Genomic DNA, 72,089 nt, shown 5'->3' on the forward strand with positions numbered 1-72,089 from the left:
CAATTCTACAAGCCCGATATGCTCTAAAACGTTGTCGATTGTTATGCTCCTTCGTCTTCTTTGACCAGCCAACCATGGTTTTAAAAGGCGTAAACGGTAATAGAGGCGATTTCTGTTTTTGAGGCAAGGCATAAGCCTCAAGGCGTATTGAGGCGTAAGCCTCAAAAGATAGGCATAAATTAATTTTTTTGTATAAATCTGGAATCATCCCAAAATAAATTTAGATTGATAATGCTTAGTTTTAACCTTCATATACTAGTTTAACAATGAAAACCCAAAAAACCCCTAATCTACATTTTAGACCTGTTTTAGACTAATCTATATCAGATAACGAAAACCCTGAAATACTAGTTTTAGACTTACGATTCAGGTTATGTGTTAAAAAAAACTCTAATTTACGTTTATTAATCTTTTACTTAAAAAAAAAAACAAAAATGGCTCAGAAAAAGCCCAAACTTTTAAATTGGGCCTAAAAAAAAAAAAAAAAACTGCCCTATTTCATGCGTTTTTGGGCGAAAATTTTCAGAGCGTACGCACAAGGCGCACGCCTAAAAACCAAAAGGCGCAAGTTGACTTTTTTTTTCCAGGCTTAATCCTTGAGGCTTTTTCTGACCGCCTCGCCTCAAGGCGTGCCTTTAGGCGCGCCTTGAAAACGCCTTTTAAAACTATGCAGCCAACGGAGTTGGCCATCCTTTGCACAACTTCAAGATTTGATCAAGCTTTTGGTCGAATTCCTGCGCTCTTCATTTATGAAATCCCGAAGGTTTCTAGCCTTTGATGACCATCTTAATCATCGCCGATCAGAATTGTACCATTCTAATACTAATTTTTTACAAACTGGTATATTTTTATATACTGAGTTTATAATTAAAAAAAAAAAAAGATTACAAAGATTGATATCGGATATGGGAGAGGTCAATGATCTCTCTAAGGAATTTCTTCCTCCCTCTATGCTCCGTTTAGAACCCGGAAAATTGGAGGGAAAAGAAAATGGAATCCCTAATATTTTTCTTGTGTCGTTTGGATGGAGGGAAAATAGAAGGGAAAAAAAATTGGAGGGAAAGTAAGATGGAAAATGTATAACTAATGAGTATTATATTTTTATGGAAAGTTGGGTAGAAAGTGGAATCCGTCCAGATTTATACATGTGGGGCCCGCGTTTGTGTTTATTTTCTCACTTTGCCCCTTCTTTCCCTCTTATTTTCCATGATTTCAAAACCACAACATAGAATTTCCTGGGTTCCAAATAGAGCCTTAATCTTATGCAATTTTCATCATTGCATCTCTCTATCGCAATTCTGTAGTAATCCTTTATTTGTAGGCTAATTTTTAAGTATTCTATATCCACCAACAATGTATGTATTACTATATTCTTAATATCTAAATTCCTAACAATGTCGCTTAGTAGCCCGTCTTAGTATTAATCCATGCTTGTATTATATTTAGTTTCCGTACAAAAATTTCAAGCCTTGGTTTGATCTCAGTGAAGTGGGTGAAGATTTTGACCTACTCTAATTCAAGAATACCCTTTTGGCTTGAGTTCATATCATCGAGCCTTGGTTCACGTAAGAAGAACTATAGTCTGACATTAGCACAGATAACAAGCTCGAGATCCAAATAGAGCTTGTTATATTTGGGACCCGCGTTTGTGTTTATTTTCTCACTTTGCCCCTTCTTTCCCTCTTATTTTCCATGATTTCAAGAACACAACATAGAATTTCCTGGGTTCCAAATAGAGCCTTAATCTTATGCAATTTTCATCATTGCATCTCTCTATCGCAATTCTGTAGTAATCCTTTATTTGTAGGCTAATTTTTAAGTATTCTATATCCACCAACAATGTATGTATTACTATATTCTTAATATCTAAATTCCTAACAATGTCGCTTAGTAGCCCGTCTTAGTATTAATCCATGCTTGTATTATATTTCGTTTCCGTACAAAAATTTCAAGCCTTGGTTTGATCTCAGTGAAGTGGGTGAAGATTTTGACCTACTCTAATTCAAGAATACCCTTTTGGCTTGAGTTCATATCATCGAGCCTTGGTTCACGTAAGAAGAACTATAGTTTGACATTAGCACAGATAACAAGCTCGAGATCTGGCTACTAAGCCGACCTAATACATATTTTAATCTTTGTTGTTATGGTATCGAGAGCTTCCGATTCCATAAAAAAAATGCAACTGTCCGCAAAAAAAAAAGTTATATCATATATTGCGTCTCATCATTTCCGTTGCCGAAATCTGTTATAGGAGTCGGTGAAAGGGTCTTGGCATATTCCTGTAGCATCGGGTGATGGCGTCGAGGAGTCTGAAAGAACATGGATTTGCGTTACTAAGAAACACGAAGCTTCAGTTGCCATTGATACTTACGAAAATGGAGACGGTCTATGTTGCAGCGGTGAACAAATGGAACCGTGTGTCAACGCCGCGTCCAAGATTTCGAATAACAAAGCCACGTCTTCGATGGGAAAGACGAAAGAGAGGTCATCAGATGCTTCTCTCCCTCCTAACTAAAAATGCTTAGTGCTCCAGCCCCCAAGCCGTGGTTTTTTATTTATTTTTTTATTTATTCGGTTCAATTGTAGACCATATCTAGGAATTTACATGTTTGGCTTTTTGCCCTTTTTTGGTAGTCCCTCATTTTTGCTTGAACTTGAGTGTTATCCTTAAATTTTAGGAGAATTCAGCGGAAGAAAGTTCTGAACTTCATTCATTAAAATGTATCACAGAATAATAATTGGCAATCTCAAGTTTTGATTCTTTTTCCTTCTAATGACAATACTAAATAAATTTCTGCCTATTTCCGTCGGCTCTCCTTTTAATCCCTTCCAACTTTCAAGTACATAGACAAAGCAACACTGGCTTGTTATTGTTTTATAACTTGTTTTAGTTTCCAGATTAAAAACTTGGTAAGTTAAATTTGAATCCATTGGTCAATCATTATCACTCGTGATTTAGCTCTGACCGTACATGTCCTATTCCATAAAATATCTGTTTTATATATACATTTTATTCTGAGTTAGAGAGAGAGAGAGAGAGAGAGAGAGAGAGAGAGAGAGAGAGAGAGAGAGAGAGAGAGAATAAATGTATTCACCCAGCTTTTGTCTATTTAGCATCATCCAAAAGAAATATGCCGTGTACTTTAAGTTAATTAAAATTCAATTTTATTGTCTATTTCACTGATTACGTTCATATATCGTTGTTATAAAATTGCTGTATTGCTTCATCGGTCACCACTCACCTGTGATGGCATCAAAAGTCAAGAAACATCGCAAGCCGGCATTGTACTTTTAGATCATACAGTTTTTGGTTTGATTATAATGGTAGATCAGTCAAGTTGTTACACCTATAAAAAAAAAACGCAAAATACAATGTTTTATTCTCTGTTGCAGAGAGTATATATGTGTAATAACGTGTCAATCATATAATTATGACTTGGTTACCGAGGCATGTGACCACTTTTTCTTACCTCAACTAGCTTTTGAGCGGTGCCCCAATATTACTAGAAATAATTTTTTTAATAAAAAGCAATATTAGTGTGTTGCATAAGGACTTCTAGATAGGTGAAATTTTATTTTTAATTTTTGAAAAATATCAATAATTTTTTTTAATTGTTATTTTTAAGGACACTCTAGCAAATTAGTCATATTGAAATATTATAATTTCAATATGGTCAATGAATTGAAACTTTTAGTTAATTACCCATGGTAATTTATTAATCGCTATTCTTTTGCGTTATTATCCTTCTACATTATTTATCTTCAAAAATTATTTATCTACGTTAATTTTCTTTATATCGTAGAAATATACACACTGGACCGGATATCGGATTTGATTTTGGGAAAATCTGGATATCGGATATTTAACCGATTTTTTTTAATTAAAAATAAATATATATTAAAACAAATTTATGTCACTATTATTAACACATGATGGTCAAGTTGTCATAGAAGAACAAACTTCTCATATATCAACTCATACTGCTACTATAACTTGATTATGTGATCTATAAAGGTAACACACAAATTCAATTGTTGTATGGTTTATTATGATCATTAGGGTAGTAATTTTAATTTTATATTATGATATTTACATGTGCAGGTAGTTGGAGACGAGTGTCCTTTTGAATTTTATTTTTTTACTCAGTTTTAGATTATGTATTGTCATTTTGGAGCTTTATAAGAGTCGTTTGTACTCGTTTTTTGAATTTTTACAAACCGGATTTGGATTTTAGAAACTGGATATCCATTTTATAAAACTGGATATTAAACTGGATCTGAAATTTTACAAACTGGATAACCGAATTTTAAAAATTGGATACTGGACTGGATACTGGATTTAAGAAACCGGATAACCGAATATTCGGATAACCGAATTTCGGTTTTAGACTAAATTGGACCGGATACTGGACCGAGTTTTTAAAAACCGAAAATTCGGATTCGGATACTAAAATTGTCAAAAACCGAACCGAACCGATCCAGTTTCACCCCTAATATAGTGTCATAGAACTTGAAAAATATAGAGAACAAGTGAATGGGTCCCACAATCGATGAGTCTACAAAAATTTACATGGATCCCATGAAAAAAATGAGCCATGCGCTAGCTCATTCAAGAGAGATTATATGAGGGACATGCTGATGAGGGTGGGCTCCATGCGCAAAAATGAAAAAAATGGTTTTAGTATACGAGGAGAGAGAGAGAGAGAATTTTTAAAGAAGACAATTGTTGTACTCATTAGCGGATCTAGGCGCTGAGTGTGTCATATATTTATGAGAAATTGATTAATTTGTTACCAACTTTATAATATTTTCCCACTTTTCACCAAAATGCCACCATCTATGTCAACAATGTTGACATCTATGTTTGCCCTTCACTATTAGATGTCAACATTGTTGACATAGATGTTAACATTTTTGACATAGAGGTGGCATTTTGGAAAAAATTAGCGTTTTGGTGGAAAGTGAGAAAATGTTATGAAATTAGTGTAAAATTAGACAATTTCTCTATATTTATTGGGTGGATCACGTGTCACATTGAGTGACGTACGAAATGTTTTGGCTCTAGGCTATTTAAAATTAAAGGTAAGTAATAGATAAGCAAAGTTTATAATTATATGCAATGATTGAAATACTGTTATCGTTAGGAGTATTCATCCAAACCGTCAAATCGAACAATACGATTATCCAAATCAAATCGTATTCGTTTTTAAACCGCTTCATTAAAATCCGATAAAGTTTGGGTTTTAACCAACCAAACCGCAATTGTTTCGGGTTAGTTTGGTTTTTTTTTTTTTTATAATCGTGAGATTGGGTTGAACTAAATCAACCCGATAGTGTTAATTTTTTAATTTTTTTTAAGATTGCAAATATTTTATATGTATTATTGTTAAAAAAATATCATTTTTCTAATAATATTATAATTAAATAAGAAAAATATTCAGTATTATACTTTATTATTTGTGACTACATGAAAATTGGATAGTGAAAAATATGCGCAAATTTGATTTTAATATGTAAATTTTCTAAAGATAACTAAAATTTTGATTTTATTTGACAAAACGTTTTAGATATAATATACGTATATGATTTTCATTCGAGTTATAAAGTCATTTGTCGAGAATTATAATCCGAAAAAATCAACCTAAATCAACCCGATTATTTTCGGGTTGGTTTGGTTTGGTTTTACATTTCAATCAGGTTAGTTTGGATTTTAAAACTAAAAAATTAGTTTTAGTGGTTCGGGTTGATAGCACAGGAAAAAAACCGACTAACCCAACCCGATTACACCCCTAGTTATCATTATCGTTTCAGACTCAAATTTTACTGGTATTCGAAGGCAAGTCAGAGGAATATTGTGCAATTCAAATAAGGAAAGAAAACTATACTGTAGAGGATATCGTTACCTTTGAGGAATACCGTCAAATACCGTACTTACCGATAGAAATGTCGCGAATAAATATTTTTAAAAAAATTCATATATATAACATAAGATAAAAATAGAAAAAGTCTACAATAATAGTTCAACAAAAATCCAACACAAACTTAATGACATAGTTCAATACAAAGTACAAAATCAAAATAATGATAATATTTAACTAATTATACATAAAATTTCATATTCTACAACTATTTTAACAAAAAACCCCAAAAACACATTCAAATCTAAACCATATTTTTCGGATAAATCGAAAAATTGAAAAAATTTTGGATACAAACTCCAATTAAACACAATAATGAAGTTAGAAACTAATAATTTGAACTAAATCATAAAAAAACTAACGAAAAATTTCGGAAGAATACTAAATATCATAAGATTTTAAGAATTTTCGGTATTTGATCACTTACCGGTAAGTTTTCGTCGTAATACGTGAGAATTTACCACAGACAACCGTTAAGTGAAAGGATTCCCCGGAAAATGCCAGAATCCGAAACGGTTTCTTCGGAATTTTAAAAAAAATCGGTTTTGTATATACTGGTACCGGGCTTCTAAAAAAACGGATTCCGGTCCGGTTTTTTCGAATATAATAACCTAAACTATTTGTATAATTATGTCACGTGAATTTCTATTCAATTATCATAGTATTAGGTGTTTTACTTTTATTTTCATAATAATGAATTGAACATTATCAACTCTATAAAGTCTAATGGTTATATGTTTAACATACATACATACATTAATTAGCGTACCCGGTAACAGTTTTTGAGGAAAGAAGTAGTTTCGTTAGCTCTTAAAGAGCAGCTGCTCTTAAGCATTTTCTCTCGGAAGTGATTGATGAGAACCAAAGTGCCTTCGTTGCCGGTCGCCAAATTAATGATAATATCCTTATTGGATTCGAATGCAACCACTGGTTGAGAGGGCGTAAAAAAGGCTATGTGGGATATTGTGCAAAGCCTACGATCAAATCGAGTGGGAGTACTTACGCCGAATTATGGAGCATATGGGGTTCGGGGACCGTTGGATTTCACGTGTCATGAACTGCATCTCCTCCGTCAGCTTCTCGGTACTTGTTAACGGTAACATCTCGACAAGTTTCACGCCATCATGTGGGCTTCGACAAGGTGACCCTATCTCTCCTTATCTCTTTATTCTATGTGCTCAGAGGTTCTCTTCTATGATCCACCGCGAAGTTAGTGCGAACAATCTCCACGGAGTCAGCATAGCTAGGGCCAGTCCGGCCATTAATTTCCCACTTATTTTTCGTCGACGACAGCCTGGTTTTTTTCCAAGGCACATAATGTGTCTATCTCAGCTTCAAGGGCTGTATTGAGAGATACTCGGCAGCATCGGGCCATCTCGTGAATTTTGACAAGTCCGTTATATCTTTCTCGCCGAATTCTGACCCAGCCGTTCAAGCTACAATTCAGAGGCTGCTCGGGGTAACGATCTCATCAGGGATTGATCTATATTTGGGCCTCCCAACCTTCACTATGCGAGCAAAGTGCATTCAGTTTGGCTTTCTCCGATTGGGAGTTGTGAAGTGCCTACGTAGTTGGGGTTCAAAATGCTTTTCGACGGGGGGGGGGGGGGGGGGGGGGGGGGGGGGGATGAGACTCTCATTAAGGCCGTCATTCAGTAGATTCCTACTTACACTATGGGAACTTTTATGGTGCCGGTGGGAATTTGCGAGGCTATCGAGAGTCTATGCGCGGAATTTTGGTGGGGATCTTTGGCGGAGGACAAGAAGCTGCATTGGTCAAAATGCGACGCTATATGCCGTACCAAGGATGATGGAGGGCTTGGTTTTCGAAGGCTCCGCGAGTTCAACCGGGCCCTCCTTGCGAAACAAGTATGGCGGCTCGCTTGTGCTCCTTATTCTCTTGTAGCCCGGGTGATTGCCGGTAAGTATCACCCCCACTCCTCTATCCTTCATGCCCCTCCCAAAGAGGGATCCTCGTATGTTTGGCAGGGCCTCTTGTGGGGTCATTGATAAAGGTTGGAGATGGCGCGTTGGCACGGGCAATGCGATCTGCATCTACGGGGACCAATGAATGCCTTCTCCCTCGAGCTTTACAGTTCAGTCCCCGAGAATGCTCCCCATGGGATCCACAGTCTGAGATCTTCTTCTAGACTCCGGGGAATGGAACATAGCTAAAGTTCGGGCTTCTTTCCTCCCTTTTGAAGCGGAGTCCATTTTCTCTATGCCTCGTCCCTTTCGACACCAAGAAGACTCTCTGATTTGGCACCTTGACGAGAAAGGGATTTTCTCCGTCAAAAGTGGCTATCAAGTTGCCATGGAGCTTGCCTCAACCACTTATACCTCTTGTTCAACAGAGACGAGGAGTCGCTGGCCGTCACTATGGAAAATTAAAGTCCCCCCGAAGATCAAAATCTTCCTTTGGCGCGCGTGCAAAAACATCATTCCCACGAGGGGAAATTTAGAGAAACGCCATATTCCCGTGGAACCAAGATGCTCGTTCTGTGGTTTTCAGCGCGATTCTATTTCTCATGCCCTCATCTTTTGCCCTCTCATTGAGAAAGCTTGGCGAAACTCTCCTTTCGAGGCTATTTTAGACCAAACTCAGAGCTGCGACTTATGGGACACTATCAACAGGTTTATGGCCCCCTTGTCGCTCTACAACCTTGGGCTACTCAGCATTATGTTCTGGGAGATTTGGTCTTGTCGAAACAGGTTGATCCACGAGAGTAGAAAGCCCGATTTTGCTGCTACCTTTGACAGAGCAATCTCGCTCTTCGATGACTATATGCTTTTCAATCGCTTTTCTCAGCCTCTCCCGAGCCCACTACATGGTCAACACCGACGACGAAACCTTGGAAAATCAATGTCGACGCGGCCTTCAAAAACTGATTCCATCTCCAGTGGCATTGGTGGCTACATCTGCGACCCGGAATGAGAATTCTGTTTTGCCTTCTGCAAGCCAATCCCTCGGACGTCCTCAGTGTTAGCGGCGGAGCTCCTTGCAATCCGAGAAGGCATCGTTATGGCGGTCAGGTACGGATTCACGCATTGTGAGCTGGAATCAGACTCTTTAAATGCTATTCAGCTTCTGCGATGTCAGTCCACAAACGCGAAGGAGGAAGGGCTGATTGTTGAAGATATTCTCCTCTTGAATTCCTATTGTACCTTATCTTTTCATTTTGTACTTAGGACTGGTAATTGTGTAGCTGATCGTCTAGCTGTGACGGTTTACATTTAGGCATCTCGTTGACCTGGATTGATATCCCTCCCCCATGCATCACGAGTCTTCTTTCTGCTGATTTGGGGCGAGTGCCTTGGACACAATCTTGTAGAGGACGTTACAGAGAGCAATGGGCCGGAAGTCTTTCAGATTTTTGGCTGCGTCCACCTTCGGGATAAGGGTAATGACGGTTTTCTTCCAATCCGCCACACTTGCGCCCTCGTTGAGAATAAGCTGGCAAGCCTCGATGACACGGTTGCCAAGACAATCCCAATATTTTTGGAAAAAAAGGCAGGCATTCCATCTGGTCTGGGCGATTTAGTGGGATGCATATCAAACAAAGCTTCTTCAATCTCTTTCTTTGAGAAATCAGCCTCAAGGGAGTGGGAAGAGGCAGCGGAGATTATCGGGACACATGACGGGATACCTTTCTCAATGTCTTCACGAGGCGGGACAGTGCTCTTAAAGAGATCGGAGAACAAAGCGGTAAAAGCACTTGAAATGTCTCGAGTAATGGTGGATTCAGCCCTAGACGAGTCGAGGATTGAGTGGATTGTATTGTTTCGGCGCCTATTGTTGGCTTGCGAGTGGAAATACTTCGTGTTCTTATCACCGTGGGAGAGCCAGCTAGCACGAGACCGGTGTTTCCAATGGATCTCATCCGCAGATCGGAGCTTTTCCAGTTTAGCATTCAGGCTCCTAAGAAGCGGGACGTTGTTCATGTGAGATTCATCCCTCCTAGCAATCTCGATCTTGTTTTGGAGGGCTTTGATATGTTTCGGGATTCCCCCGTATTTCTCTCGACCCCACCGGTTGAGAGACAAGCTAACCTGATGGATACCCTCCGCGATATTGGATATAGAGGAGCCAACACGCTGACCCTAATGAGACTCGATGATATTACCACATTCCTCATCATAGGTCCATTTCTCTTCGAAGAAAAACCGGCGTCTCGTCGCCCTTGTACGAACCACGGGGAGGACCCGCGTCAAGACAGGCTTGTGATCGGAACAGTAGTAGGGGAGGTTAAATACTTTTGTGTTGGGGAAAGTACTCAGCCAAGAGTCATTGCCACAGAATCGGTCAAGCCTCTGTTGAATAAACCCCGGAGCAGCTTGTTTGTTCGTCCACGTGAAGCATTGGCCAACAAACCCAAGGTCGGTTAGGTTGGCATCTTCGAGGGCTTGATTAAATTCTGCCATCGCTGATAGACTTTTAGGGCATCCCCTTTCCTTTTCTTCACTCAAAAGGGTCTCGTTCCAATTGCCTCCGACAATCCAAGGTCTTGAGTCACTGCCCAACTTCGAGAGCCTACGCAACAACGCTCAAGAGAATTTGCGTTTCTCTGGTCGAGGATTCCCATAGAAACCTGTGAAACGCCAAGAGATACCATCTCGACAGATAAGTGCATCAATATGACAAGAAGAGTAAGACTGAATTGAGACATCAATGATTTTATTCCAAAACAATAAAAGGCCTCCTTTCCTACCATTACAGTTAACAACAAATTGGCCTTCAAACCCAAGAATGAATTTCCAATTTGAACACTGGTGGGAAAAGAGACGAGACTCTGATACAAAAAGTAAATCGGGTTTAGCATCGTTGGTTAGGCGGCGTAGATCGTCGAACGCACCCGGGCTGCCCAGGCCCTGGGCGTTCCAAGCTAGGATAAAAAATTGCATATTAGTGAACATTTTATTGATATTATAAATTAGCTACTCCCATTATTAACTTTCATCCCCACCTGCCCAAATAAGATGGGCGCATTTCTCATCTAGATCCAAACGTCGAGCAGAATCCCCTAAATCATCAAGATTTTGGTCTTACTCCTGAAATCGTTGATGGGCGGCTGCACCCTCGGTCACCGCGACTCTTGTGATATCCTTTTGTGGGAGTCTTTTGACTATTGAGTTTGGCTTGATGCCTAGGCCTGTGTCTCGATGCGAATTCGGGTCACTCAGCTAACCTATCTGAATTTCGTATAATCCACATTATCGTCGCCGAGCTCCAACCCTCAATGGCAGCCTTGCCATTATTGTGTCCCTTTGTCGTCTCAGTGATAATAATAACTTGGAGAAATAATTTTTCAATTGATTTTTCAATGATAATAATAACTTGGAGGTGATGCGGAATTACCGCCTTTGATCAGTTTAAGCAGATAACTTTTGGAAGCGACATGTCGCTTTTTAATTTTGCAAAAAATTGAGTGAGTCAAAAATTCAATTTTAATTTTGAAATTTATCACTTCTAAACGGCGTCGTTTTGTTAAAAATTAAAAATTGAGCAAAAATAACAAACCGCCTAATATTTGAAACATGGAAAGCGACTAGTTGCTTCTAAAGTGCAAGAAAATATTATAAGCGGAAATTTCGTTTATGAAACTAATAATTTGACTTTTAAAAAAAGAAATTTTGGATTTCCGTTGACAAGCATGGAAGTGACAATTCGATTCTAAAAAAAACTTGTCGCTTATAAAAAAAACTTCGCTTCTAAAATTGGTATTTGTTATAACGCCCCCTTTAGCACCACCGACCTCTCTTCTACCACCCACCCAAACCACCCGACCTCACATGAGCCTGTCATGTCCCACCTGAGCCCCACCACAACCTACCATCTGGGCCATCATGCTAACAACCCCGCCACCTCACCCTCTCGGATAATCTGCCACGAGCCCACGAGGCTTTGCCTACAACCTTCTTGCCCACTTTTGTCGTTTTTAATGTTGCTTCTAAATAACTTTTATAAGTAACTTTAAGACATTGAGAAGTGATTTTGTCACTTATAAAGTCCAATTTTCTTCAAGATCCACTCTTGAAAACGGATGATTTTAATTTTTAAATCTCTAATGTCTAACTTGAATCACGAATGAGATGCGCTTTCGTTATAATATCTCTTGCACCTCGAAAATGTCTTAAGGTCACAGACAAAAATAATGCACGATTCGACAAGCTTGAATTGGGATTTGTAGAAAGAAGCAGTGAACGTTTTTCTGGATAAATGTGTTTTAGAGAATGAGAGAGATAGGTTCGAAAAATAAGTGACGAATTCCGAAATTCCAGCGTAGTTTATATAGGAAATCGTACCTGTTCGCGAAAGGTAACGATGAACAGTCGTACATGTTCATTTGAACGACAATTATAGTTGCAAACGACACAACCGTTGGCCAAACAATCATCCGTTTCCAAAACGACGCAATTTTTCGTTCAAACAGACTAAAAAAATAACTACCATGCCAGAGGACGCAACAGTTGGTAAGGCAACAACTATGGCTAGAATCGCCGCGAGAGAGCCCACGAACCGCGCCATCGTCCGCCTACAAAGCGCCACTAATTTATTATGTAAATAATAATCAATATTATTTGAGTTTATATTAAAAATTGGTACCGTTTAAATACTATTTTATGATTTGTATTGTATTTTGAGGTTATTTGTTGTCTTGAATATGTAGCATTTGAGAACAATTTGATCATAATAGTAAATAAAAACGTATTATATATTTTGGATCTGTAGGCATATATATTTTTTGGATTTTTTTTAATTATATTTTGTTATAAGATTTTTTTCGATATATTAATCGATAGTCGAGGTATCAATGATATACCATCGGTATTATCGATAGTTGGTATTGAAATTATTATTAGATATATATTGATATATTTCTCGGTAGTTGATATATGCGTAAAATCGGAACTTCTTAACGTATCTATTCACAAAAGGAAGTGAGATATATAAAATTCCATATTTTTAGAGCTAATAGCACTACCTTTAATTAAGCAGCACGTTTTTAATGACATTAGTAGTGTTTAGTCGATTTAGTGGCGTCTAAAAATGGCCACCAATTTTTTTATTTTTATTTTTCAGTAGTGGTAGTGGAGCATATAAAGATAATTTGCCAACTCGGTGTACATGTCATGCGTCCCATCATGATTTCCACTATCGCCAGCAGTATTTTCACACTTAAATTATAAATAGTATCACTTTTACGTGACATACATGTATTAAACAAAATAAGTACTTTAGGGGCTATTTGGTTAACTTTTCCAAAACCGTTTTCTGTTTTCTGATTCTAAATTCTAGAAAACAGTTTTAAAAAACCTGTTTGGTTATAAATTCAGAAAACAGATTTATAATCATGTTTCTGTTTTCTTTGAAATTTGTTTAGAAAACAGAAAACAATGAAAAATTGTTTTCTATTTTATCTCTATACAATTGAATGGAAAACATAACCAAACAACATTTAAAATATTCTGAAACGTAATTTTAAATCTGTTTTTTAAATTTAAAAATTAGAATAAAAAAACAGAATTTAAAAACAGAAAACGAGTTTAGAAAACTAAATCAAACGGTCCCTTAATTTTCGTGAAGTTTAAATACGGAAAATGGAGAATAGTATTCTCCTTGCCCATTCAAATTTTATAATGGATACGTGGTAACGTAATATTTGTAACTTAGAATAAAAAAAATAGAAAAACATAATAACCTAGTTTTACATTCCCAAATATAGATCTGAAATTAAATAATTTGAATAACTAATTAAATTTAATTAGCTTTACGTTGAAAAACTACTTTTTATTAAATTAGTTAGATGAGAACAGAGACTTCAAAATTTAGAGGAGAAAGATCTGTGCTCTCTCTTTGTTCAACAAAGCGTTCTTATGTTGATTGACTGGCTTATTTGTTGCTTGACAAAATTGCTCTAAAATAACTTACATATCTCATTCTATAATCTTTGACAAAATATGTTGGCCTGTTTAGTCAAATCGCGCCATATTTGTTTTGTAGCGTATAAAGCACAAGTGCTATTTTTGAAAATATTCGTTTGCAACATATTATCTTCACCAAATTAATTAGTTACGATTTTTATCGAAATCCTAATAAGGGTTGAGCTCCAATTATTAAAGACATGTTATTATTTATTTATTTATTTAGGAGCCTTTGCACGCATTTATGAGTTTTCGAGAAGAATTGTGAGGGAAAGCTTCTTTTGCTTTTGTGAATGCGTTAATTTTTGTCTTGGGCAATCAACTTTTTTATGAGTGATAGAACTTAGATTTGTTTTTTGTGATATTGTAATGATCACGTACTGTTATGAACGTTAATAAAATATTTGGTGAGTGTGCTGAGAGTGGAAAAGAGGGGATCTCATATTCAAGAGATCATGAGTTAAGATTTAGAGTAAAGTTATGAAAATGGATTGAAAGGTTGATCATTCAAGTAAAATCATTGAATATATTTTCGATCATTGACAAGTAAATTTCTTTTCCAATAGGATCATAATAATTCCAAAGTAAGTTACTAAGTTATGTTTGCACCGAACTAGAATACTAAATTGGTGTTTAATTTATATTCCTTCTCTTATTATTGTGCATGTAATTACTATAATCCATATTATTGTCACTAAAATTTCAAGTAACAATATTAGTGACCTTCCAAAACAATTGACATAATTTCCACAAGAAAAACCCAAAGCCTTTGATAGTATAATATATCAAATGACTAAATAGACACGATATTGGAGACATATTATTTCTAAAAAAAAAAAAAGAGAAAACAAATTTATATGTAATTTTTTTATAATAATTTTGTATATAATTAAATATATATTTTTTGAAATATTTATAAATTGAGCTGATGTATGGAAGCTAAGCCGTCTTGGCTTGATGGTCGATGTTAGGTCCTTCTTCACTAATTCATCTACACATCCCGCGTTCAATTCCCAAGTACTCATGCATTTTAAAGAATTGTGTTTTACATTCTTTTACTTTTGTTTTATCTATTTTTTTAACCTTATTTGTAATTGTGATTAACAAGATTGTTCAAAAAGTAGGTGAAACAACTGATTATTTTTAGACGGTTTTAACCAAGATGATAAATTGGCAAACAATCAAACATAAAATAGTAAAAGAGACGAGAGAATCGGTAACCCTGTTCGGCGATAAACCACATACTTAGAGAGACTGATACATCCGGATGAAAACAATCCACTATATCAAACCGTTAAAGGAATAGAAATATTAACTTTGATGACTCCTTCACAAACACATCCGTCTTTGACTTCTCCAATGGATATAAATCCGAGCTCCCATCAGATTAGAGACTCTCTCTCTCTCTCTATGTTTCACCCAATCTTTCTGAAGATTATCAAGCACGTCGATGCAAACACACACTCACAAGCTCTGATCAAGGCAGTGATCCAAAAATTGCATGCACCAAGAGTTAGTTGACGACGAAGATCTCAAATGTAGAGAGACTAGCTCAAGGTAAGGCGTCTTGAATTTTCCCAACAATAGTGAATACCCTAATTCTATTCACAAAGAGTTTCACTAGGTCAATCCTCAAATTTCTCGTAAATCTCATAGAATCGAAATCAAGTATCCGATAATATATACACAATATATTCTTAAATTAAAAAATAAAAGTTTTCAATTTGATTTTGTCGAGAACAATGTAGCGAAAGTAACCTGACTCTTAATCACCTTCTTGTAACTTCACTCAAACAACCTTAACAAAATTGATTTGCCAAAAAAAATTATGTCACAGAGAATCCAACTTCCTCCTTTTTAATGTTTGTCACATGTACTACCACTACTACAAACAGTGGATTCCACAACGGTACAGTACCGTTGTGGAATCCTCCGCTGTGTAATGATTCCACAACGGTACTCGTACCGTTGTGGAATCTTAGGGATTCCACAACGGTACAGTACCGTTGTGGAAACCTCCACGTTTCCACAACGGGACGGTCCCGTTGTGAAAAATGAATCAATTTTTTTAAAACTCGCCGCGGCCACGTATTGACTTCGCCGCGGCGTGATCTTCCACAACGGTACCCCGTACCGTTGTGCAATAGTTCGCCGCGGCCAATGACATACATGGCTGCGGCGAACAAGAATTATGTTGATTTCCGAAACGCGCCGCGGCAACGTTACGTACTCGCCGCGGCGTGATCTTCCACAACGGTACAGACGTACCGTTGTGGAATAGTTCACCGCGGCCAATGACATACATGGCCGCGGCGAACAAGAATTATGTTGATTTCCGTTTCTCGCCGCGGCAACGGTACGTACTCGCCGCGGCGTGATCTTCCACAACGGTACAGACATACCGTTGTGGAATAGTTCGCCGCGGCCAATGACATACATGGCCGCGGCGAACAAGAATTTTGTTTTTTTAAAAATTCTCGCCGCGGCAAGGAATACCTTTGGCTGCGGCGAGATGAATTCCCATGAAACTTTGCCGCGGCGTAATGATTACACGTCGCGGCCAAATTGTACCTGAGAGCTATTTTTTTGTTTTCCAATTAAAAACCTGAAAATTAAATATATCCAAAACCAAATATATATCCAAAAAATCCAAATACATCCATAACATCCAAAATATATACATAACATCCAAAACCAAATATATATCCAAAAAATCCAAAAATAAATATCTATATCCAAAATCAAACTAATATTCACATTCTATAAAAGTTTGTACGTATAACACCCACTCTTCTCGAACTCTCTCTAAGTTATCCGGTGTATATGACTTCTTCATTTGTAATTTATCTATACCAACTCCAACAATATCACGCATATAACTTAAAACATAATACCCGCATTCCGTGTTTCCGATTTGTTTGGGAGCCGAGGCATTTGTGATTAAGGTTGATTGACCGTTACTTCGGGCTTCTTGATTGTGAAGCTTGAAATCCGAAAAAATCCTTATACGCCAAAAAAAAAAAAATTAGAAAAGAAGCATTAGTGGAAATGAAATATTTCAAATAACATGTAATTAATTTACCTTTTTATCAACATCCTTAAATCCAATGGGATTTTATTTTTCAACGGATCGAAGAACATCGCTTGATCTTTCCAAAGATCGAAGACAACAAGCATCCAATGTTCATTTAAATTGTACGGCATCAAAACTAGTTGTTTTGGTTTGCAATTTCGTACTATTTTCCCGATTTGCTTGACGCGTTCGGATAAATGGGCCTCATCGTTGTTGGTTTGGAGGTAGCAACTCAAACCCGCTTCAACAAAACACATTACTTCACTCCGCTTATTTTTGTCTAATATGGATTGTAGATAACTACGAAAAACAATTATTGGATTAGTTAATAAAATGAAATATTGTATATTGATATAAGAAAAAGAATATAAAAGAAATATTTACCCCATGTAAACCGTTATGCATGACGCGCCTATTTCCTCGTATGTAAGGAATTCTTTAACATCGTCAAACATCACCGGAATACGCTCTACGGCGATACTTGCACAAACTTTGACATTGATTGCATCCCCTTTCGGTAACATTACTCGGTTGGCATGTTGGGCGAGCAATCGAAACTTTGGATTAATCAACGTATATGAAATCTTCTTATCGTCATCGGCGCTAGGTTCACTACCACCACCGACCTTCAACACTTGTGTGACCACCGGGCCGCGACTCTCTTTTGCAATTTCAGTTTCTATTAATCTCTTTGGCCACTTAACGAAGCCCCCTACGGCATCTTCAATAGTCTTGGCTTCATCGGTGGGAATCGGCAAAAAATCTTTCTTAATCAAAGCCGTCGCAATGCTCACTCGAACGTTCACATCCTCCAAAGATGAAAAATGAACGTGTTCGGCATTCATGTACGCTCGCCCGTTTGCTACATGAATCGTGCCTCCATTCATGAAATCATCAAGGAGGAGAATGCATTCTATGCTTTCATCCGAACACGGTGTCACCGGCGTGGTTGGATTCATTGAGCAACTTGCTCGAACACTATCGGGTTTGTCGGCAACTTCATGTTGAGATTGTTTATCTAATAAATTCACTAATGTTATTAAAAAATATATATAAAAATATTTGACTTTTTTACTTGTATTAAAAAATTAAAAATTACCTAAAGACGTTACTTCATTAGCCTTGTCTTCATCACCATCTTTAGCCATGTCTTCATCACCGCCCTTAGCCATCTCTACATCATCACCCTTAGGCATCTCTTCATCAACACCAATATTTTCCTCTTCATTTGTGGGACGTAGGACACTAGGCAACTCGTCATTAGCATCTTTGAGACTCAAACCATTTTGAGTTAAGGCTTTCATAATGAAAGATTTTAACTCACACATTTCTCGACGTAACTTAGTTACCTCGTCACTCGAGTTTGACCGACGAGATACGGAATTGCAACTTGACGAGTATTTAGATTGCCCACGAACACGACCGGGATGTTCCTTAGATTGCAAGACACTTTCCATAGACTCATCCGTAACTTCTTGAGATGATTTTCCCTTCATTCTCGACTCAACCCATAAAACCTCTTTTGTAGGCCATTCACCCGTTTCCTCGTACTATTATCAAGCAATACCACAAATTAATTAATAAATATTATGAAACATGGACAACAAAATAAAACATGTAAATCTAACCTTTTGTTGATCAAGTTTTCGATATCCATTGCGGCCGGTTCTAGATTTGTACACGTTCTTCCTCGCTATTTCTTTCCCATTGTCCGATGATTATTTGAACATATCGGAACGTCTATACTCAACAAATTTTATCCAATCTTCTTCGGTGATATTTCCATAGCGTTTTAAAACGTATTCCGGCCTCTTCAAGACGCTTGGATCATTGAGGTTGTCTTTGACTAGATCGTTGTATAGCTCGTGACGGAATAACCTCGCCGCTTCTCCAACTCTCATAAGACAATTATTCTTAAGTTCGATAGGGACCGTAAATGCTTCACATATTTCGTTCCAAATCCTTTCTTTTAGCTGTTTATGCTCTTTTAGTCTCCAATCGATCATCGAAATTGGAACGTGTTCTCTAGCTAACACGCCAAAATAACTCGATAACTCATCACCCTCCTTATCCAATGGTTCATCTCTATCATTAAATTTGACGTTTATCTTTTTACCAAGAGTTTTAACCTTATTAATCTTGGGCATAAGAGTATTTCTTCTTTTCCCGGGACCATCGATATTGGTGGATCTCCGTTTACCGCTAACGGTACTAGTGGACGTATTAGACATAATCTATGAAAAAACAAAATTCAACATAAACTCAATTCAAACCAATTCCAACACAAACTCAAACTTAAATTCAATTTCAATTCAAACCAATTTCAATATAAACTCAAATCGAAATTCGATTCCACACTAATTTTCTACATAAATATCAAATTCCATATTCAATTTCTATATAACTTAAACACAAATACACAATTCTAACCTAATTTCAACATAAAAATACAAATTACATAAAAAAAACACTTACCCATAACCTAATTTCAACATAAAAATACAAATTACATAGAAAAAACACTTACCCGGAGTGAAGATGACGAGCACGGAGGCGTGGTGGAGAGATAAAACGTCAATGACGTTGTCGGGACTTGTGGTCGGAGGGTTGTGGTCGGAGGCAAGGTTTTGTGGACTTAGAAATTTGTGAAGAAGAGAGGAGAGAGAAGGACGGCGACCGAGGAAGAAGAGAGGAGAGAGAGGGACGGCGGCCGAGGAAGAAGAGAGGAGAGAGAGGGACGGCGGCCGAGGAAGAAGAGAGGAGAGAGAGGGACGGCGGCCGAGGAAGAAGAGAGGAGAGAGAGGGACGGCGGCCGAGAAAGAAGAGGAGAGAGAGAGACGACGGCGACGGAGTGGGTGTGGGTCGGAGAGAAAGAGAGAAGAAGAGGGTGGGTCGAAGAGAAAGAGAGAAGAAGAAGAAAAATGAAATTTCTGAAAATTTTGAAAAAAATCGAGTGGGAAAACTGTTTTAGGGTCTGACCGCGATATTTCACCGCGGCCAAAGTCCAACGTCGCCGCGGCGAGTTCATTCCACAACGGTATGACCGTCCCGTTGTGGAATATTTCGCCGCGGCCACGTATCTGATTGGCCGCGGCGAAACATTTTGGCCGCGGCGATCTTCATACGTGGCCGCGGCGACATAGTTCACAGATTTACATAGCCCCTGGAACTCATTTCGCCGCGGCCATGTAGATACTTAGCCGCGGCGAAACATTCACGCCGCGGCGATCTTCATACGTGGCCGCGGCGAAATAGTTCACAGATTTACATAGCCCCTGAAACTCATTTCGCCGCGGCCACGTATGCAGTTCGCCGCGGCGTGATATACCTGGCCGCAGCCAAAGTATAGTATAGCCGCGGCGAACAGTTCTCAGATTTACTGGAACTCATTTCGCCGCGGCAATGTATTTCTTTCGCCGCGGCGAGTGTATTCCACAACGGGACGATTGTCCCGTTGTGGAATCTATTCGCCGCGGCTAGGTATAGTGTTAGCCGCGGCGAAACATCGCGCACTGGATCTATAAATTAAAATTTCTCGTCATTTTCACTTTCTAATCTCAAAACCTCATTCGGAAACCCACTCCAAACCTAATTCTGACCTGTTCTGCGCCATTCTTGGTTATCACTCTCAACTATACGTCCAAATCTTGTAAGTTATTCTCCTACATGCTTTGAATATACTTGTTTTTTATAACTTGGTAATTAGAATGGGTATTTGTTGTAAAATCTAGGATTTTCTATCATTGAAGATGAAAAAATGGATGTGGGAGAATAGATTAACTGAGATATATCAAGAAGGTGTAGATGAGTTTTGTAAATTCGCTAGAGATAATATGGACGACGTGAAATCTATTCGTTGCCCTTGTGTTCGATGTGGAAATCATAGGCATTTTTCGCTTGATGTTGTTCGAACCCATTTGTTTGCGTATGGAATAATGACCTCCTATCAAAGATGGTACTATCATGGTGAGGTTTTTCGTTCGACGATAAACAATAGCGTTGATGATATTGAAAATGATGTTGATGATATGCCCAGAATGATGAATGATTTGGAGGACGATTTTGTTGACCGGCCGGAGTTGTTTGAGTCGATGATGATTGATGCGGAGACACCATTATACGAAGGGTGTACAAGCTTTTCGAAGTTGTCGTTTTTAGTTACGTTGTTTCATTTGAAGGCGTCGGGTGGTTGGACAAACTCTAGCTTTACAAAATTGTTGGAAACACTTAAAGAAGCCTTTCCGAAAGACAATAAAGTTCCTTTAAGTATGTATGAGGCGAAGACTTTGGGCACATTAGGTATGAAGTACGAGAAGTTCCATGCGTGCCCGAATGATTGTATTTTATATAGACACGAGCATGAAAATCTAGATGAATGTCCGATCTGCAAAGAGTCGAGGTGGAAGAAGGGTAAAATGCCACGTGACGAAGTCAAAGGAGTTCCAGTTAAGGTATGTTTTCACTACTCGATTATCAAATACATGTATAGCCTATAATGGTATGCTTCTTATTGTTTTTTTATGATTACAGTCGTTATGGTACATTCCTCCAATGCCACGCTTCTGACGAATGTTTAATAGTGCCAAACACGCGAAGAACATGGTTTGGCACTCCGAAAAACGTGTCAATGATGGTGTTCTCAGACATCCTGCCGATGCTGCCCAATGGAAATCCTTTGATTTTGAGTATAAGGATTTCAGTGCTGATCCCCGAAATCTTCATCTTGGTTTAGCAACTGATGGTATGAACCCGTTTAGCATGATGAGCAGTAAATACAGTGTTTGGCCGGTTATATTGGTGAACTACAATCTCCCTCCAAAACTCTGTATGAAGAGAAAGTTCTTGATGTTAACGCTTCTGATATCAGGATCGAGTCAACCAGGTAATGATATCGATGTTTATTTGGCACCGCTTGTTGATGATTTGAAGATGTTATGGGATAAGGGCTATGAGGTTAAAGACGCTTATCGTCGAGATTCTTTCAACTTACGGGCAATGTTATTGTGGACTATTAACGACTTTCCGGCCTATGGAAATTTGTCAGGATATTCTGTGAAATGCTCGATTGGTTGTCCTATTTGTATGAAAGACACATCTTCCATTCGGTTGAAGCATAGTAAGAAGACTGTTTTTCTCGGGCATAGAAGATTTTTACCAAGAGACCACCCATTTAGAAGGTTAAAACAAGCATTTGATGGCAACACAGAAGAACGGCTCCCTCCTCGAATTTTGTCTGGTGAAGATGTCTACGAGATGGTAAAAAACGTCAATGAAGTCCTTGGAAAAAGAAAGCGTCGTGCTAGTACTAAAGAGTCATTTCAAGAGAATCCTTGGAAGAAGAAATCGATATTTTATGACCTTCCGTATTGGAAGACGCACTACGTTCGGAATTGTCTGGATGTTATGCATATCGAGAAAAATGTTTGCGAATCCGTTATCGGTACTCTTCTTGATGATCCACATAAATCGAAAGACGGAATAAAATCTAGAAGGGATCTCAAGGAGCTGAATATAAGAAGTATTTTGCACGCCGATGAGGAGGTCGGACAAAAAACTAAATTTCCAGCGGCTAAGTATACTCTAGATCGGAAGGAGAAGAAGAAGTTGTGTAAATGGTTTGCGTCTATCAAAGTTCCCGATGGTCATTCTTCAAACTATACGAGATTTGTATCTATGAAAGATTTGAGACTTATTGGAATGAAGACTCACGATTGTCATGTGCTTCTACAACAAATGTTACCTCTCGCCTTGCGTGGAATTTTGTCACCCGATGTGAGATTTGCAATATCCAAGATATGTGTATTCTTCAACTCGATTTGCTCGAAGGTTATTGATCCTACTCGGTTGGATTCCATGCAATCGGAGTTGGTAAAAACTCTATGCATGCTAGAGAAGTTTTTCCCACCTTCGTTTTTTGACATCATGATTCACTTAACTGTTCACTTGGTACGTGAAGTGAAATTATGTGGGCCCGTATTTTTACGTTGGATGTATCCAATCGAACGTTACATGAAAGTGTTGAAGAGTTATGTGAAGAACTACAATAGACCGGAAGGGAGCATAGTAGAAAACTATATAGCTGAGGAGTCCGTTGAATTTTGTTCGGAGTATTTAACTAATGCAGACGCGATTGGGTTGCCAAAGAACACAAGTCATGAATCAAAAGCTTTATCTACAGGTATGTTTTCTGACACTTTCTTTTGTGTATTTAACTTATTCATGAGAGGACCACTACTTATATGAGTGGTTATGTATAGGTACTTATTCTATCGTCAACCGGAAAGAGTGGGAGCAAGCCAGTCTCCATGTCTTGCATAACGTTTCCGAGGTCACGCCGTTTGTGGATATTCATTTGAAAGAATTGAGGGAAAATGATCCAAAAAGAGCTAAAAATGAAAAATGGTTACAAGAAGAGCACAATCGTTTGTTTCAAAAGTGGCTTGGAAAACGATTATTTCAAGAATCAGGACATTCAGAAACGTTGAGCAAAATATCTGGCGGTCTTTCGGCAATGGTTACAAGGTACACTGCTTGGTCTGTTAATGGTTTTACTTTTTACACCAAAGAAAGAGACAACAAGCATCCCGTTCAAAATAGTGGTGTTACATTACTTGCTGAAGCATTACACGTTTCTTCGGCAAAGGATAAAAATCCAAAAAAAGCTTTTATGAACTATTATGGGTACATTGAAGACATTTGGGAACTTGATTATTGTGGGCTACGAATAGCTTTGTTTAAGTGCAAATGGGCAGACAACAATCATGTTAAAGTTGATAAAGACGGAGTTACGATTGTCGACTTTCGACGTACAAGTTACGAGAATGATTCATTTATTTTGGCCTCACAAGCAACTCAAGTGTTTTACGTACCAGAACCCGTCAATCCAGATTTGTCATTAGTGGTTCACATGAAAGCGAGAAATATTGAAGAAGATGAAGACGACAACATGTCTAATATCCCCCCATTCACATCCGGCTTGCCACTTGTTGATGAAGAGATCGAAGATTTTGATGATGATGATGTTTCTCATTTACATCGTTCGGATATCAATCATATTTTAGTGTGAAAACAAAAAAAAATATGTATTTTAGTTTATTTTATGATATATACTTTATATAATTATTGTTAATATCCTGTTGATAAATACTAATATGGCCGCTTCCAAGACTATAAAACGTCAAGGCTTAATAACTCGCCGCGGCCATGATAACTCGCCGCGGCCATGATGAAAACACGCTGCGGCCATGTATAAAACACGCCGCGGCCATGATGATATCGCGCCGCGGCCAATAGACCAACTGGCCGCGGCGAAATAAGTTCCAGATACTTTGTTTTTTTAGGAACCCACTTCGCCGCGGCCATGTACAAAACACGCCGCGGCCAAGATGTCTCGCCGCGGCCAATAGAACACCTGGCCGCGGCGAAATAAGTTCCAGAGTCTATGTTTTTTTAGGAACCCACTTCGCCGCGGTCATGTACAAAACACGCCGCGGCCAAGATGTCTCGCCGCGGCCATTAGAACACCTGGCCGCGGCGAAATAAGTTCCAGAGTCTATGTTTTTTTAGGAACCCACTTCGCCGCGGCCATGTACAAAACACGCCGCGGCCAAGATGTCTCGCCGCGGCCAATAGAACAACTGGCCGCGGCGAAATAAGTTCCAGAGTCTATGTTTTTTTAGGAACCCAATTCGCCGCGGCCATTTATAAACACGCCGCGGCGAAGATGACTCGCCGCAGCCAAAACAACATGTGGCCGCGGCTAATGTCTTCTTCATCGGGGAGAATCTATAGTTATTACTTTTTAATCTGAAGTAATATCAAACACAATCAATACATAAATTTTAAATACTCAAATCATCCATTCAATACCATAACAATACCATAACAAGTCTCAAACATAAATTCATACAATACCATAACGAGTCTCAAACACAAATTAAAATATGAAACAAGTATCAAACACACATAAAGACATAAATATTTAAGTCTCACACACATAAAAAAAAGATGAAAACAATTATTAAACTTAGAAGGTTTCAAAAAACACATAAAAAAATTTACTCGTTGTCGTCGTTGTCATTCGTAGGTGGTTGTGGTGGTGGTGGTGGTGGCCCCGGGTACTGAGGAGGTGCCATATGCGGTGGCCATTGCGGTGCTTGCGCCTGATAGTATGTGTATTGAGGATATGGAGGAAACCGGTATTGATTCTCCTGATTGATGTCCCATCGACCAATCAGCTCGTTCAATCCTTCGAAAGTCGCGGCGCCATATTGTCCTTGTTGGTACATGTAATCTTGGGTGTGTTGATACCCGCCAACGAGATAGTGGCTACACCGAGCAATGTACTCTTGGGTGGCGGGATCATACCCCGGAGGTGGTTGTAAACACAACAGTGGCTCGTTGAGTGACGGTTCATCCTCATCTTCTTCATCCTCTTCCTCCTCTTCCGGCTCTTTGACAATGTATCTCTCGATCGTCTTGTCATTAATAGGCGCCCCACACTTCTTGGTTGTGTCGTGTTTTGCGCCTCCAACACCGGCATTCAGACACAAGCCGTAGATGATTGACGGATACGGAAACCCATTTTTGATATTCTTGTAGTCGATTCTCTTCATCCAATTGTAGATGAATCGACCGACGTTGATGGTGTTACCACGAATGATACAAAACAAAAGATGGACATGTTCCTCGTCGAGACGGGTGAAGTGCTTTATCGGAAAGAGACGGGAGCAAATGAAATAAATCCACGTTTTTGCGAGCCTGTAAATTAAACACCGTTATATTTAAAACATGCAATTAATAGAAAAAATAAACACCGTTCTATTTAAAACATACAATAGATAAAATAATACACGCAAAAAAGAAGAAAAGTCTAACCTCGTCAGTGATTTACGGAAAAGCTTTCTAACTCCTTTGTCCATGACCCAATTCTCTCCTGGAGTAGTCAACAAACTCAACATTTCATCGAGATTAGGATTTCTCAACCATTGTCGATAACCCTCATTCTCAAATTCGATGTCCGGGGTTCCTAGCAATGCGTTGATGGCTCCGACACTACAATCAACGTCTACACCACGAACCGTCACCACATCATCCTCGTGATCTGGTAAGTTCGCGTAGAATTCGTACATGAGCGTAACGTTTGCTTTGTGCTCGGGTGTGGCACAAAATTTTCTCCAAGAGAAACCTTCGATGGTATTGTTGATTTGAGACCCTATAGGCGTGGTTGAGCTCACCTTCAACCCTCGTTCAAAGATCGGACTTCGTTGAACGAGGATGTCGTAGCGTTCTTCTGCGGCCTTGCTAGTGAATACCCGACTATTATAATCCACTACGGGTTCGGGTTCGGCTTGACGAGACCTCTTATTTTTTTTTGTGGGGGGGCGAGAAGAGCTAGGGGCGGCTTCTTTGTGACCGGCGGTTGTCTTTGAACGGCCCATTTTCACCTAATTGAACAAATCATTTCAAACTCAAATTCAACAACATTTTCAAACAATAAATCATCTTCAACACAAAATTAAACTCAATTCAACACTAAATACATATAAAAACACATTATATTCAAATAAATAAAACATAAAACTCATCACAAACACAAATTCAAACTCAAATCCGACCTCAATTTAACTACAATATCAAAATACAACTCATTTTAAATCTAAAATAACATTATACCCAAAATCATAAATTAGAACAAAAAACCCAAAATAAAAAACCCTAATTTCGGCCAAATCTACACCCCCAATATCATAAATTACAACCAAAATCAACCAAAATCATAAATTAGTTTATAAATCACACAAAGTATTCATAAAAATTAGGATTTTGATATGAAATTGAGATAAAAACATACCTTGATAAAAGAATTTGGTGGGAGAGAGAGCAAGGGAGGCGACACCGAGAGAAAGAAAGAAGAGCACGGCGAGATTTTGCTTCGGCGAGGAGGGCGGCGAGATTTGGCGGCGGCGAAATGGCGGCGAAGTTTCAAGGTTGGTTTGGGAGGAGAAATGGCACAGAATCGGCCGAAATGAAGGTCTGAGGCGAGAGAAAGTGTAAAAAATGAAAAAAGAAATCGAAATGAGGCTTTTATAGTGAAGCCCTAAAATTTTTTACGACATTTCGCCGCGGCGAGTTTCAGCCTTCGCCGCGGCGAAATGTCGTAAAAAATTTCCACAACGGGTTATTGTCCCGTTGTGGAATCGATTCGCCGCGGCGACTCATAAGTTTCGCCGCGGCGAGATGTCTGACTTCATACCTTTCCCACAACGGTACAGTGTACCGTTGTGGAAAAGTTTGGCCGCGGCGAGTTTGAGCCTTGGCCGCGGCGAGATCCAACAACGGGTCACTGTACCGTTGTGGAATGTCCAGAATTCCACAACGGTACTACAGTACCGTTGTGGAATCATAAAGATTTCACAACGGTACTGTGGTACCGTTGTGGAATCCTGGATATTCCACAACGGTACGGTGTCCCGTTGTTGAATCTTGGACATTCTACAACGGTACGACTGTACCGTTGTGGAAGCATATAGATTCCACAACGGTACTGTGTTCCGTTGTGGAATTTCCGTTGTGTAATCCAACATTTGTAGTAGTGTACTTTTGGAATTCCTTTCCTTTCTTTTTATCCCTTTACGCAAATTCTTTCTATATGATTACCTATTTGCCTCTCCTTTTTTAAACTTGTTCTTTATATCTTTATGATTTGTCTCTCATTTTTTAGCGTATATAAAATTGTTTTGTTAATAAATTTAAACTTGTTTTGAGCGTATATGATTACACAATTTGACTTTTTTCATACTATACATCAAGTGCAATAGTGAACAAAATAAATTAGCTAGTAATGTTAATATCTCCATCAAACTTGAGTTTTTTTTTAATTAATATTTATCATTCTTAAATTTAAGTTAAATGCTCCATATTGTTACCGTATTTCTTTTTCTTTTAGTAATTTGAGTTATATATTTAAAATTAAGTATGATTTTTTTAATAAGGAAATTTGATTGGAAACAATATTTTTTATAATCTCTTTTCAAGTCTAAAATTTGATGGTCGATGTTAGGTCCTTCATCTCTAATACTTCTCCACATCCTGTGTTCCATTCCCAACTCTTGCATTTTTAAAGAACTGTGTTTTACATTCTTTTACTTTTGTTTTATCTATTTTTTTTTTTAATTTCTGAACCTTATTGTTCTTTTTAATGTTTGCCTCATTGTTTTATCTTTTTTTTTTTTTTTTTTTTTTTAAATTTCTGAACCTTATTGTTCTTTTTAATGTTTGCCTCATGTACTTTTGGAATTCCTTTCCTTTCCTTTTTATCCATCCTTTAAACAAATTCTTTCTATATGATTACATATTTGCCTCTCGTTTTTTAAACTTGTTCTTTATATCTTTATAATTTGCCTCTCGTTTTTAAACTTGTTCTATATGGTTTACGCTAGATCAAAAGCCAACGTTCAAAGATCTACACTTCCATTTCAAGTTTTTTGTAATCTTATGTTTTGTATTTGAAAATACAAGTTTCTTTGACGAACAAAATAATGTAAAAAAGTATCAAAACTATATTATAATTACTCGTAAAAAATTATTATGTGCCCCTGGACTAAAGCTCTAGATCCATCACTGGGTAAAATAATCTTTCACATTTCTGATTAATCACTAACAAAACAATGGTAATGAATTTGAGTTGACTTGAATCGGTCAGCGTGGTATGTCGCTGGCAAAGAAGTCTGAGCTATGGGCCATTTATACAGAGAAACACGGCAAGCTCATAAGCCAATAGAAAAATCGAGTATATTGGAGAAGTTAGCAATTATATAAAGACTAGTTAAACGAGTATTAAAACGTGGCCACGAACCTAAAACTGTCTAGAGACCATGAAATTAACAATAACCACTTAAAAAATCGTACAGTAGTATAAAATTAACAAATCTCTAAGTAACTAATTATAAGCTACTAAAAGTCCGTTTGGAACCTAAAAAGTAAAAGGACAAGTGAAAATATAAGAAAAAACTGAAAATAGAAAAAACAAGAAGGAAAGTTAAAATTTTAGATTGTGATTGAAAGTCATAAAAATAAAATAAAAGGGAAGTCATACAAAATAAGAGGGAAAATTGAAGAGAAAGTTAGGAAGATACATACAAACGTGGATCTACACATAGATAATTTGAAAAAAATTTCATTTTTCATCCGATATGTCCGAAAAATAGGATTCTCACTTTAGTTATACACCATCTCTCATATTTTCATCATATTTTTCCTCCATCCAAATAAAAAAAGAAAAATAAGAAGGATTCCATTTTCATTAACCTCCTATTTTCGGGTTCCAAACGAACTCTAAAAGTTTGTGAACTGTTAAATAGCCAAGGTTTTGTTCATTATATAGGTAAATAGTCATTCCGATTCCGATGATATGTCATCATCATGTAGACAATTCGAACATTTTATATATATATATATATATATATATATATATATATATATATATATCACTTTGTGTCTTACGATTATGGGATGTTTATTAACGTTTTATCTATATTTATTTCTCAATTTTTGTGAACTTCACTATGCGCCTATTTTTATTATTATTAATTGTGAACTAAGACGCGGGAATATTTTGGGTGTAACGTAAATTTTTTACCATACTAATTAAAATGCATAGTTATTTATTTACAATTAACAAAAAATTCACTATATAACTATTTAATTATCTATTTATAAGGCTATATATCTAGCAAACCAAATAAAATATCCCAAAATCTCTATGAATAATCACATCATTCCAATTAACCAATAATATAACCTCTAAAATAAAGGACAACATCTAAACAGAAAAAAAGTATAAAATTAAATAATCTTTTGTACAGCAAGGACAAAAATCAATTGTCTTAAATCTCTATTACAATAGATAAGGGATTTTTTTTTTATAATCAACTGCCAAGGGAGAGAATTTTTTTTTTTTTTTTTTTTTTGTAATACATGAAAATATTTATACTTATTCATATAGTCTTAGATGCAAGACTTTCCATCGCAACACAACACATTTTTCGAATCACTGCTTGATGGCATATTTTACAAGACCAGGAATGTGAGAGTCCATGATAAAGTCTTCCCAATCAATGCATTTGGGATCGAAGTTAAATAAATTTGCGTCCACGAAAATAGCCATTGTTTTCTTCTGTAGCTCCTCGGCATTCTTGTCGTCAAATCTGTAATAGTTTTTACAGGACAATAAATTAAACAGGCATTATTGACAAAACGAATGATCCAACGTTAACTGTACTAACTAGTAGTTCTAATTAAAAATTTTACAGATGATGAGAAGTACTTACACGCCCTTGAACATCAAATATGGTTTGTAAATTTCCACCAACCGCAATGCTAAACTGAATTTTCTCTGCCTATTAGTGTACTCGTCTTGGAATAACCCGAAAAGGGCTATATTCGCCAATTGAAACATCTATCAAAGAGTTCAACAACAACAAAAATGTAAAAAAAAAAAAAAAAAAAAAAATCGAGATGAAGTTACTTTATTTATTTTTATATTCTGATGATTTAGAACAAACCTTCAGGGGCAAGCCAAAGCGGATCATCATGTAAATTTTGAAGGTAAATAGGCTATTCCACATATTTGGTTTTCCAACAATAATTGGATTTCCTTCCTTGTCAGCCAGTGGGCTTTCTGCGAAGTATCGACACCCAAAACTTTGCATGGTAGAGAAACTCACGGGATTTCTCAGTGAAGATCCCATTTGGTAAATCATGATTTTATTGTTCGATGGCTTATTTGCATGGGTTACCATCGCCACTATAATTGCATTCACTACCATATCCGCCGGAATCTGCGATGAATTAAAAATTAAGAAAACCTAATTTTACAACCAAGTAAACAAATGCAAGCTATATTTATATATATATATATATATATATATATATATATATATATATGTTAATTTTAAATATTATCTTCGTTTGAAGTTTTCTAATTGGATACAACGTTTATAAAATTATTAATTGTCAGAAAAAAATATAAATGATATATATTTTTTTTGTTTACGTTTTTGTTTAATTTGTGATAGAAAATATCTTCCATTATGAGATTCATTTACAGTGTTGTATTAAATGACTGTAATATTTGTGATAGAAAATATCTTCCATTATGAGATTCATTTACAGTGTTGTATTAAATGACTGTAATATTGGAGTTTTTTGTTTTCATCGTCTTCACTTACAATGTCGAGTATCAGTGAAGGACTAGCATAAAAGCTTGTCAGTTTTCCTTTGCAGTACCCAGCTATCACAGCATCCATAGTTCTGTAGTTCATAATTACGCATTAGCAGTTACATACGCTGAAAAATTTATCTTTATTTAGATCAATTGATTAGTACACACACACACAGATATATATATATATATATATATATATATATATATATATATATATATATAACCTACTTAATGCCTTCAATCCAACCAGGGAATGGATGCTTGTACGTGCTAGCAATAATAGTTGGACGGATTATGACGATTGGGATATTTTGATCATTAAATTCGCGTAAATTCATTTCTCCCATTGCCTTGGTGAAACTGTATGTATTTGGCCATCCAAACAATTTTGCCCTGATAATAAATAAAGTTTTTGAAAATGACATTAGTAATAATAGTGGTACACATTTGTGCTATGTTTATGTATAGGGGCTTAAAAGTAAAAGATCACCTTTCCATTCCAAAATTCTTGAGCTGAATAGTAATATCTTTTTCTGAAACACCTTCGGATCTTAATTGCTTCACCTTCTCTCTCCCCAACTTATTTTCAAAATTAATGTCTAATTTACATGAAGTTTCCTTTAGTGTATCACCCATCTCGAATGCCTTTTCATGTACCAGTCCCTCTTGTTCACCACAGACATATGCTGAAAACGGCAAATAAATAATATTAAACGTTGAACTTTATTATTATTTTTTGCTTGAAAAGTGTTGAAACTTGAAATCTGTTAGTTAATATACGGTACAGCAGCTGTGAAATACAGTTGGGTGGTCCTGTGATGTAATTCGTGTCAAACTGTAATATACTAACTAATTTAGCCAATTAATTTTCATACTGAAAAATAACAAAAATACAAACTAAGTGGGTGACTTTTACTATTTAAAACTACAAGGCTCTATATTGTTTGTAGCTGCACAAAACTTGTAAGGCTTAATGATCTTGTCTAAAAACTAAAAGGTGTACTATATAATTGCGTTGATAATTTCTTTTTTAATTAAAAACAAAATTCTATAAAGTTAATTCCGGTTAATCCCTTTTTATCAATGTAATTAATACAACTCGTAATGCTTTGCTGTCGTGACAAAAGACTTGAGCGATGCTTATAAATAATTGATCTTCAGAATTAAGGGATAATGATGGATAATAGTAAATGAACCTGTTGATACGTGGATGATAATTTTGAGCTGAGTACACTTCTTTGCAAAGTTCAAAAGATTCAGAGGTCCCATTGTGTTAATTGCCAAGGACACGTCATACCTGCCAATATTTTATTCACATGCACGACACATTAGTACTGGACCCACGCATACCTACGCATTTAATTTATTACCAAATTATATTAAAATAAGAAAAACAAAAGACAGCAACGAACCACCTCTTTTTAGATTTTTTTTTATACTAAATGTAATGAACCACCTTTCATATTATAGGAAAAAACCAGACGATCACGGGCTATATGAGAAATGTTGGGTACATAAAATTTATTACCTATCGTCAAAGTTGGTAGTGGCAGCAGAATTGACAATAACGTCAACTTCTTTAAACATCTCTTCCGTCAAATCCGAATCTTTAATTCCAAAGTTCTCATGAGAAATGTCTCCAGGGACTGGAAGCAATTTTTCTACCAGAGTCTCAAACCCAGCTTTGTCCCATCTTGTCCTTAAAACCCTAAACAAATCCTTCTCCACAATCTGCACGGTCGAAATACATTTAAACTAAGTAATCATTTATTTAATATTAAAATGTAAATAATTACTTTAATATTAACTTTATATTATTAACTCTTATGCCATGCATCGAAGAAACTAATTATTCTGCAACTGTAAACTGGTCTACTCAGTCTAAGGAAAAGCCTGAATAGGTTTTTGTTTTCCTACTAAGATTTGAAATTGATGCGTAATAACAAGAATAAATACTATATAATCGGGATATATGCTCACAGATACACAGACACAGCCATATATCTACATATTATTATAGTAAATTGTATAACCTCAGAGTTCATGCGTTGCCTTGCAGAGCTGGAATCTGGTGCTCTTAGGAGAAGATAGATTTTTTTCACATTTGGTTGAACGCTCAGAATTTTCTCCACTAAAACTACAATCACAGAAAATTAAGAATATAATATAAAATTTCATTATATTAAGAGGGAAATGAATATATGAAAAGAATGAGAACGTAGTGTAGTAATACCCTTCGCAAGAAAACCCGTGGAGCCGGTGACCAGGACGGTCTTGTTCTCCAGAAAAGAGTTTAGCCTTTTCAACTCCATATTTGGAAATAAAGTCGATCAATTTAGTTAACAAGGGGCTTTTAATTTATAAAAACTGAACAAAAAAGGATTTGCTAATAAGGAAATAAGTATTTAACACTCAGTGCATGTTTATCAGAAGCTGGGAGTCTCATGTCTATTTATAACTCCGCAACGATGACTTTGTAGGGTTCATTTTATTTTTAGCCCCTGTAGTTTAGTGTATTTTTATTTTGCCCCAAAGATAGTAAGGGAATCTAGTCATTTATTTATATTTCTAAAGTAAAAAATTGTACATAATAGTCATTCGAAACTAATTGATTAACAAAATAATAGATAAAGTTTTAAATTTTTACCAAAGTAATCAAACTTAAGTTATCAATTTTTTTTTCGGCACAAAGATTATTATTTTTTTATTATAAACAATTTATTACGTTTTAAAAAATTGATTCTAGGGTTTTTTTTTTAAACTTGATTATTGTACATTTAGAATAATTTACTAATTTTAGATAAATTTCGACTATTTTGCAAAACTATTGCTTTAAATTACTATTTAGCTAAATCACTTTTTCTAAAATTATAGCAAAACACTTGCAGATAAACAAATTATTCTTATATAATAGTTATTTATTTATTTACTAAATAAATCAGATAGCTCTATTGTCTATTAAAAATTCTGAAAAATATTTTTCCAATTCATATTCGTTAATTTGTTTTTATTATTATTATTATTATTATTATTAATAAAGACGAGTCTAGAATTTGACGATGCAGTAAAATATAGAATTCGGATAGGAGACATACAGGGGCGGAATTACATTCACCATGGATGTGGCCCATGCCACCCCATATTTTAGAAAACGTAAATATATATAAATTTATATATATATATATATAGTGATTTACAATTAAAAATATATAGAATATGCAAACGCATATTTATATTGATTTACGAATAAAAATATATACAGTATGCAGTATATTAGTACCGTCAACAAAAAATTGTTAAGTTCTAGTGCCTTTTTCCATTTAATTTTTACACTCTCGTATTTTTGTTTCCATATTTGTTTTGTCTGTTCTGATATTATTGACATTTAACTATAAAACTTACAATATAAATTTGCAAGATTTTCTCTATATTGACGTATATTTGGAGCATTTAGAATCATAAATTTGTTACATTTTAATATATATTTTTTTAAGAAATTCAACTCCTATATATGCAAACAAGTAATTCTAAAAAAACCAATTAAAATCAATTTTAAGCCTAAAAACACTTGAAAAAAATCTAACTTTTAGAATTTAAGAATATTTTACTATATGAAATATTTTAAACAGAAGTTATATTAGCTTGTTAGAAAATTCGAAGTCGTCGAGATAATGAAAATCATTATAAAATAATAATTTTTGTTTTAGAAAGTATCAAAACGCTATATTTAAAAAAAAATCAATAGATTAGAGATCAAAATGAAACACAAATGTCACGATAAAATTTTTTGGGAATTATTACGCAAAAATATATTTATAGTATTATTGTCGACCGCCTTTAGGCTTAAATTTTTGGGTCCCCTCCTGAACACATAAATGTAAACACGAATGAAGATGACCAATTATATGCTATATAATAACTGACAGCAAACCATATAGTTGGAAATTAATGGGAATCAATTACAACATTTAACGTTCGGTGTGATTGTAAAAAAATCAATAAAAGTTTAGGTATAATTTGATGAATAAATTCAATAACTCAACGAAAAAAAGTTGATGCCGCCAAGGACCGTTTAAATCTTGGTATTTTTGGTGGTATTCTGCATTCAATTACGTATCCGGTCTGTAATTGGAGGCACGTTCGCCAAACTAACTAACCGCTGTATCCTTAAATTACAAAGTAATATGAATTATGTATTACTTTTTTTCATACCAAAAAGTATATATTAGTTAAGTAAGAGAATTATTACAATACATATATATCCAAGCTGGAAAACATTTTCAACCTTGATGGCATGAACGAGAGAAAACGCACCCCTTAAACTAAATAGAGTAAAACGTACTGCTTAGATTTTTACCAATAAATTTAAAAGCCGCATTAGATGCTGTTACGCCGTTATTTTCACAATGTATAAATAAGACATCGAGAGAAAAAATGACACATCAAGCTCATGCACAACGCTAAAGTCCACAAGCAAACTCATGCGCCAAACTCCGAATAAACACTCATAATATGTTTTTCAAACGAATTCTCAAAAAAGACTCTCAAAGCATATTTTCAAGCTAGACTCCTTGACAAATCTTCAAGACAAAACTATAAACATGACCACCCAGTCGGCAAAAGAAAATGACCACTCGACCGACCAATATAGAAGACCACCCAGATGGTCAAAGAAAATGACCACCGGCCAGCAAAAAAATGAAGACCACCCGACTGACCAAAGAAAATGATCATCCGGCCAGCTAATAGAAGACCACCCAGATGACCAAAGAAAATGATCACTTGGCCGACCAAAATAGAAGAACCCCCGGATTATGGCCAAAGAAAATGACCACCCGGCAGACCAAAATAGAAGACCACCTGGATGGCCAAAGAGTTCCGGGTGGCCGAAAAATGAAGATTACCCGGCTGACCAAAAAAAATGACCGCCTGGTCGGCCTAAAATGAAGATCACCTGGTCTTCTTCATTCGGCCAAGACTACCCGGCCATCTTTACTTGGTCAAGACCATCTGGACGACTCCACCACCCAACCAAGTACTTATTTCCACCAATATCCTTTGGCTGCTATAAATACTTCATCCTCTCATAACACAAGGGCATTCTCTCCAACTTAGAGAAACTATCTCAATAAACTCCCTCTCTCACTTCTCTCTTTTGATTCTACTTCCACAAGAACACTTGAGACCAAAACTAAAGAGAATCAATACCAGTCCACTCACACAATAAAATCACAAAACAGAGAAATAATTCACTTCCATTTTCTCTAGATTGGAAGAGAAAATATTTACACTCTCTAAAACATTTTCTCTCACAAACCAAGGCTAACCAAGCCAAAATTATATTCCCTCTCTAAAAATGTCCAAGAGCTTGAGATACTAATTCTTATGTAGTTCTTCTCTTAATAAGAGGAATATCCCTCCACACGCTTCGTGAAAACGTGACCCGAGGACTCACTTGAGATAGTGACTTTCGGGTACGCCCCAAGTCTACACTACTCTCTCGAGACCGACAGAAACGTGACCCGAGGAACTAACATCGAGACACGTTACAAGCTCCTACAAAAACATGTGTCTCATGAATGTTAATCGAAAAAACGCATTAATAGATGTGACATGCCACTTTCAAAAGGCGACAAAGTTTTTGAAACGATAATTGTAGCCTAAAATTTAGACTGCGTCTTTAATATCTTGGTGACTAGTTTAGAAGCAACTTGTTTCTTTTAAAATTCCCATTGCTTCTAAAGCTAATTTTTGTAGTAGCTAACGAAAAAACTAGTCCCAACGAAAAAAGACAAAATTTAGGGTTTCATTCTCAGCAATACCATTGTTTCTCAGCCAATGAAATTTCAATTTTCGGTCTAAACTAACAGAGGACTATCGAGTTATGGGAGCTACTTTTTTCTATATGTTTTTGCCAGATTCGTCGCCAACAAGAGATTCTTAACTCTTCGCAGTTGTCGTGCAGAGCTTAGAACCATCGACATTCCCACACCCATCTTCGTTGTCCGAATTAGCATCGACCAATCACGTCTCCTATGGAGGTTTTTTTTCTTTACTTTTCTCGTGTTGTTTTGTATTAGAATAATTCAGACTACGATCTATTTTTTCTCCATTGAATATTTGATCAGTGCGATTGTATTTAGGTTAAATAACAGATTCGAGAAATGAGTTATTTTCTGTAGACGTAACTTGTAACCATAGAAGTTTCTATCAACAAGTGATGACATAAATAATTGTTGGTAGAACATGCTACCTAAAAAACAAAAAATTGGCAACGTAGCCATCTATAAGGCTAGCAATTCGGTTTCAGCCAACTTTTCGTTAATTTTATGTAAATAGTCATCTTGCTTACGTGGCAGCTTATTAATTGAAATAATTTTACACGTTTACTCGTATTTATTACGGTGGCTAATTATAATTAGAGAGTTTTTAATTTTAATTTTGAATCTTACCGATTTGGAAAGATTTATTAACGTGTATTGTAGGGTTTCTGGACGTGAGGATTTGCGTTGACTTTAGCTAAGTTGTTTCTATTTTTGTGGCTATTAATTATTGAATAAAATCTGTAAATATGTTATTTATTTTTGGCTGGATCTTTCTTGATCCAATTTTACATTAAAATTTTATTCTTTCTTAACGTGTAAATAACTCTCTTATTAACATGACATCAATTTACATATAAATGAATCAATTTACAATTTACATGACTCTTATTTACAAATCCAATTTACATCCAGAAGACGAAGAAGAAAGAGGAAAAAAAAATCATGTGTAAAATAAAGAACAACAATGAAGCTCGATCTGAAGAAATTCTCGACCTCGTCGTTCTCGGTATCGAAGACGAACCAATGCAAACATTCCGTTCGAGAATCGCCACATTGGTGTTGTTATTGAGGAGCGGCGGATTAGGCGTGGGAGTGAGCGGTGGTGATTTCTCCGTTCTTCTTCTGGGGAATGGGCGATGGTGGCGATGAAGGAGGTTCCTCAATCAGAAGAATTTTAGGGTTTTTTTTTTCTTTTTTTGGTTTTTTGTTTCGGGATTATGGTTAGGTTGAGGAGCTAACAAATTAATGACTTTTAATTTGCTTCCTCGAATAGCGCGACAATTATGATGACCAAATCTTCGTAATTATGTTTTATTATTCAGTTTAAAATGAACGAGATAGTTATTGAGGTCTGTTTGGTCTTTTAATTAGTTGTTAATTGGTGGGCGTGGCTATTTACTGAAAATTAACAAAAGGTTGGCTAAAACCAAAACCTCTATAACCAAATGGATATACACCTATATAACCGAAAAAAAAACCAAAAACTCACATTATCTCGTGATTAGCATTGCGTTTATGATTTTACTTATCTTCATCTTATTTTTTAAGGAGCTTTAAATTTTATCTTTGATCATTCATTATTCATTGTAATTTAAGCCGTTTTATCTTGTATCAATATATTCACGTATATATATACACACCAGCTCTTATCGCCTATTAAAAGATTTGAACAAATAGAATAATGTCTTTATCACTAGGGATGGCAATTTGACCCGTTAACTGCATTCCGACCCGTTAATTACCCGATTTATTCGGGCCGGGTAATACCCGTTCTTTTTGGATAAACGGGTAAACGGGTAATACCCGTTAAGGTTTTAACGGGTCCGGGTATGGGTTACGGAATAGTCATCCCGTACCCCGTTACCCGGGACCCGACCCGTTAACTTTTAAATATTTAAAAAGATAATAAATTTTTATATGTTGCAATGAAGATGATAGCGTTGCAATGAAGATGACCAAATTTACAATGAATATGATCAATTTGCAATGAAGACTTCTTTTGTATTTATTTATTTATTTATTTTGAATTTTAATGTTCTTTATATTGTAGTAAGACTTTGATATTTTTCACCTAAATTTTATTATTTTTAAACTTTATATTGTTGATGGATTTTTATTTTATAAACGCGTAAACGGTAAGCGGGTCTACCCGATCCGCTACCCTTTTTTAAAACTGGCTAAACGGATAACGGGTCCAATATTTTTAACCCGCTTATCCGGCGGGTATCCCCGTTCCCCGGGCCGTCTCAAAATCCGGGTAAACGGATCCTGGTAACGGGTAAAAAATTATAACGGGTACGGATAACGGAATAAATGTACCCGATTTTACCCGTACCCGTTGCCATCCATACTTATCACACACTAATGATCCATACGTTCCTAGACTTAACAAAAAAGTAATCTACATATTATAAACTCTTCCATAAATTGTGTAGGCTAGGCATCGTTATTTGTAATGAATATAGGGATCTTTATTATCAGCAGTATTATTTTCCAAATATACTAGCATATTGTTAATTAAATAATCTACTTATAGGGAAAATAAAAACCAAACTAGCTTACAACACTAACTAGGCAAGAAAATCAGCTAAATATAGCTCCATGCCGATTTAATGTAGTAAACCTACTGTCATTAACCAAACTTACACTCAGGGATTTTTTTTTTCTTCCTATAAGAATATGCCAATATGATGTTCATGAGATGCAATGATTTGGAAAGATGATCGTTTTAATTTTTAGTTTAAGGTTAATTATATTTTAACCCGGTAAAGAGAAACTCAAAGATAAAGTTAACAAAGATCAACTAAAATCTGATGTATAGGAATTGGTGGTCTCGCCTAGCATTTGGAGTTCGCAATCATAGCATGGCAAAATTACCACACAAATAACATTAATTACTATCAAATTTTGGATTTACACTGAACATTATTTAACCCGTAAAAGGAAACTTAAAAAAAAAAAAATAAGATATAACATATCGATTTTTAAAACAAAAAATTGGCTACGTAAGTCACCTAAATTATAGGAATTGTAAATTAGTCAACCTTTGGTAAATACTTTGTAAATAACCAACTTGCATACGTGACAGCCTATTAAGTTCCCTTTTTTACATGTTTGATTGGAATAAATAAGTCTTTTACTAATCTGTTAATAAGTTAACTTGGTTATTTATAAGAAATTAACGAAAAATGAGCTATATCTCAATTCACTATAACCGTGTGATTATATAACTTAATAACCCTATTTAAAAAGGATAAAAATTACAAAATAGTCTCGAAGGCCACAAAGGCCAAATCCGTTCTAGCATAATCTAAATAGGAATAGTAAAATACAATACAACCGCATAAACCCAATCCGTTGGAACTATAACCACACAGTAGACCAATTCTATATTCGGCTTTAATATAGTTACAAGTTGCTGACGTATTAATGATAGTCAGAGGATGGCCACACCGCCCCTCTGACTCCCTAAAGTATTTTCAAATAAGAAAACAAAATATGAACAAATACTATGTATTTCCACATATCCATAATGTCCATCATCGACCCTCAACTTTTCACATGGCAAAAGCACACGTAGTCAACAGACAATTTTGAGATTGCTGACTTTCTTTTTTAATATTATTAATTGTTATTGTTCATATTACATGAATAATTCGCAATCTATGTAGCATATTCGCTTGAAATGAGCGTGTTCCTATTTAGGATGTCTTGTTCTGTTTAGGTTGGCACCATCACTATGTGTAAAGTAAACAGGTAGGAATTGCATTTATTATTGTATTTTTAGACTTTTGTGAGCGTGGCATCAAATTTTATAATGAAGTTTTTAGTTGATCTTCAAGTTTTGGTCCCAAAACTAAGCATGCCACAAACTATTTTTATTTTCTTGTACAAATCATGATATTTTTTTCCCCCAATTTGATAGGTTTACTCTTTGGACGCGTCGGTGAATTAAGTGGCCCAATTAATAACCTCATGCTGAAAATACGGTTGAGGGCATGCACATATTAGTTGCTGACTTTTGGCAAATGTTATTTTTTAGAGGCGTTAAAATAAATGTTTCAAATAGCTTTTATGTTATCCTATACTAAAATTATAATTTAATTATTTAAATATTAAAAATATAGTTTATTACTCCTCTTTATGTTTTTAGTAACATGTCGTATGTTATTGTATTAGTTTCAACTATATATTTTCTTAATTAATAATAAGTTCATTTAAAATTTAAACAAATTATTAAGAGGTCTAAAGAGCGCCTATAGCTCTCCCTATGTTAAACATGTGAAATTTAGTAAGTAATTAAGTAGCGTGGATGACTTTTCACAATATTTTTTACTGTGAAAGTTAGGTTTCAATCATTTTTAGCTGAAAATATCTTGAGCACCGAACAATTTTCAAAAGTTCACCAATGAAAAAATAGTTTTAATATATTTCAATTCTCGTTTTTAATGCGCATTATTTATGAGATTTTGGCACTCAGTGGCTTTTGGAATTTTTTTTTTTGGCAGTTTAGCAAAATAGCCAAAATGAAACTATAAAATTTGTTTTTAGCCTACGTTTTACAACTTTTAAGAAAATAATCAACATGTTTATGTGACAATAATTAAGGTCTGATTTGCCCTTATTAATTAACAAATTCGTCATTTTTTCTCTCATACTTTTTTCCTACATTTTTTTTTACATAAAAACTTCAAAAAACCATATCTATCTCATATGAACTCGAAATTGAGTGATTCCAAATCCTACGGATTCGTGACGCCGAGATCTTCAAAAATATATCCATTGTGTTTGACGAAAAATCATATTTAATATCATAAATGTAGAAAAATCACGTTACTACCTTAAATATGGAAATAACTGAATTTTTTTGAAATTATAAAAAAAATAAATGGAAACGTAAATATGATGCATTAAACATAATTTTTCATCAAACAAAATGGGTCTATTTTTGAAGATCTCGACGCCACGAATTTGTAAGATATGAAATCACACAATTTCGAGTTCGTATGAGAAATATACGAATTTTTGAAGTTTTGATGCAAAAAAAATTATTTGAAAAAAAAATAGGAGAGAGAAAGTGACGAATTTGTTAATAAATAAAGGAAAATTAGACCTTAATTATTGACACATAAGCCATTTGGCTATATCCCTAAAAATTGTCAAACGTAGGCTAGATCCAAAATCACATGTTTAAAGTGGCCTAATTAGTTACAAATCTTTTTTTTTTTAAACTGGGTAAGAGTTGATATATTTTAATTAATACAATAATAATAATATATATGTTGTCGGTGGTTTTCGGAAATTATTAAATTCTCCATGACTTACGAAGAATTCCGCGTTGAATCCCGAATTCGGAGGCCCAACGGGCCGAGCTACGAAAAAAGCTCATCAAAGCCCATGAAAGCTAAAACTCACTCAAAACGGGCCCAAACCGAGTCCATACTCGCTCGCGTTGCAGCCACACACAACGAAGGCTGGGTGCCCGGCGCCATGCGCCTCGTGCGGATATGCGCGGGGAGCGCGCTATTAGAAGCCCCCCGTGCACGCGCCTAAAAAAAGGAGGCGCGCCAACAGACTGGCGCGCTCCGCGCTCGTCAAATTCCACCGCGCACTTCTGGAAGTGTGTCCAGAGGCCCTCCTAGGCGTCCACATCTACTATATACCCCCCTCAGAGAGGGTCAGAGACACATTCATTCCTCCTCAAGATTACTCGTCTTAGAGTTTTGAAATGCTGCCAGAGACTTTATGCACACAGTTTCTCTAATTGAGCGCTTAATCTCCTACACACGGCTATGCCCGGGATTCTCTACTGAGAATCTCCCTCATCTCCAAGAGAAAACACACATTCTCTCTCGGGTCACTCGATTCTAGAGTCTTGAAAAATCGCCGAGGACTTCTCCGCGCTCTGTATCCTCTTTCAAGCACATCGTTCAGGCTCCGCGTCCCAAATAGTGTACACACGCATTGAACTATGGCATGACTTGATCCCGTAATTCGGGTATGCAGTCAGCTCACAAGAAGCCCAATCACCCCCATTCACCACATTCTCTCCTCATAGAATGCCTTCGGGCTAGAGGAACGAACTCGAGACTTTCGAGTTCCTACACTTTGCTCGGGTGTGGTCATTTGGTCTGGCCTTGTGTCGAACCACCCGAAGATTTCCACGTTGTCGATTTTCGCCGACAATATTTTGGCGCTAGAAGGAGGGTACTTCCCGACTTAAACGACCCAAAATCCCTTCAAATCACCTTCTTTTCTTCTTTTAAAAAACTAATTTTACTCAAACTTGAGAAAACATGAACAATCAAATCCACAACACATCTGACAAAGGCGAGAACTATCGCGCTGAAAGTGCCCGGTACAACATGCGCCGACTAGCACAGAGGAATCAGGACTTGCCTCCAAACGAGATCTGAAATCCAATCCCAGACAAGACCCGCGGAACTCCCGCATTGTCGAGCTTAAGGATATTAGGAATATTGCCCACTTGAAGTTAATAACCATGAATGATTACAGAATTAGATAAGAATTTATTTTATTAGCATCATATGATTAGTGGGTTGAGTTATGAAATCAGAATCAATAACAACTATCTTCCATAGCCTCCGTATTAAACTGAATCACGTGCTGAGCACCTGAGTTCGGGCGGTGAGCTAAAACATGGTCGATGAGTGATACACACTTGGAAAACGGTATCTAAATTCATATATGTGGAAACACGAGTGAATGATGATCACTTTGTGGGAGCATTCTGCACTTTTGGTAAGTGTACGACCCAGACAGACTTTTGTTGTAAATGTGTCATTTAAGTATCGTTACGACGAACTAGCAGGGGTTGCTTATGATGGTCACAATGAGACTTGATCTTGAAGTCATCGCGGACTTCTAGTTCATATTGCCGGGTTCTTTGACTCATTTCGTTAAAGGCTACTGAGACGCTGATTAAACTTATGTCTTGGGAACTCGGAATATGATCTGAGAAGAAAGTGGTTGACAGTACAGAATCCAGCCTTCCTGAAAGAAGGTTAATGTTCACTCACCTAAGGGTTGATTCCAGAACAGATAGATTGCTAGCACTTTCGAAGTAAGTAACGTTCGGAAGAATCTTTCGCTGGAGAAGCAACGGTGCTTAGGGTATATATGTATCAAGAAATGTATAACAAAATATTTGACCTTTGTCGATACGGGTTGAACCCAACGGATCTTGATCACGAACTGACTAGATTAGTGGAGACTCGTCATGATGAGTAAATATAGTTATAGTATAAATGAGAGTTCAGTCTTGGCTTACATGGTGGAGTATTTGACCAAGATTAGACGAATTTCTGGCAAGTTTCCGGTTTTACCAGATTGTCTCGCAGGTATCTTTATTGTGCAATATTCTTGCAGTATGGGTAAGGAAACCCTAGATAGACTTCCAGGATTGTACAGCTGCTATAAAAGTCATGCGCTGCCCCTTTAGTAGCCTTGACGCTTTATCAAAATACTTTGGACTCCTAGACGTGCAAGACCGGCGGACTGAGAGACTTTGTGTATTGATAAGAGCAGTGTTATTCATCAAATACTATTCGAGAAGATTGAGTGTTTGAGTGATTTGGGTTCTGTGTTTACGTGATTGAAGACTCACGTGTGATTGAAGACTGAAGACGTCCGAGCATAGGAGTTTGCTCGAATAGTGGAATCGAGGATATCTCAAATGCAGAGGGAGTCCCTGGTCTAGGTATTCACTTGTGGTAATAGTTTCTAGGGCTTTGATTTTGTGTTGTAATCATATAAGACCTTGTTTGTACTATTGACTGAAATCCTTTCCACTGACAGAGTGCCCTCAGACGTAGGTGTTGTTGCACTGAACTGGATAACCATATTGTGCGTCTTTTATTTTTGCACTGCTTCGTTGTTTATCCATTATCTGTGTTCAAGCAAGTTGTCGAACACATTATCATTACATTGTGTGTGACATCTTGTCTTTATGACTAATCAAAATTTCAGATAATATATAATCCTGGTTATGTTACAAGTAGTGCGAATGATCTAGAAAATTCTAGACTTTTGTAGCCGATAAATTCCCGTTCTTACTAACAGTGACGGAGCCAGAAAAGCCCATCACGGGGGGCTAATTTGAAAAAAAAAATTCAGGGGGGGCTTGATTGTAAAAAATTTATAAAAATTGGGCCAAAAGTATAAATTTTCAAGGGAAAAAAATGTAATTTTTTTTTTAAATGGGCAAAAAGTGCAAATTTTTTTTTTGAGGGGGGGCTTAAGCCCCTACTGGGCCTATACTGGCTCCGTCACTGCTTACTAATATTTATTCTAATATGACTTGATATATAATAATCCAATAACTGGTTGGAATTGTTAACGATTTGGAAGAGGTTTGCGGTTAATTTTTGTGTAAATTTGGCTAGCAGCATAAAAATGAGACAATGATGTTTAGTTAAGGATAGTTGTTTGTAGTCTGTCCGTGGAGAAATCACGGCGGAATACTGTTAGAGGTGCTCTCTTTAGCGGTGCTTTTGGGAGGCCGCAAAAGTGTTTCGAGGAGATAACGCCGTTAATACTCATTCGTGTAGCAGTGTTTGAATAATTTTCTCTTTGGAATGTACATCAAATTTAAAATAAGTCCAATAAAAACTAAGAATATGACCTCATAAATAATCTACAACCGGTATATAGAAAGGAAAATAACATAAGAACATATATTGTATAACACCAGACAATTGTCCTGAAATATCTATTGCAGTTGATAAGATTATTTATTTTTTAAATAGACTGCTATATGGAGAAAAAAAAAAATCGTGTAGTACAGGATAATAAATTTGAACTTTTATTAATGAGTATGGGATTCAAGACTTTTCCAACATTAAGCTTTTTTTTTTAATTTTTTTTTTTACTATTTAACGGCATATTTCACAAGACCCGGAATGTGAGAGTTCATGATAAAGTCTTCCCAATTGATGCACTTGGAATCAAAGATAAATAAATTTGCATCCACGAAACTAGCCATTGTTTTCTTCTGAAGCTCCTCTGAATTCTTGTCGTCAAATCTGTAAAATTTTATTACAGCATAATTAAATAGTTAGGCATATTACAGTACTAATTTTTATTTTAAAGTTAATGTTTTAAAAAATAAACAGGTAAAAATAGTTGTAGCTATTAGCAGAAGCAAATTTAATGTTTGATAAAATTAATATTAATATTTTTAATTAATAATTATTTATATAAAATGTAATTAATAATAATAAGATTTTCTTAGCTATATGAAAAAAAATATTAAATGTGTGTCTATAAATTATAAAAAATAAATTTTAAATTTTGATGGCATCAAAAAAATTATTTGATAAAAACATATACAGATAATTAGAATTATTAAAAGTTAATGTAAGAGAATAAAAAAATTAAGATAGAGAAATTATAAATTAAAAGCAAAACTATGTGGAAAAAGTTTCAAAACATAGTTTTTAGCTTTTTAGTTCAAATATTGAAAAATATTTTATATTTAAAAAATAAAATTTTTACCAAACATTTAAATACGATTTCTATTTAAAAAAAAAAATAATTATAAACAAGTAATGTCAAACAGTGCAGTCAATGAGAAGTACTTACACGCCATGGAACATCAAATATGGTTTGTAAATTTCCGCCAACCGCAATCCTAAGTTGAATTTTCTCTGCCTATTATTATACTCGTCGCGGAATAACCCAAAAAGAGCTGTATTTGCCCATTGAAATATCTATGAAATAGTTCCCAAAAAAAAAAAGTTTAAATATAAATTAAGATGAAGATAATATATTGATTCTTAAATTGTGATGATTTAGAGCAAACCTTAAGCGGTGCTCCAAAGCGGATCATCATGTAAATTCGGAAGGTGAATAAGCTATTCCATGTACTTTGTTTTGCAACAATAATTGGCTTTCCTTCCTTATCAGCAAGTGGGTTTTCTGTGAAGTATCGATGGGCAAAAGTTTGCATCGTAGAGAAACTTATGGGATTTCTTAGTGAAGATCCCATTTGGTAAATCATGATGTTATCGTTCGATCGCATATTTGCATGAGTTACCATCGCCACTATCATTGAATTCACCACCATATCCGCCGGAATCTGGGATGAGTTAAATATATAAGAAAATATAATTCGACAAGTAAATTCACATGTGGAAGTTATTTATTTGCTCATTTTTAAATTAATGTATATTTTTGTTTGGCGTTTTATAATTGGATGCGAACTTTATTCAACCTCAAATTGCGAAATATATTTTAAAATTCTTTTAAAGTAGAAAAATATATAATTTATTTTCCCGTGATAAAAAATATCCATTAATTAATAAATGATACTAGTACATATTTATTATATTTAATGATTGTAATTTTAGAGTATTTTTTTTTTCTGTGTTCTTCACTTACTATGTCGAGTATCAGTGAAGAAGTAGCATAAAAGCTTGGCAATTTTCCTTTGCAGTACCCAGCTATCACAGCATCCATACTTCTGTAATATACATTAATAATATAGGTTTAGAATTTTCTGTATGATTTATATAATCTTTTTAGTAAATATATATCATCATAAGATATTATTCAGTAATTAAGATTTACATTTATAAAACTTACTTTAAGCCTTCGATCCAACCAGGGAATGGATGTTTGTACGTGCTGGAAATAATAGTTGGACGGATTATGACAATTGGGATATTTTGATCATTAAATTCACGTAAATTCATTTCTCCCATTGCCTTTGTGAAACTGTATGTATTTGGCCATCCAAACACGTTTGCCCTGATAAATAAAGTTTTGAAAAGTATATTAGCAACAGTACCGGTACACATTTGTGCTATGGTCATGTATGGGGCTTAAAAATAAAAGATCACCTTTCCATTCCAAAATTCTTGAGCTGAATTGTAATATCTTTCTCTGAAACACCTTCAGATCTTAATTGCTTCAGCCTCTCGCTCACCAACTTATTTTCAAAATTAATATCTAATTTACAAGACGTTTCTTTTAGAGTATCGCCCATATTGACTGCCTTTTCATGTATGAGTCCCTCTTGTTCACCACAGACATATGCTTGAGAAGGAGATAAACACTTATTAAATGTTGAACTTGATATCTGTTATTTAATATATGGTATATGTGTTGCAATAGCTTACGACGTACAGCTGAGTGCACTTCTTGTCTATAATATAAAAGGTCCATTAATAATTTATTATTTAATTAAAAACAAACTCATTCCGAGGAATCAGTTTATTTTTTTTTTTTTTTTTTTTTAGCTAATTCTATGAACTTCATAATGCTTGGTTGTCGTGATAAAAGACTTGAGCGATGCTTATAATAAATGCTTAGTCATGAAAATAAAGGGATAGTGATTGAGAATAGCATATGAACCTGTTGATACGTGGATAATAATGTTGAGCTCAGTGCACTTCTTGGCAAAGTTCAGAATATTCAGAGCTCCCATTGTGTTAATAGACAAGGACACGTCATACCTGCCAATATATATTTTACGATCGAGCTTCAGGACTTGATACGAAACTGAAGTTAGGAAGGCATATATAACTTGTCTAGCTGGCATTACATCACTAGTAATTAATAACTCTAAAAATATGCATAGTCACAATCACATGCACTAGAAATTAGCATGCCTAGGCTTTTTTTTAGAGTAAAAGAAGAAAGAAAAATAATAGCAATGAAGTGAATGAACCACGCACGTTTCTTGTTATAGGAAAATACCAGATGATCACGAGATAAAATATGATTCACAAATGTAATCTACGAGAAATATGGGTACAGTAAATTTATTACCTATCGTCAAAGTTGGTAGTGGCAGCAGAGTTGACAATAACTTCAATATCCTTAAACATCTCTTCCATCAAAGCGGAATCTTTGATTCCAAAGCTCTCATGAGCAATGTCTCCAGGAATTGGAACCAGTTTTTCTATCAGAGTCTCAAACCCAGCGTTGTCGCATTTTGTCCTTAAAACCCTAAACAAATCTTTCTCTACAATCTGTAACGTTGAAATACATTTAAATTAAATAATCATTTATTGCTTTCCTGGCATTGGCGAAACATATGACCCCTGAACTTTATAAAAATCACTGCTGCTTAATGTTGTTCCTTATATGTCCCCAAAAGCTTATTACAATGCAACAAATATAATAAATATATATATATATATATATGTATATATATGTTATATAAAAGCTTAAGCCAGTGATCAAAGTAGAACGTGATTCTGAAACCCTAAACTGGAATAATCATTCTAAGAAAGAGTATTAAATGGTTTACTTTTAATAAGATTTCAAACTTGATGTACTTAAAGATATGAAAATGAAGTGAAGAACCTCAGATTTCATGCGTTGCCATGCGGAGTTGGAATCTGGCGCTCTTAGGAGAAGATAGATTTTTTTCACATGTGGTTGAACGCTCAGTATTTTCTCCACCAAAACTACAACCATTGGAAACCAAGTATATATGTAGCATAAAATTTCGTTGAACAGAGGAAAAATTATTAAGAAAATGACCATAAAAAAAGATTGAGAATGTTTAGTAGTAATACCTTTTGCAAGAAAGCCAGTGGAGCCAGTAATCAGGATGGTCTTGTTCTCAAGAAAACAGTTTAGCCTTTTCAACTCCATATTTGAAAACAAAGTCGACCCAGTTTGTGAAGCGGATTTCAGTTTGTAAATGCTGAACGAAAAAGATATACTTCTTCGCTAATAAGAAAAATAAATAGTTAACGCTCAGTGATTGTTTACTATGGAAGCTAGGACGCTCATCTCTATTTATAGATCCGCAAAGATGACTTTGTAGGATTTATTTTACTTTTAGGCCCATGCAGTCTAGGATATTTGTATTTTTTTTTGCCTAAAGATATGAGGGATATATATATATATATATATATATATATATATATATATATATATATATATATATATATAATTGTTTGGTGGATAGAAATTCCAGGATGTGCTACTTCATACGTAGTTCATTTTACTTTGTAGGATTCATTACGTAGATGTCTTATTCACTACTATAATATGTATTTTCATAATAAGATATTAGATAATACTTGTATGTACATGTCAGCATTCAATCTCAACCGTTCAAATAAGTTTGTTAGACACGCACGGCTGAGATGAGTTTGCAAGAATTGTATTTATATCACCAACGAATGATTGGTAGTCAGTTAGTCAATCAGTCAAACAAATTCCCAAATCTCGTCTCTCTCTTTCTCTCTTCTCTCTTCCTACTTTCTGTTATGGTATCAGAGCCAAGGCTCTAAGCTCGATTGATTTTTGGCTATGGCGTCATCGGAAAATGTCGCTCCTCAGTCGCCGATCTCAGATCCTCAGTTGCGAGCCCTCGCGAGCCAAATTCAGGCGTATCAGAGCGTGGTTCCGCACATCAATCAGCTCAATCTCCGCTTGGATCGCAACAATTTTCACCTCTGGAGTACTCAGATACTATCCACAACCAGAGCACATGGAATTGAAGGTTTCTTACTTGGTACACTCTCGTGTCCACCTCAATTTCATCAGTCAGTCAACAATGGCGTCAGTTCTCAAACGCCAAATCCGGATTATTATCTTTGGCTCCGATATGACCAATCCACCCTCAGCTGGATGTTCTCCTCCATCTCTGAAGGTATGTTAGGTCATGTGAACAGATGCGTAACCTCTGCTTCAGCCTGGTCGACGCTCTGTCAGATCTTCCAAACGACGTCGAAAGCTCGTGTTCTGCAACTCCGATTTGCACTCCAGACATCGAAGAAAGGAAGCCTCAGCATCAACGAGTTCATCCTCAAGATGAAAACGATAGCTGATGATCTCAGCAGCGCCGGATCAGTAATCAACGACGACGATTTGATTCTCTACATTCTCGGAGGACTCGGAGCTGAATACGAGTCCGTCGTGGTCAATCTCCCCAGCAAATCTGACACTCCTACCCTACCAGAGGTACAATTCGCCTTACAATCTCAGGAGATGAGAATTGATTCTCTAAACTCTGCAATTGGATCCGATTCCTTCTCGACACCATCAGCGCATTTTGCACAACGAGGAAGAGGTCAAAGTAGAGGTCGTGGTCGCGGTCGCGGTGGCCGTGGTAGGGGCTACACCAACAATCGTCCTGTGTGTCAGCTCTTTGGGAGAGTTGGTCATCTTGTCACGAAATGTTTTCATCGCTTTGATGTACATTTCAGTGGCTCTTCTCCACAGCCACAGATCACAGGGAATCAAAGCACGTCGTCATCACCAAATCAAGCTTGCTGTTGGAGACGAACAAGCAGCACAAGAGTGGTATCTAGATAGTGGAACCATTTTGAAAGCCTAAACGTCAGAATTTGGCTTAAATCCCGAGACCCCATCTTGTGGGTCTTGTTTACTAGGTCGATTCCACTCAGAAAACACTACTCTTTTGTTCATTTCAGTGATCTCAACATTCTTGAAACTATAGCCCAGTTTGCCCTGCATCATTCTCCCCGTGTTTGACAGAATTCGTCCTCGAATTCGATGCATTCTTATGTGGTGCGAATGAAGAATGACAATCTTGATGAACTCCAAAATACTCAATTCAACCTCAAATAAATAAGACACGTCAACAAAAATTGTATCACCTCCATCGGATTGATTGATAATTGGAGAAAGAGATATCTTCATGTCTTCCTCGTCTTTGTCAAAGATTAGCTCTTCGAAGATCGGATAGTCACATATTGGCTCTTTGATGTTATATTTTTGGAAAATCGATTCGTCGTTGAATTCCTCGTCATGGAGTTCCTCGTCGTATATTGGATCACCCAATGGCTCAAAAAAATGTTCTTCATCTTCAACGTCGTCATTGAACACGTATGACATGGGGTAGTCTTCAACGAACCCAGCAAAAAGTTGCATGATTCACGATCTTCTTCGGCTCTGATACCAAATGATGTGAACCTCGCTGCCTTTGCGATGAACGAAGCTCAAATCGTTGCGGAATTACGTGGGTTGCCTCAATAAGTCTTTGCTTCAATTTGGATGAAGGTTTGCGGTTTTGTTGTTGTAGGGAATTTTTGGTGGTTTTTGGATAGGTTAAAAGGAAGGGTCGGTTTGGTGTTTTGGGTGGAGTGATAATCGCCACAATAGTTTGTAATTTGAACTATTGATAAGATTGAGGGGGGAATGAAAGACGCCACAATAGTCTATGGAATGAAACTATTGATAAGTCTAGAACTCAAAGAACGCCACAAAGTTATTTGCCTTGATAAGTTCAACGATTTAGAACCTAAGATATCAGCGAGGTTCACATCCAAATTGATGCAGGGCAAACTGGGCTATAGTTTCAAGAATGTTGAGATCACCGAAACGGACAAAAGAGTAGTGTTTTATGAGTGGAATTGACCTAGTAAACAAGACTCACAAAGTGGGGTCTCGGGATTTAAGCCGAACTCTGACGTTTAGGCTTTCAAAATGACGTTTTGTGTTCTTCTCGATTAATTTAATTATAGCTTTTATTATTGTGTTTAAGTAGATTTAATTTATGCATTAATATTCAGTTTTTGGATTATGAAAAGTCTCTTGATGAATCTATAAATCATGAGCACCTATTTTGTAATGGATAGATTATGAATGAACATTTCTTAAAACACTTTTGTGAGAAAATACTCTCTAATTACTTAGGTTCTAAATCGTTGAACTTATCAAGGCAAATAACCTTGTGGCGTTCTTCGAGTTCTAGACTTATCAATAGTTTCATTCCATAGACTATTGTGGCGTCTTTCATTCCCCCCCTCAATCTTATCAATAGTTCAAATTACAAACTATTGTGGCGATTATCACTCCACCCAAAACACCAAACCGACCCTTCCTTTTAACCTATCCAAAAACAACCAAAAATTCCCTACAACAACAAAACCGCAAACCTTCATCCAAATTGAAGCAAAGACTTATTGAGACAACCCACGTAATTCCGCAACGATTTGAGCTCCGTTTATCGCAAAGGAAGCGAGGTTCTCATTATTTGGTATCAGAGCCGAAGAAGATCGTGAATCATGCAAATTTTTGCTGGGTTCGTTGAAGACTATCCCATGTCATACGTATTCAATGACGACGTTGAAGATGAAGAACATTTTTTTGAGTCATTGGGTGATCCAATATTTTTCAAGAGCATATAGATTTTGAACATATTTGATATAGATATAGTTTTGAAAATATTTTGAAAACTTATTTGATTTGGATGACAAAATATTTTCAAGTTTGAAAACGAAAACGGTTTTTCAAAATTCAAACTAATTTTGTAAAAATTCAATTTCAATTTAAACTTTCAAAAATCAAAACATTTTAATATTTCACATCATGTTTATAATCTTATAAAAAAAACATTTTTTCTCAAGAAAAGTTTCTCATTAGAGTTCTATAACTCATGGTAGTGGGGTTGAAAATCCATATTTCTAAAAAAACTGGACTTTCGGAACAGCTGCGCACCTCAGAGTCAAATCACCATAACTGGAGGCTCCAATGTCCTTTTGACCTAAAACCGGTGGCATTGGAAAGAAGACAGACAGACCTTTAATTTTATTTAAGAATCATTAAATTTTGAATTCTGAGCAGAGAGTTATGTCACTTTTACCACGGGTTTTACTCCAGCTCGAAGAAAACAGAAATAATTAAAGTTCGGTCTTTGAGTGCGTAGAAAGAATCGAGTGTAACGGAACATTTTATGAAGTTGTTAAGGCTTTTATTTGTGTTTTATTAACATGGTAATAACATGGTATAAAAGAAATAACAAGAAGCATAAAATGATTCAAGAAAATAAAAGAAACTAGTAAGACAAGAAAACTAGTCACAAAATTTATTCGAAATTTTCTCAAACTTAAAAACACGTTTTTCAATATAAAAAATTAAAAACTTTTAGAACTGATTCTAATGTGTTTTAATAATATTCCAAACTCATAGAAAATCAACATGATTTTTAATTTAAAGGCAAGAGCAATAAATTTAAAAAGAAACTAAGAAAACAATTCTAACTTGTCACAAAATTAGTAAACTTTTGAAAACGATTTTCAAGCTCATAATTTTAATTACATGTACATGCATATCTTTGACCTAGCTCTGATACCATTTGTTTGAATTGATCTAGGGTTTAAGAAAAATTTTAACGCTTCGGGTAAGCGGCGGAATTTAAAAAATTTTCTTTTGAAAAGTAAAATGTTTTACTAACCTAGACAAAGAGCAAGTAGATGTAAATAAAAACTATTATGAGCATTATATATTTACTAACCATTTTAGAAGCTTGAACGTTGAGAAGCTTTTGGAAGGTTGCAACGTTCGTCTCCCACGCAGCATGTCTCTCTTCTTTCCTCGGCAACCCGAGCAACCACGACAGTTTCTATTACAAGAATAACTCGAGAGAAAAGGAATTAGTGAGTGGGCACTTTTAAACACGACGGCTTGAGAACAAGTCTCAAAGTCGAAGAGCTAAAAACGCTAGGTCAAATGAGGACCTAGGTGCCAAAACAAAAACGAAAGAAAACTAGAGAGAGAGAGAGGAGAAGTCGGCCAACTCTAGAGAGAGAAGCTCTCAATCTCTAAAACTTGAGATAAATGAAATGTGAAGAATGAGGGTTCTATTTATAGGAGAGGTTTCACCTTCAATAAGGTAGTCTCCTCTTCTACAGAATATCACATATTCATGAGCAAAATATTCCATCTTTCCCTTTTATTCCACATGGCCAAGATGCCTTCTAGAAGGCCTTGGATTTGTTTCCTTTTATGTTTTCTTCTCCCTTGACTTGTCTTGACCGAATTCCCTCTTTGTGCATGGAGGAAATTTGTTTCCTCTTTTTCTTTGGTCAAGTATCTTGATACATTTATGCACAAAATAATCTCTCTTATTTCTCTATAGGGTGGGAGGCCAAGTCTCTCTAGATGGAGCTTCTACAAGCTTCTTCATTTGTTCATGACAACATGAGAAAGACCTATTAAGAATTTTCAATAAAACTCTTATGAAATGAAATTAATCCACAAGGCCCAAACAAATAACTTGGCCGAGTGAATGCAAGTCATCAAATGACTATGTCAAAATAATTTATTGACATTCATTTCATCCTATGTCCAAAAAGACAAAAATACCTTTTTGACAATTTTCGTAAAACTTGTCTCGTTCTTGTTTTGACTTAGCTTCTAGTTTAACTATTCCTACTCGATATGATTTGTGACAGTAACCTCATGGATCCAAATGAACAAAGCTTGAGCTAAATAGTTGGACTCAAAAGTTCACAAACATTTTCCAAGTTTAGCTTAATGTCAACTGACTCCACTAAAGAGTTGACATTAAAAATCTCTCGGTTCAAATGAATTTATTTTCTACTCAAGAATTCAACCTAATTATGATGAGTGGATCTACTGAATATTATCTATGTTTACCCTTCATGAATATCATCAGCTAGTCGGGATTTACAAAATTACCATTTCACCCTTCTAGCTGTTATTTCCTCAACTCCTTTGTCGCTTGTGAATAAGTTAGAAACAATGTATTGACGAGGAGCTAAAAAGTCACATGATTTCATCCAACAAGGAACAAAGCATGAGGTGATATACATTGCATTTCAGCAATCTTGTACATGAATTCCATATCTATGAGAACTTCACAACGTTACTCATGACATTCTCACAACTTAGTACTTCACCAATAGGCCCTGTTCAGAATCACATAGTGAGTCCGAACTCTGACTTTCTCAAATGAGAATACGTAAGCTGTGAAATGGCACGTCTCATTTCAGGATTAAGGTAAGCACGATGCAATTCATAAGTAGTGACTTCGAGACATAAGAGGTTAAATGGTTTGTTCTTATTTTATCTCTAGAAGCGCACTGGTTAATTCAGTACCTTCAGAAGATACCTAGAAGAACTATAGAGTCTCCAACTCTCAATGCCTCATAACCAGACATCATATATTTTCCTAACAATCGTACTGAGGTCAATAGTCATTTGACCCTTAGATTGCGAATATATCGTTTTAAGCAAACTACGAAGAATTTGTTCATGCAAATCTACATTTTTCTCTTCGTAAGTTGTTAAGTTTGTTTATGGACTAAAGACTAAGGTTTTATCATAAAGCTTCAAACAGACAAGGAAGAATGAATGAACGTTTCAACTTTTTATTAATGAATAAGCAATTACAAGTAAGAGTCTTCGTGAGACTTTATTACATCAAATGTACAAAATAAAGACTACAACTCTTCTTGTGGGCACCATTGACAACACCATTGACAACTAAACGAGCTTTATGTCTTTCGATTGAGCCATTAGAATGATATTTAATTTTATAAACCCATTTACAACCAATTGCAGATTTTCCTTCGGGAAGAGGGCATAATGACCATGTTTTGTTTAATTCAAGGGACTTTATTTCTTTAGCCATGGCATCACTCCATTCCACTGATTTCATGGCTTGAGAATAAGAACATGGTTCTTTATTTGAAATGACAGACATCAAGAATGCTTGATGAAGAAAAACTGAAATTGGACAAAGAGAAATAGTTTGCCAATGGAAAATCAGTAGATGATGAAGTGGTATTGCATATGTAATCAGTGAGATGTCGTGGTGGGCAAGGATGTCGTTGAGGATGATCCCGAAGAGCAGGAACTATTTATGTGGTGGTAACACTATCATAAGGTGTATTGTCACATAGTGAAGGAGCACCGTTGGAACTGACTTGTTCTTGAGATGATGCCGGAGTGGTTACAATAATGTCACTGTGATCATCAGTAAGCAAGTTATCATCAATGACCGGAGAATTGATTGTAATGGAATTATTAAGAGATGATGACGCGAGATCAGAGTATGGGAATATTTTTTTCGTGGAAGACAACATCATGAGAAACATAGATTTTTTTGCGTTTTCAAATCATATATGCGATACCCTTTTTGACCAAACGGATAGCCAATGAATATACCGACTGGCACGCTCATCGAATTTATTTTTAATATTCATGTTTTTAGCAAAACATAAACATCCAAAAACTCGTAGTGATGAATACGAAGGGATGGTGTTTAGTAAAATTTGATGAGGAGAGCGATATTGAAGAATCGAAGTTGGAAGTTTGTTAATGATAAAAGCAGCAGTAAGGACACATTCTGCCCAAAAAGACAAGGGTAAATTTGCTTGAAATCGCAAGGCTCTTGCAACATCGAGAAGATGTCGGTGTTTTCGTTCAACAACACCGTTTTGTTGAGGAGTTGAAACGCAACTAGCTAGGTTGATGAATAATTCCATTATCGTGGAACTATGTTTTCATCTTTTGTGATAAAAATTCAGAACCATTATCAGATCGAATGGTTTGGAGTTGAGGAAGAAAAATTCCTCCATTGCCAGAATTAATATAAGATAGTTTTTTTTTTTTTTTTTTTTTTTTTTTTAATTGAATTAGCGATGGATCTGATTAAAAAAATGAACTAACATATTAAAAGTCTCAGATTTATGTACCACTAAATAAATCCATGTACATCGTGTATACTATCTGTAATTGGAGGCAGGTTTTCCAAACTGTAATATCCTTTATTTTTTTCTAAGGAAGAACCGTGGTGTCGTCCTGAAAAAAATAAATAAATAAATAAATAAAAGCTAATTACTCAAGAAAATGGATTATTATATTTCATTTCCGCTTTGAAAGGAAGTACATGCATCGCGTCAATTAAAACATCAGTTGAACAAAAAGAATATTGAATTGTATTTATTACACACTAATTATCTACGTTCGCTGACTTGACAATATACACATTATAATAAGATAAGACATTCATAAACTCTTGTGATAAATTATGCACTGTTTTGTTTCCAAACAAATTAGCAAAAAAATAATCATAGAAAAAAAAATATAAAAACTAAATTAGCTTACGAAATAGGGTTAAAATAGCAATTAAACCTAGCTACAACTTAGAGTGTGACCTTGTCCTCAAGATTTGCATTGAATTGCTGTGATTCCATTTTCGATCTTAAACAAAATCCTCATGCCAAAGATTTACTGATGTTTAAATATCGACATAGTAATCTCATCTTAAGGTTAATCATGTTTTAACCGAAATTTATTTTAACCCGTATAATAAAGGAGAATGGCTTCATAATCACATAAAAATTAAAAAAGGATGTAAATCGAGGAATACCTTCTCTGAAAAGACTTGGAAGCGTATCCGTATATGCTTAAATTAAAGTTAACAGTTAATTGAGATTAATGGATAGTTGTTAAACGGAGCATGGCTATTTCTCAAAATCTGTATTTAAAAAATTAATATGGTGAACAATTTTAACACATAAAAGGAAATCATTGATATGATATAAAATATTTATTTACACAAATTAATAATATGATGTTCTATATGGCCGAATTCATATGATATAATCCAAATCGAAGCAGGAAGAGTCAAATGCGTGCACAAAAGCCTAATCCATTGGTATATCTACAGATAAGATTCAACATTTACTGATCTATATACAGATTTCTTTTAGTTTTTAGTTGGCGACTTAGTGAGAGAGGTATGGCCACACCGTCCTCTGACCCCCCCTATAGTATTTTCGGACAAAAATAAAAATATGAACAAATACGATGTATTTTACTCATCCACAATCTTCGTCATCAACCGCCAACTTTTCACGTAGCAAAAGCACACGTATTCAACACACAAGTTTTTTATTGCTGACTTTTTTTAGTTTCACTAGTTTTTTTGTGGGCCATGCCAATGCATGGCCTATATGTCCATGCAATTGTTTTCCATGGTATGTTTTGACATTTCGTTTCATTCATTTTAAATTTTTTTTTTTTAATGTTGTTGGTCCATATGTTAATATACATATAACATATTTATATATATATATATATATATATATCACATATGAATTACTAATTAATTATATATATGCCCTCCATTTTATTCTAATCTTGTAATTAATGTATTATCATAAATAAAAAATGAACAAGTGTAGCATATTTTTTTTAAAGAGAAAAGTCGTAATTGTTTTTCATCTTTTTTTAATAGTACGGACTTTCCATTAAAATTGGGTAAAAAAAACCCATCAATATAAGAGAATAACACCTTAGTACATAGATTACCAAGACCTACGTCGAGGTGAATCTAACACTAAATTTTGGTAAAAGTACGATATGTGCAAACTTCCGACAACGAGAAGAATTACAAGCACCAATAGAGCACACAAGAGGCTCGTTAAAAAACCCGAAGAATGGCGATGGAAAAATCCAACCAAACTCGGTCCGATAACCACGAATAGGGTGGCTCTTCAACCTATAAAAACCTAACAGGAAATCCACTAGGGAGATGAGACTACGACTAATCCGAGTCCAAAACAAACCAAAACAAAACAAGCGTAATAAAAATTAAAAGGATCCATACTCCAACCAAAACCCTAAAGCTAAACTAAAAACCAAAAACCAGCCGCCGAAACAGTAAACCAACCACAAAAACCCAGATCTACTACCACCTCAGATCCAACCAATCCAGATCTGCGAACCTTCGTCAGTCGCACAACGAACGGAGAGCAAGAGCTCGACGGCGCACACCGATGACGGTCGAACTACGGTCGGAGAGCGGTAGCCCAGACGCGGATGCGCACAACGACGACACGCTACACACAAAACTAGGCAGCTGAAGGAAGAGCAGACCTCCCGTCGTCCAAGATCGACGCCGCGAAGAGCCCAAACGCAGCCAACACCCCGAGACGAGCGGCGGAGAAGAACATCCGCCACCGAAGATTGAGAGACAATGAAACGCCACCCAAAGACGGAAGCCCGAGGAGAGCGCCAGAAGGAAGGATGCGAGACCGTGAGGAGCCGACCCAGGCAATGGAGAACGTCGGAGCTGCGGAACCGGAAAGATGCAGAAGAGATCTGAAAAATCTCAGATCTGGAAAAGAGAAAAAAAAAGCAAAAGGCTGACAAATAAAAGGAGAAAGGCGCAAAAGGCTCCCTCCAGGTCGGATCTCACCGCAGGAGCGGCGGCCGAGTCCTGGAGGGGCGGCGGCGGCTCCTCCTACAAATCAAGGGTTTGTTGGTTTTTTTTCGTCTGGAGAGAAGAGAGAAAGGTTTTTTTTTTTTTTTTTTTTTTTTTTTTTTTATATATATATATAATAAAGACTAGGTGCTTTTACTTGTATTTGTTTTTCATCTTTTAAGAAGTATAAAATATTTTGTTGAAAATAATCAAAATGTTATGTTTTTTTATTCTTTTCATGTCTAGATATAAAACAAATACAAATCACGAGAAGGAAAACGTAATGTATCTTATATATATTAAATACACATAGTATGTGATTTCATAAGAGATATTTACATTAATAAAAAAATAATCAAAAGAAAATCAGAGTGTTGGAAATGTAAAATAAAGCATAGAAGTTTTGATGGGTGAGGTGAGAAAAATTATTATCTTCTATTTAATATTAAATAAATTTATTACTAATTAAACTAAAAATTATATAATAATGAATATATTAATTTAAAAAGTATATGGATTTAAATACATTTATTATATTTCTAGAAATAGTCTACAAGAAATTTTTAAAACAATTAAAGTAAAACTATAAAGTAAATAACATGAATTAAAAACAATGTTTGATAGGCATTGCATATTTTATCAACTTAGCCTATTGTGCTTATATGAAATAGAATTAGAAATACCAAATATCTCAAATTTCAATAAAATGAAAAGGAAAAAAAAAAAACCACACATATGGCTAGTGTTTCAACACTATCACTAAATTGCAACGTAGTTTTATGTTTAATATAGTTACTTTTAGCATAAAGAAGTTGAAATTAAATATTTTTACATACGCAACCATATCGACGCATTATACGGTTAAAATTCATACAAGAAAATACCAATTTGGATATGTATCAATAAATGATCCTTAATCAGTGGCCTATTAAGTCACTATTCTTTATTGTTTGTATCTATCCCCAAAGAACGTGGTAGTAATTTAAAAAAAAAAAGAAAAAAAAGAAAAAAAAGGAAGGAAATAAAAAGCTTGCAACGTGGCAAGCATGGAGAGTTATGAAACGTCGTAAGTAGATATAGATTGCATTTATTAATCATTAAAGTGTTTTAGACTTTTGCCCGCGTGGCAAACTTTATCCTCGTGGATTCTCACTGGAGACAGTAGTCAAATTTTATCAAGGAATTGTTTTGTTCACTTTAGCTGAGAATATGTTGAAGCGCCGAACCGTTTCAGATATCCATCAATGACAAAATAATTCCAAATATTTCGATTCTCGTTTTTTGTGTGCATTGGTTATGAAATTTTGCTTTTATGTGAGTTGTATTTTTCAAGACATCGAAAAATCATAGTATAATTAATACTTGGGGGTAACAAGTAAGAGAGGAAGGTACCAATACATTGTTAGCTCTGATCAGAGAGAGAGAGAGAGAGAGAGAGAGAGAGTATTTTCATCTAGTAGACCATAGTTTCATTTCAAACAAAGATACTAATGGGTGGAGCTAGAATTTGTAGAAAGGAGGGAGGGGCAAATTTGATTTTTTTTTTCTTTTCTAAATTCAGAAAATTCTCTAAAGGCGTGTAAGAAACAAATATTCACTATGAGTATATACGAATAAATTATATAATTTTAAGCTAACAATATAAATTTTTGGGATAAAAATTATAAATTTAAAAGGGGCCTATAAGAATAAAGATATACAGAAGGGACAAATATGAAAAATTATATAAATTTGGACTAAAAATATAAAATATTAAAGATAAAAGTTTAATTTTAAAAAGTTCAAGGGGAGCATTGGCTCAACCTGAACCTAAGTTACCTCCGTCCTTGATACTACTAATCTTAAAAATACATTAAACAACACATTGTTAGAATATTTCATCACACAATAGTCAAACAACGTTAAATATTAAAATTGCAAATTAGCAAATGTTTCAAAAAAATTAATTGAATAGCTAAATTGATGATGCGGCGACTAAACCGAATATCTTTGTACCGATTATATCCTTACGATTTTATTTTAATATACCTTAATGTGGAATTATTAGACTTTCCTTTCAAGTTTTTAGGTGACAGTTATTAACATTTATTAAACAAATCAGTAGATATTCTACTTTTAGTTTTCAAAATTTGATCAGTACATCTGATCGATTATTATGTAAACAGCCTCTCTCTCTCTCTCTCTCTCTCTCTCTCTCTCAACTTTTTTAAAACAAATCCTAAAACCCAAAAAAATAAAAATCGAAGTTAAATAAATCTAAAATATATTAAGTGCGATCCCTACAGTAATAATAAATAGAGAAATTGTCTCAACTATCACCATTTGATAAGTTTTTTCCAATTTCTAAAAAAAAACTTAATTTGGCCAAAAAAATACTAATAAACCATTTGTACAAATACAATTTTACCCTCAACATAGATGTCAACAATTGACATCTATTGTTGACATCTTTGAGTACTTTTGACTTCTTTGTTTGTTGGCATAGATGTCAACAATCGACATCTATGTCAACAATTGACATAAATTATTTACATCAATTATTGAGAATAAAATTATATTTGTACAAGTGATTTAATAGTATTTTTTTTTATCAAATTAAGTTTTTGGTGGGAAATTACAAAACCCTTATCGATTGATGATAATTGATGCAATTTCTCTAATAAATAAACCTATATAGTGATTCATAAACTGCTCCAATACGAGTTATTTTGTTACTTGTATATTAACATAGAGTAACAAAGTTGGATTTACACAAGAACGCTTTCTTAAACTTATCTAGTAACCTCGACCGCTTACTCATAGCTGGCTCAAGAAATTGAGTCTTGGGCGAGAGTAAAAAAAAAGGAACCTTATTATATTTAAATTAATTAAAAAATAGAATATATTATAAATTTATAGTTAAAACAAAACATCATAAAGATAATTAGGTCAGTAGTTTAATAGGCCACCCTCTATTTAAAAAATAGTTAAAGTTTCATTTTATTAAGAAAATAGCCAATCACGTCGAAGTTAAATAAATTATCTGTTTCAGTTGATGTAATTTATTTGATATGGCCTAAGTAAATCAAACTAATTGTTTTAGTTAATTTAATTTATTCCGATCTGTTAGACAATTTTCATAATAAAATAAAATTTTGGCTAAAATCTTAAAAAAAATTAGGGGATTGACTAGTTGCAACAAATTTTTCAACATTATATATGAAATTACAAGACAATTCAATTTAATTAAAAAAAAGTCATATTACAAAATGGAAAGCAAAAAAAATTATACAAAGTTTGGGTATGAGTTAATTTTTAAAGAGGAGATTTTAGATTAGTTTTAAGGTTTAGTTTTGGGGAGGAAGAGAGAAAGAGCAAAGAAGAGAAGAGGGATTGGGAGAAAATAGAGCCATTAAAGCTTGGAGAGAAGAATAAGAGGAAGAAGAAGAATGAGGAAGTGACAGCCCATCTTCATCATCATCTTTATCAACCTCACTCCATATTTTGACCTTCTATCCCTAATTCTATCTCTTGCCTGAACTCCCGCTTTTCTATATTTTTCATTTGAGCTTGAATTTTTTTAGTTTATTTGAGAATACTTTTATTGATCTTGATTTAGATTTTAATTTCCTTTGTTATTTTGGATTTGATTTTATTTTATGAATAAAGATGTCTCTCTTTATGTTTATGCTTGTGCTCATGATATCAATCTTGTTTTGCTTAATTATAATAAGGAGTAGCCAAACATGTAGGAGGGGTTTGATTTAGTTGGGTGAATTGATTTGGTCAGTAGAATAATCTAGGTTTGTGCTTGCGATTGTGGTTTGTTTGTGGTGTTCAAGGAAATTTGGGGTGATTTATATCATTGCTTAGCTTGATTAACTAGGCAGTGAATGTCTAGACTCGTTTAGATGCTGAGAGGTGGTAATCGAGTGTGTTCAACTCGTTCTCTCATCCACCTATCTAGATCTATAGAAATATTAGGGGGTTTGTGTAGTTATTTGAATTTTCGTTGCAAATGCAATTATTTATTTTTAATAGGACCCTAGCTAAGAGGTGCAAGTTTGTCAATCAATTAGGTCCATTTATACTCGAGAGAGATTCATGGGTGTTCAAGAGGAAATTAGACTAAGTTTACCTAAACACTAATCGTTTCCAGAGTCCTAGAACCGACCAAATCAAAGATCTCAACGAAGTCACACCCTTTTGCTCTCCATTCATTCCATTCTCATAACTCATTTAGATTCTGTAGTTAGTTGACATCAATAAAATAGACAAATTCCTCTTGGATCGACTGGTTATTTTAATTTTTGTATAGAATCTTCCTGCAGCCTTGTATGATATGACCCGGTTTCTTGCAGTAATTACAAGTGATGCGGCAGTATCCTTGGGACGAGAGTCAAAATTTCATGGGCATCCAGGTTTGTAGCCAGCAGAGCGGTTTGAGTCATACTTGTTTTGAGATTGTAAGGCTCCACTGGCAGGATTAGATGAGGGCCCCTCTGTATGAAGAATGCGACCTCTTGGAGGGAGGTAGTGTCGGAAGCATGTTGAGCTCTTTGTAGTTCCTCTTGAATTCAATGAAGAAGGTGGTGATTGGTTGGTCCTGCTTATCAGCCCTATAGAAAATTTTATACTCATCGAACATGCGAGATAGATTTCTTTTCTAAGAGTAAAGGAAGTCTAAATAATCTATTAATTCTTTGACAAATTCACAATGATTGACTAGACCAATTACCTCACCATCAATAGAGTTTCTGATTTGCAGGAAAAGACGAGCATCCTCACGAAGCCATGCTTGTCGTCTCAACCAAGTGCTTATGTTTGTCGATACTTCGGAGGAACAAACAGATGGTCTTGCTCCAATGGAGATAATTCAAACCATTCAACTTGTGGTCCATAATTTTATAGAGTACCGGCATGACCTTTGATACAACGATGACTTTTTGTCCAGTCATTTCAATCTTAGAGGAATGAGCATCGAGGCAGCGAGAAGGAAATGAGATAGGAGGAGCGGAACAAATACCATTCATATAACATCTTGTAATTACGATGTTGTCAAAATAAGCAATTAGGAGAATGATATCGTCTTTTGTTTTTCTGAAAATACAAAGTGATCTGATTTGTTCTTTAGTAGCCCAAACTGTTCAAGGGCCTAACAAAATCTTCCGAACCAAGCACGAGGACTTTGATTAAGCCCATACAATGCTTTTCAAGTACCATTGTCGTATAAGGCATTCATTTCCTCTGTCAGTGCTAATTTCAAACCCATATACTGGGATGGCTAATTACAAATTTTCAGTGGCTCTGATACCTTGTAATCAGAGAAGAAATGAACGAAATTTTTATACTTCCTATTCATGTCAATAGGCCTTTTTTATACACAAATACAACAGAGTAATTGCTGATAATAAATATATTCCAGACTATTCAAATGCTACATTATTCTACATAAACCTAGACTAATCTGTAACAATTTTTTTATTATTCTTAGACTTCTTATTATGTTTAGACTATTTATTTCATTTTTCATTTGTTTAAACTTTTTACCTATGAAACTGCATCCGTTTTGTATATCGTAATGAATGAAGCTTTTGACTTTTATGTTTTAGAAAATTAAATTAAATTTGCAAAGTTAAATAAAAATCAGATAATATTAATATTAAAAAAAGCGGAATTATAGGTGGCAATCCGCTTCTAATGTCGCTTCTAAACATTTTTTACGAAATGAAGGGAACACATTAGAAGCAACTTATTGCTTCTAAATATGTCACTTCTAATGTTAGAAGCGACTTTAAAAGCGACATAGTTTTAGAAGCGACATTGTCGGTTAAAATAGAAGCGACTTTGTACCTTTAAAAGTAACTTTTGTCGCTTTCAAAGGCTTTATTTGCAATAGTGTCATTAACTAACAATATCATCTTCTCCAATAAAAAAGAAAACATAAAGTTAAATATCAAATGAGAACACAAAATTAAACTACCATTAACATAAGTTTATAATAAAAAAGAACAAAAAAAAATGGATACATATTGAAAAATAGTCATGAACATCATAAACATCAAAACCAAGAACAAGAGCAAAACATATTAAAAAAAACCATCACATCAACACCATGATCGGCGCTAGAAGAGAAAAATCATTAACATGGATCGCTTTTGTTATCCGTTGTTTGAAACCAGTAAAAAAAGAAAATTGATTACCTGCCAGCGACACTGTCGTCAAATATCAAAGATAAGTCGACTTTAAAGTCAGATAGATATAAGAGTGAGAGTGAGTGCGTGAGATATGCTAGAAAATTATCAATGAAGAATGAGAAAATGCAAGATCATCTACAAAACCTGGTTCTCGTACAAGTTGACAACTTTCACCAAAACTGGAATACGCAATTTTCAATAATTGTAAGGACTATGAGTGCTAGCTTGCTACTTTCAAAAAATAGAGAAACAAGAAGAATGGCCATGGCGGTGGCAAATTGCTTGACTTGACGAAGACAAAGGAGCAGTGGACTCACACATAAGAGTATCGAGGCTTTTCACACATCTTCTATGGATTGTTAAAGTTTAATTTCGTAGCGTTAGAGCTCTTAAACATTTTCGTCGTTGGGGTAACAAACGCTCTCTACCAGCAGAAAAAAAGATGAATATCAAGTGGCCATACAATGGGCACCTTAAAAGTTTTGTTTATATTTATGTGATATATGATCAAAGGTGTGTGTACAAAGTTTTAGTGGGGGTCTAACGAGGGGGAAAACTTCACTGGTTCGTATGGATGCTCATTTGTCATTTTTAAGGAAGAAAAGAGTTTCGATGGCCTGGTGAGCTCAACTAGGACCTTCTTCCAAAATGGGTATGGAGGCTCGCTAAGGCACCCAACTACATAGTAGCACAATTTCAAGAGATACAACACCTTAAAGGCTCATTCAAAATGTAGGCCTTTATGCTTAGCAAAGGCTCATGTGGAACTGGAAAGTCCTTGATATATTTGAATTATAGAGTAGGGTCAGACCACCATATCTCTATCTACGACAATGTAGGTAGATCGCCACCCCTTCTAGCTTCAAGGTGCAGTCTCCTCGGCGCCTCTCCCTAGACTCAAAAGTGAAAGATCTAATATTGTGATCTGCTAAGTGCAATATTTGGCCGATTCGAGATTATTTATTCTCTTTTGAGGTTGATTTGAATCTCTCTTGTCATACTACTTAAATGTGAACTTTTATCCATATGTATCACCCTCAACTACATAATAAGCAAAATGGATATCAAGATAAGTCATTTTGAATGAAAATGTTAACAAGTGCATCTAGATGGCTCTGCGAGACATGTTCATGAAAAAGATGATTAGGTCAAGTTTTTTGAATTATACATTTCCATGGACTAAAGGAAAAATCTATGTCGTAGAATGTAAGATTCAACAAAATTCTCCAAAGCACTAATTTTGAATAGTATTTTAGGTGAGTCTTGTGTTTATAGCAAGGTTTTGAATACTGCACTTACTGCTAATGCATGTCCACGGTAACGATTTGAATATATTTCTCAAATGACCTTATGTACGGCACAAAAATCGCAAATACCTCAAATATTACAAATACGCAAATTTACCACCAAAAATATATCTTTAAATCTAAATTTACCATAAATTATGCAAGTATACCGCAAATAGCGCAACCAACTAATTCGAATGTTTGCATCTAATTTTTTTTTCACACGCAGGACATCGCGCTAATCAACAAAGAGGTATGTGACGAAGCACCCTAGTTTTTTTTTTTTTACAAAAAATTAGGTAACTAGCCAACTAAAACGTTTGAAATTGCTATATAGTCAACGTTTCGTAAATCTTTGGTAAATAGTCATAAAGATGACGTGACATTCCTGATTTACCCTTTCATCGAAATAAATGAGGAGATATTTATGTCAATTTACACGTGTAAATACATGGACGTGGTTATTTACTCAAACTTTACGAAACGTTGGTTATATAGCAATGTAAAACTGTAATATGGCTATGACCCTTTTTTATGCAGGACATGGAGCCAACCAACAAAGAGGTATGTACGATGCAATATCAATGTCTTCTAACAAGACGTTGATTAGTTGTTCGAGTTTTTTGGTCCGTTCCTTACTCTTGAGAATTTGGGAGCTTCATATCCTAGTTATGGTAAATGGTTTAGTTATTGGCCAAAGTTAGAATTTTTATGTTTTTATTTTGAAAATTTTAAGTTCATATATCATAAATATAGTAGTATAATGACGATCGTCATGTTGAGAATTTCATTACAACATATGCTAACATGTTCACTTGGCATGAGTAATGCCTAATGCAAAACAAACAACGCCTCATACATTTCAACCACTACGATGCTTTAGCTTCGAATAGTGATTTGGAGGTAGACATTGTGTTTGGATATGGTGTGAAGTGTGAACTCTATTTAATACAGTGATTTCTATTTGGTATGGTTTCGTGTCAACTCTATATTTGGATACGGTTTCACTGTTGTCGGAGAAGAATTAGGTGTGGTTGGAGAATGAGTTATTGTCGGAGGGAGAGACGGCGGAGGGATGAGAGGGCGGCGAGGTGGCGTAGATGGAGAGGGCCGGCAAGGGAGGAGGCAGAGAGGTCGAGTTCGACTGAAATTTTGGAGAGAAATGGTAAAGTGAATGAGAGCGGCGGGAAAGAAGTTTAAATGGACGTGACCTAATTTTTGGTTGCGATAAAGTCGCATCTGAAATTGATTTGGATGCGACAACTTCACATCCAAAGTCATTAAAATTTAACTAAATCCACGTCATTGACTGAACAAAAATAAAAGGGGAAAATATATCCCGGTTAAATTTCCCACTTTCGGATCCGACTAGCGCATCCAAAAGTTGCATGTAGTAATTGGATGCGACTAGTCACATACATTACTAGATATTGCTATTTAAACAAATTAGAATTTTTAGATTCTCGCAGACCCTATTGGATGCGACTAATAGCATCCAATTGTCTTTTGGATGCGACTAGTCACATCCAAAAGTCAGTCAATGCCAATAACTCAAATTATTCTTGTGATGGCTTGTTGTTAACTCTATTTCGTATGTTTGTGATGTGAACTCTATTATGTTTATGAGGCTGTGAACTTTACTTTGTTATTAGATATGGACTGAACATTTTATATTATGTATGTATGTGTAAATCTATTTTTTTTTCAAAATTGTTTATGAAATACTCTGCGGTAAACGATTTTTTGTGGTTTACCTCCACGGTAACAGTTTACCATACAGTAACGATAACCTATAAACTTTGTTAAACACTAGTGTATACTTTAAAAAACATCAGGTTGCACGTAATGTAAGAGGTATTTCAAATTAACCATGGTTTATAGGATGTGACATGATGGTTAGTGTTCACTGATCTTAAATGTTGATCATGAGATGATTATTTATTATGAAAAATGTAAAAATTATAAGAGGTTAGTATCTGGAAGTTAAAGTCGGGCTCTTAGCCCAATGTCACTCAAGGAGAAGGTTGCAACTTTTGAAGTATGTGAGAATTTGGTGCCTTTGAGGATGATAATGCATGGCTTTAGCTGGCGGGTGAGTGTGATGGAGATTAGGTTGATGTGAGAAGTTGTGGCAGTGCTAGAGTTGGTATAAAGGATAATTCTCAGATCACATTGGTTTTCTTGAGCTTGCATTTTTTGAATCAACGCTTTCTGATCATCGTGATAACATCCGGACAAGGGAATTTGCAATGACCTGGGTTAGGGAGGTTGGCGGGTTACGGCCTTGGTCATGGATATACTCGAGTAGGTGATCAGAGATCCAATTGAGAAGAAAATGGGGTCGAGATGAGGTTGATTGTTGAGAACTTGGTTGTGGTAGGTCCATCGTGACAAAGCAAGAGCAGCGAAGAGTTATCTCTAAAGGTGAGATTGTAGGTCATAGGAAACCGATGAGAACAGAGATCGAGATTTTTTTTTTTTTTTTTACAAAAAATTGGTTACGTAAGCCACTTAAACTATATGAATTGTAAATTAGCCAACCTTTAGTAAATACTTTGTAAATAGCCAACTTGCATACGTGGCCGCCTATTAACTGCCTATTTTTTACATGTTTGGCTGGATTAAATAAGTCTTTACTAATCTGTTAATAAGTCAACTTGACTATTTACATTAAATTAACCAAATGTGGGCTATATCTCAATTCATTATAACCGTGTGGCTATATAACTTAATAACTCTTTTTTTTTTATTCGGGGGATAGTAGTGTTCACGAATAAATCTCCAAGGGCATGTTTGGTTCAAAAGTTAAATTGGAATAAGAATGAGAATCATAATGGTAATGACAATGCAATGGAATGGAAACTATTTTACTTTGTTTGGTTTGTGGTTTTGACGTGTACGGAATGAAAGTTAAATTGACAAAATTAACCTTGTCTTCTTTATTGGAATTTCTTGTCACTGGTTCTATATCAGAGATGTCTTTTTTCAAAATGAAAAAACCTTGATGCAACTTCAAAATTTCTAAGATTTCCAAAAACAATCAACTATGAACTTGGGAAATGATCACAAATGAATGAGAGACTGATATCAAAAAAAAAAAAAAAAAAAAAAAAAGCTCCCAAATCTGGTTCTCTTTCATTTTTTTTCTCAATTGATTAAAATCCCAAATGAGCTCCTCTGAGGTTATTGCAAGAGAATTCGACAGTGAAGGTAGAGAAACGACGGCGATTGAGTATAAGCGCCATTAGGATTTTTAGGGATTGGGCTGGGGATGGAGTTTATCTAGAGTACGCCACCGAGATCCAGTCGAGCGACGGACAACGAACCATTTTTTCCCCGTTAAGCAGTGACTCAATAAATTTTTTTTTTCGAAATATGGATATGGGTAATTTCGGGATAAAGATTTGAGCCAGTGGGAATGAGGGATTCTTAACATATTGGGAGGAATGAAAATGGGTGAATGAAGATTCAACTTGAATGGATTAGAATGGTTATTCTTAGTATTTTTAGCAAACCAAACAAAATAATGAGTTTCATTACATTCCTTTCCATTCCATTCCTACATTATTACCTCCAACCAAACGTGCCCCAAGATTGTTTGTCTAAAAGGCTTCGTTGAAGGTCTCGAGGTTGCAAAATGCGAGACTACATCGGATTTGTTCTTCTAATGATGAATACAAGTGGTCCAATGAGGTTATTTTTTTCCTCAAGCGGGCAAGAATGCAGTGGATCTCGGGCACAAAGGGTTTAGGGATCCCGAGACAACTCATACCGTTAGTAAGCGATAGTTTTGCACCATGGATCATTTGATAAGGATTTTTCGGCTTGGGAGAAAAGGGAGGAATTGCAATAAGATTTAATTATCACAAACTATCTCTTTTCAATATATCAAATGATACAATTGACCGCAGTGACGTTCATATAGGTAAACATAAATATAGAAATAACTGCCTCAGCAGGGACAAAATTAAACTTCGACATTTTTTTATAATAAACTTCGACATTATAAAAGGTAGATTAGGAACATAGTCTTTTGAAATATAAATGGACGCATTACATATCTTTGACGCACAAGCTGACATTATAGTCCACATATATAGGAGCACACATATTTGTATATATATATATATATATATATATATATATATATATATATATATATATGACTGATACAATGATCATTTGAAAACGTATTTGACGACACCAGGAATGTGAACATTCAGGAAGTAGTCTTCCCAGTTGATGGTCTTGGGGTCAAAGTAGAATATTTCTGTCTCTCTCCCACTTTCTTTCATTGCCAATTGTAGTTTTTCCGAATTCATATCGTCAAAACTGCATCAAAGTATATGTATGCATTAATAGATTATTTCTTGTTGACCGCAGTACTTTGTACAAAATTAAAAATAACAATAGGAAATGCGTTACTCTATAAAACATTGAACTTACAATCCTTTGAAGAACAAGTACGGCCTGTAGAGATCAACCAATCGCATGACAAATTTGATCTTTCTATTGAGCTCAAGATATGTGCCTTGGAAGAACTGACAAAAAGCTGCGTTCACCAACTCCAAGCCCTAATATACATGATCATACGGAAAATAAACAAAGTAATTGTAACGATTATTAGTTGATTGAATATTTTTAATTTTATACAAGTTCATCGATCATTCAAAAGCAAGTAGAACAAACATA

The 72,089-nt window shown here is 35.4% G+C and overlaps 4 protein-coding genes across 4 annotated transcripts in view; 1 reads left to right on the top strand and 3 right to left on the bottom strand.

Annotated features, from left to right (window-relative positions):
* LOC149381238 (proteinaceous RNase P 2-like) overlaps positions 1-2,767 on the top strand; it is a 7,131-nt gene extending 4,364 nt beyond the window's left edge. The window contains exon 6 of the mRNA XM_089602107.1: positions 2,252-2,767. Coding sequence (XP_089458233.1) covers positions 2,252-2,515 — 264 coding nt within the window. The 3' untranslated portion in view covers positions 2,516-2,767. The remainder of the gene's footprint in view (positions 1-2,251) is intronic.
* Positions 2,768-29,738: 26,971 nt separating this feature from the next.
* LOC149381239 (fatty acyl-CoA reductase 1-like) lies at positions 29,739-33,552 on the bottom strand. The gene is made up of 10 exons (XM_089629981.1): positions 33,375-33,552; positions 33,175-33,278; positions 32,670-32,872; positions 32,338-32,438; positions 31,632-31,827; positions 31,370-31,534; positions 31,146-31,227; positions 30,480-30,755; positions 30,246-30,373; positions 29,739-30,122 (listed from the first exon to the last, which is right to left on the bottom strand). Exons 1-10 carry the CDS (start codon positions 33,451-33,453, stop codon positions 29,966-29,968), a joined length of 1,491 nt encoding a protein of 496 aa, XP_089486107.1. The 5' UTR covers positions 33,454-33,552; the 3' UTR covers positions 29,739-29,965.
* Positions 33,553-45,764: 12,212 nt separating this feature from the next.
* On the bottom strand, positions 45,765-49,696 carry LOC149381240 (fatty acyl-CoA reductase 1-like). Its single transcript, XM_089601713.1, has 10 exons — positions 49,515-49,696; positions 49,300-49,403; positions 48,760-48,962; positions 48,343-48,443; positions 47,829-48,024; positions 47,572-47,736; positions 47,368-47,449; positions 46,790-47,065; positions 46,570-46,697; positions 45,765-46,010 (listed from the first exon to the last, which is right to left on the bottom strand). The coding sequence occupies exons 1-10, from the start codon at positions 49,591-49,593 to the stop codon at positions 45,857-45,859; spliced, it is 1,488 nt and encodes a 495-aa protein (XP_089457839.1). The 5' UTR covers positions 49,594-49,696; the 3' UTR covers positions 45,765-45,856.
* Positions 49,697-71,357: 21,661 nt separating this feature from the next.
* Positions 71,358-72,089, bottom strand: part of LOC149381241 (fatty acyl-CoA reductase 3-like) — an 8,581-nt gene continuing 7,849 nt past the window's right edge. Inside the window, exons 9-11 of the mRNA XM_089601939.1 lie at positions 71,844-71,971; positions 71,547-71,729; positions 71,358-71,512 (exon numbers count right to left, since the gene is read on the bottom strand). Of these exons, the coding sequence (XP_089458065.1) occupies positions 71,576-71,729; positions 71,844-71,971 (282 nt within the window). The 3' untranslated portion in view covers positions 71,358-71,512; positions 71,547-71,575. The remainder of the gene's footprint in view (positions 71,513-71,546; positions 71,730-71,843; positions 71,972-72,089) is intronic.

The sequence above is a fragment of the Urtica dioica genome, chromosome 11, assembly GCF_054948205.1.
Source record: "Urtica dioica subsp. dioica isolate 48M chromosome 11, U.dioica_male_clone48M_v1_H2, whole genome shotgun sequence".
Taxonomy (NCBI): domain Eukaryota; kingdom Viridiplantae; phylum Streptophyta; class Magnoliopsida; order Rosales; family Urticaceae; genus Urtica; species Urtica dioica.

Excerpts from the sequence above, each read along its gene's own strand:
- LOC149381240 (XM_089601713.1), bottom strand. The coding sequence starts at position 49,593 with ATGGAGTTGAAAAGGCTAAACTGTTTTCTTGAGAACAAGACCATCCTG. Across the intron at positions 48,963-49,299 it reads GGCAACGCATGAAATCTGAG|ATTGTAGAGAAAGATTTGTT; the intron begins GTTCTTCACTTC and ends TCAACGTTACAG. Across the intron at positions 48,025-48,342 it reads TATTATCCACGTATCAACAG|CATATGTCTGTGGTGAACAA; the intron begins GTTCATATGCTA and ends CTCCTTCTCAAG.
- LOC149381239 (XM_089629981.1), bottom strand. The coding sequence starts at position 33,453 with ATGGAGTTGAAAAGGCTAAACTCTTTTCTGGAGAACAAGACCGTCCTG. Across the intron at positions 32,873-33,174 it reads GGCAACGCATGAACTCTGAG|ATTGTGGAGAAGGATTTGTT; the intron begins GTTATACAATTT and ends TCGACCGTGCAG. Across the intron at positions 30,756-31,145 it reads CTTCACTGATACTCGACATT|ATTCCGGCGGATATGGTAGT; the intron begins GTAAGTGAAGAC and ends AATTCATCGCAG.